Source organism: Diadema antillarum, unplaced genomic scaffold (assembly GCF_040938485.1).
Source record: "Diadema antillarum isolate AM-2024a unplaced genomic scaffold, OU_Dant_1.0 seq00000269_RagTag, whole genome shotgun sequence".
Lineage (NCBI taxonomy): Eukaryota > Metazoa > Echinodermata > Echinoidea > Diadematoida > Diadematidae > Diadema > Diadema antillarum.
This window is the reverse complement of record NW_027271305.1, coordinates 554,765-626,853: the sequence shown is the minus strand read 5'-3', so window position 1 is coordinate 626,853 and position 72,089 is coordinate 554,765. Positions and strand designations below refer to the sequence as shown.

The 72,089-nt window shown below is 38.6% G+C and overlaps 1 protein-coding gene and 1 pseudogene across 1 annotated transcript in view; both read left to right on the top strand.

Moving 5' to 3' along the window:
• LOC139729917 (importin-13-like) overlaps nucleotides 1-11,695 on the top strand; it is a 122,500-nt gene extending 110,805 nt beyond the window's left edge. The window contains exon 26 of the mRNA XM_071640834.1: nucleotides 11,411-11,695. Coding sequence (XP_071496935.1) covers nucleotides 11,411-11,504 — 94 coding nt within the window. The 3' untranslated portion in view covers nucleotides 11,505-11,695. The remainder of the gene's footprint in view (nucleotides 1-11,410) is intronic.
• Nucleotides 11,696-41,422: 29,727 nt separating this feature from the next.
• On the top strand, nucleotides 41,423-68,922 carry LOC139729915 (uncharacterized; annotated as a pseudogene).
• Nucleotides 68,923-72,089: the final 3,167 nt, after the last annotated feature.

The following is a 72,089-nucleotide window of genomic DNA, read 5'->3' as shown; positions in this document are numbered from 1 at the left end:
GATATTTCCTGTAATGAGAGATGAATATGAATCTCATATGAGTGGCCTCATTAGAGGAAACATTGGAGTTCATGCACTTACCATTTCATCGAGTGTTAGCTATTTAAATACTCTTCCATTGTGAAGTTCAATAGTTAGTACATGGTCACACACTTCTGGTTTCCCCTGATTGTGAATGCAATAACATCTTACCTACAATGTATATTTTGCAGAAAACCCCATTCAATTTGGTTAAGTGGTCACAGAGATATGTGGATCTTTGTAGAACATGGCATGGGCCTGTTTCTCCCAAGTTTAGCACTTGGCTGCTCTTGGAACTGCACATTAATGTGTGAACACAATGGACATAAAATGGATGGTTTGTGACATGCTCTACAAAGATCCTCATTTCTCTTTGACCACTGAAGCAAATCGAATGTGGTTTTCTGTAAGATGTGGGCAATGAGTTATAGTTTCATACCCTGAAATTGTATTTGGATTGTTTCTCTATTTTTGAAGTTATCATTGTGGAGGGTACTGTTGTAATTTTTTTTTTTTTTGGGGGGGGGGACATATGGTATTGCTAATTCCATATTCTTTTTTTTAAGACCATTTGATTGTTTTCTTTTTTATGAAACATTCAATTGCCATTCATATTACTTGAGGACAATTATGTTGGCACACAGAACGTGGATTAATTTCAGTCAGATACAACAAAATAAGTGATATAAACAATATCTCCAACACTATTTTGTTGCTCTCATTGATTGAATGCAGAGATTATTAACTTGCTGGGCTTGGTATAAAGGGGAATCATCCACCTGTACAAGTACAACAATAAGTGCAAATTTGCAGAGATGACGGGGAGAATTTGGCAAGGTGCCATGATTGTTCCGCAGATATGTTAGGAGCACTGTATGTCCACTGATGGCCGATGTTTACCAAGCTATGTATGACCCAATCAGTGGTGTTTAGCCCCTGGGTTTGGGTCAAACCTCTGGGTTTGGGTCAAACCTCTCACAATAGCTCACAAGACCAGCTTGTGCCACAAGAGTATCTTGTGTTATTTGCTTTTAACTGTTGTGGATAGGTGTTTTTGTTTGTTTTGTTGTGTACATTATATGATATACCTGCATAATTAAAAGTAGACAAGGTAAATGAAACCATGTGCAGTTAGATGCACTGAAATAGAAACAAGATAATAAAGTCATTACCATCATACAGTTTAGCCTCTGCTTGCATTTAACAAGAACCACTATTTATGACATTTTGACCATCTATTACACGGCAGAAGTGATCAAATTTCGTACAAGCTCTATTGTGGGTGCTGTTATGATAAGAGTTTACGAAGCAGCAATCAATAGAAGCTTAGAATGACAATTGAATAATCACCTCGTGGAGTCATATCTGTTTATTCCATTTTTTTTTTCTTTCTTGTTACTCTCTGTCTCACAGTAACAACTGCAGTAGCATTTCCACAAAGAAAATATAATTGTAGCATTGTATACGATGCATCAGTAGATTGCTCCTGACGCTTGATTGTGTTAATCAACTTTCCCATGTTTGAATGTGTTTCAATACCCACTATTAAAACTTGCAAACGCCTTTCGGATCATGTTTCTTGAGTTGTTGCATTTATCAACTCTGTCATGAGTCGATTGGGAGGCCTTGCCACTGCGCAGCTCCAATGCAGTTTGACCCAAGGAGAGGAGATGTGCAGTTTTCAGTGATTGGCGTGGGCAGGTCCAAGCTCTAAACGGGTTTCAAAACAACTTTGCATTTATCAACTCTACATAAATGCATTTCTGACTAAAGTGCATTGCGATCACACTTTTTTCGGTGTCTCAGAAATGCATTTCTAACACCATGATCAAAACAGCTTTGCGTTTATCAACTGCTCAAAACTCTGTGAAAGTTGTTTGAAAACCTTAATTCTGCACCAGAAGTGAGTTGATAAACGCACCCCTAGATACCATTTTTTTTTTTAGGCATCATCAACTTCAGCAAGATGAAATGAGCTTATTCATGGCTAGCTTTTTCTTCTCCCTCTTAGATCCTACAATGACCTTGTTCAAGGTGGGATTTCACGGAGCACGCGAACGATTTGCGAAGGACGCGAATGGCAAAATCCAGCATTCGTATTTTAGTCTGCAAAAGATCGCCAAACGAACGTGAGGATTCGGAAGCGTCGTCAATTGTTCGCAAACGTCGTTTTTACTTCGGCGAGAATTTCAAAAAAGTTTGAAATTTTTTGCGAACCTTTTCCGCACATTTGGTCGTGATTTGCTCGTGAATTGTTCTTGAAAGTGTCTTTAAAGCTTCGTCATATGCGCAAGACCTTCGCAAGACACACGCGATGTTCGCAAAATGTTCGTGAAACCCTAAACAGACTCCGAAACTTTGGAGAATGTCTCGCGTATGTTACGCGAAATCTGCGAAGTTTTTCCGATCATTTTACGACGTAATCGCAAACTGTTCGCGTACCTTTTGAGACATTCTTGCGAACGTTTAGCGCACGTTTGGGGGTTGTATGACCTATATGTTTTCTACAAATAAAAATCGTAGCATACATCTAAACATCAAACAGTTATTAACAACTATAGTAACAAAAGAAATTAAAGACTAGCAACGAGAAAGAAATTTTTGATATGCAAACAAAATCGCAGAATACACTTAAAATTAATCTAAAGTATGTAAAATTTTATTTGAACTATAGAGATTATGTTTTGGAGGAACTGCAAAAAAAAAAAAATCAAATGCTCTACTAGTGGAGATAGGTCCTAAGAAAAAAATGTAGGCAAGCACACGATAGAGAAATGAGAGGAAAGAAAAAAAAATCAACTCAAGACAGCTTCCACCTCTCCTTGGGTACATTTTCTCCCATGATTATTGAAAATTTTTTGTTGTTCGCATACCCGTCGCGTGTTCTTCGTGTACGTAACATTCTGTACTTTAGCAATGATACACACGACATTCGCACATACGTCATGGAAACTTCAGGCAAATTGCGCAAGAATAGTTTTCGCCTTCATTGTCGCAACACATTCGGAGAAAAACTTTTCCGAATGTTGGATTTTGTCATCTGCGTCCTTCACAAATCGTTTGCGTGCTCCGTGAAATCCCACCCTGAACAATATTATGATTATGTAAGAATGGTCTTGTAAACCACTGCATGCTGTTGACAAGATTTGCGTTCTTTTTCCTCCTTTTTTTTTCTTGAGGAGGGGAGGTTTAACTCCTGTTTTTCAGAAGCTGATTAGGCAACTACACCTCCTTTTTCATTGTTGATCACCAAGCAGATATCTTCCAGACTCGGCTCATTGACACCTTGATACTGAGTTAAAGGAGCAGCTGAACAAGCCACTCAGCCGAACAAGCCAGCCAGCCCTCTTCCTTGGCTACTGCCACTTTTGGTTTCTCTTCCACAGTTTCAAGCTTGTTCAGAGATTAAAGTCATTCCGTATGAGCAGGGGCGGATCCAGGAATTCTGTAAAGGGGAGGCGCCTTTGCAAAATTAAAGGGGGAGCGCACACACCCCCCCCCCCCCCCATTTTGTTCTTTTTTATTTCTTTTGTTCTAACCAAAAATAAAGAGGGTGCGCCCCCTTCTGGATCCGCCACTGATTAGGGTCAGTCTATCGGGTTGGGTCAACAAACTGTGTGATGTCCATGTAATGGAGATATCAACTTTTTTAATTTCACAATGACCATCATTTCAAATATATGATCAAGTTTTTACTGTCTCAATATGAACTTTACCTCCAGCTTTCCTGATGGATGGTTAAATCAGACATCTTTCATGGATTTGCTGCACTGTGAATTAATTGTCTTACCTCCATTACATGGACATCACACTTCTAGAACGTAATTAAAGAAATTCTGTGGTCTGAAATTACAATGCCCATGATGCTTGGGCAGTAAAACTTATTGGGATACCGTTTTCCTTCTGAAGTAATTACTGGCAGATATTTGGTTGGTTTTAATGAGACATGGATTTTTGTTAGATGGTAATGTATCCCCCTGTTCAGACGCAAGCCAGTTTACACCAAACCTCGATAAAGAAACGACGTATCAAGAATCATCGTATAGCCGACAGACCGTTCAGACACTGATCTCGACCGTTCTGGAAAACATCGTATAGATGTGCAGTTTCCTACTGTGCATGCTGTTGTGGTCATGAGTGACAGCTATGGGGTCACCTTTCGTGCGTGCTCCCATTACACCCCGCCCAGTTATACCATTCTATGGTCGCCATACGTTCAGACGCACAAAGGACATGATGGAATACTGATTTGTTATCAAGTTCTAGTTCAAAACGATGCTCTGACCCTTGCTTCATTATACATTGTTTCGTTAGTCAGCGTTCAGACGTATAAATTCATCGTAAAGCTATACCGCTTTGGTAGAGCTATACTGTTCTATATAAATTTTTTGCGTCTGAATACTCTGTATATAACAAAATATGAGGTCACCAGTAGAAAGTTTGTCAGGAGATGTCATCAAAATCTCAAATTTGCATTTGCCAAGTTGTTGTAAGTAGAATAAATCATTAGTTAGCGGAAGCACGTAATCTCAAGAAGCCATACTTTTAGATGCAGTGTCTGATTTTACTGAAATGTTAAAAATGTTTTCCCTTTTTCTTTACTGTTTGTGTTATATTCATGATAAACACAGTATAGAGCAGAGTTCCCTTTAACCCATAAAGAAGACCAAAGACCCAATATAAATGTGGATTGAGTAAAAGCAGCAATACACATGTATTAGTAAAACACATCAGTGAAAGTTTGAGGAAAATCAAACAATTGATTCAAAAGTAACAATTTCTTTCAAGTTTCGGTGCTGTCATCACTGGAAAAGAAGACTACTAGACTTCATGTCGTCATTATGGACAACAATATAAGGAAAATGTAATAAGAATTCCGTCAAATTTCATTTTTTTTCATGATCAAGTTTGGATAGATTACTGAGCACTAAGTGTAAAAAAAAACAAGAAACAAAAACTAAGCAGCTATCAAAGCTTGGTACCTTGGCACATAAAGGGTTTAACTGAATCTATCAGTGGGTGTGTCAACACCTACCGGTACCACATACTGAGAGCATTCAGGATGTTTTGTGGCTGATAGAACACTATGGACATGAGTGCGGTATGATACCCATTCCGAGAATTGAAAGATATACTATCTGTCACTAAAGATAGTACAATGTACTGATAAAGCCCTGGTAATTGAGAGGTTACGTGAACTTATACACATTTTCCCACAAGTTTCTTTCTTTTCTTTCCCAGTCATTGTTTTCACAAAATGTTTGGTGGAATTAATACAAGTATCAAATCATGAGTCTGAGAGATTAGACTTGAAACAATCGAATGGAAGCATAATGACAATAGATAGTAGATAAATATTTATCAGACAAGTACCTGGATCTTAATAATTTTTTAAACACATTTGAATCACCAGTTCCATCAGCACAATGGGTACAGGCAACTCCCCAACACAAAGGCCCAAATTCACGAAGGTGGTACAAATAAAACCATGGTTTAAACCATGGACAAAAACCATGGTGCGCCAAGTGTTGCACGGAATATTTCATTACGAAATTGGTCATTTCATCAACAAATTGACCGTTTCATTAACAAAATTATCATTTCATGGACGAAATGTTCAATTAGTTACAAAATGTTGTCATTGTCATTGACGAATGACCAATTTCGTAACGAAATATTCCATGCGACACTTGGCGCTCCATGGTTTTTGTCCATGGTTTAAACCATGGTTTCATTTGTACCACCTTCGTGAATTTGGGCCATAGTCTTTGGGACTGGCAGTTTTCTTTTGTTACTTTGAAAGTTTGTTCTAGCAGAACAAGTAGAGTATATAAAGATATAAAGTTCACGATTCTGGGACCTGAATTTTGACTTAGATAAAATGGGAGTGCATTGTAGCGTGAAAACTTTCAAAGTGGATCGTCACCAAATCACCAAGGAATCTGGATGTATTGGAAATGCACATTACTGTCAGCAAAGTACTGGTAACAGATGCATATATTTAATACATATACGATTATATGCAGTCAAACCTGCCTTACCAGCCGTGTACAGCCACTCCTCCCCCCCCCCCCCAAGAAAAGTTGTGTTACAGACCTTGTCTATAGAGGCCACCTGCCGGCAACAGTCACTTTTTCTGCCTCCCTTACGCGGCCACTGCAGACAGGCATGACTGTACATAGATAGATAGATGACATACATATATGTACAGTATTGTATCCATTCATATATTGGAGAGGGAGAGAGAGAGATAAAACCAAGTGCATATGCCCTTGTTTTGTAATGTGAATGTAGGCATCACCATGGCAGCAGGTCTCCTTGCCCTGCTGCTGCAAAATCATTTATGAAGTTTTTAAAAGAAAATATGCATATGCACGTGGCTTGTGGGGGCGCTGTGGCATAGTGGATAAGACTCTTGACTCCCAATCGGAGGACCCGAGTTCGAGTCCCGCCCAGTGCTTGTGTCCTTAGACAAGATGTTTTACCCATCACGTCCCTCTCGACCTACAAGATGTATAAATGGGCACCTGGCAACGCTAGGGTAATAATAATGGCAGGGCCCTCTGGTAGAGCAGTGGCAACACTGAAGAGGCTACCTGGGTAAAAAAGACCTTATTATATTATTATAAAAGAATTGGTTTAGTTTCTATTGACCAATTTACCAGTGTACTGGTAGTCCAATTCTAGGTATAGTTAATCTGTAATATTACTTGTAACAACCACCGAGTTGTATGGCCAAACACCTTTGAAGACATACAAGATAGATTCAAGCCATAGAAATTGAAACAAAAAGAGGAATTTGAAAGGGAGACATGTCAAAGAAGTTTGGATAGCAGTTGAATAATTGATATGTTAGTTCATTAGAGTCTTTGTACTGTTTGTATGTATACATAGGGGACCTGAGCCATTGGGTAGGGTTCGAGCAGCATGATTATGTTTATGCACAGGGAATATTGATTTGTCCATACATATCAAAGAATTGGTGAGAAAAATATCTTTAAAAAATGCTGCAAATTACATTAATGTCATGCAGCTTCCTTTTAAAGATCAGCATTTTTGCCCTGTGATAGAGACAAAGTGTCTGGAACTCAGACTATGAGTTAGTTTAGCATTGTTCTGGTGTGCCTTGTGGTAAACTGAATATTTTCTTTGTCCATGGAGAACCCTAGGAAATGTGCACAGATTTAGATTTGCCAGTAGTAATGACAATTGACTAATATTGTTTTAAGGTTGTGTAAAATCCAGCATAATGACATCTCCAGTGGCACCTGTACATACATTAGCCACTGGGTTGGCCTCATGACAGAGGAAATGGCAGAAGCAGTGCACAGTGCATAGTCCTTCAGACTCAATATCTTGCTCATGGATGTAGCAGAAATTATTGTCATGGGATGCAAACACGTGTGATAGTTGACACTTTAATAGAACAAGCAGGTATGTACAGGATTTCCCTGACTTCCAGTTAAAGTATATCACACTGGGTTTGTGTTTTCTTGTTTGTTTGTTTGTGTGAGTGTGCATGTTTACCATTGCAGTTGGCCAAAGCATTTTTTCCTTTATTTTTTATTCATTTATTTTTATTGTTTTCTTGAACAGATGCTAGGGGCAATAACTTTTCCAATTCGGTGTGTTGTACAACTCAGCTGTGTTAGGTTGGGTCTACCATTGACCAGCAGGTCATGTGTTGTGATATTTTCGCCCATGTGTGTGTCTGTCATTTCATTTATACAGGGCATTAAGAGAGCTCCAGGAGTGCTCCTGAAGCATTCTAAACTCTGTATGAACATATGATCAGGCCCTGGAATGCTTTAGAATTATGTCCCTCTCAAGGCGAGGTTCAGGAGCACTCCTGATGGGCTCTAAACTCTTTATAAACTGTCACAAATGTTTAGAGCGCTCTGGAATGGTGTGCAGTGCATGCTGTTAACCCATTGAAGACGAGTCCCAAGTATTCTTGGGCAGGTGTCTATGGAAATACGTGTTGTAGCAAAATAAGTCTGTCCTCAATGGGTTAAGGTGCATACAGTTTGTATGTTAGAAGTTTCTTTACACACAAAGGTCACCTTGATAGTTACAGGGCTGCCAACTCTCACTCATTTTGGTCCTTTCTCACTCTAAAACTTTATTTCATTTGCAAGCATTTCTATTGATCTCACTCATTTTGACTCCTAAATTATAGCATTGGCCAATGGGAGTCTCACTCTCAACTAGTTTCCAATGTTGGCAGCCCTGTAGTTATACTCCTCTCAGCCACTTTGTGTGATTGTGTGAAGTCTTCGTTATTCTGTGCAAGAACAAACCCAAAGGAGTACTTAGTATACTGTAACGTCAAGCGCTTCAGGAACACTCCTGTACCCAACTTTATGCATACCAGTATTAGATTGGGTATCAGTGTCCCAAACGCAAACTCTGTTCACTGCCTGTAACGGCTTACCTTTCATTGGAAACAGAATTCAAATCAACTGATTATAAGCACTGAACAAATGCGTACCATCCATCACGTCATGCCACACTTACAATCCATAAGGGAAGGTTTCAATTAAGTCACATTCCCTCTTTCCCCTGAACATGAAATATGTGTTTCTGATATGATTGTTCTATTGCCATTCTCATGAAACACCTGGGCTAAGATTTTAATTCTGGGCATAATTTGATGAATCAATCTGCGATTAACCAACTGCAGGGTCATGTATAAGTCAGATGCCCATTTGTTGTCTTCAACTGATGTGGACATGTTTCTTGCCTGTGGAGGAATACTGGTAGTCATATCAAATATATATGACCAGATTCAAATCACGAGATTCCAGCCCTAAGCACCTCTTAAAGGGGAGATTCTCCCGCTTAGACTCCCTAGCAAGCTGGAGACTATGACTATGGGAACATGTGCACTATGTTTGCATAGTGCACATCATGTTAGCAAAACACAACATCCCTTGCAGCCGGGGTTCTCGGCCCACAAAGGGACCTTGAAACGCTAGGATTATATCGATGCTCTTTGGTGCTTTCTTTGCCTTATTTTTCAGTATATGACCAAACTGAAGTTGGGCGGGAGAAAGCTTAACCTTAAAGGGATGGTATATTGTAGTTTCAGTTGAGATGAAGCTTTAAACCTCCAATTTTTTTGAGCCACTGAGAAACCAGTGATAATGGAATACTAAACAGCGTTCAATTCTAAGAGGAATTCAAAGGTTTTTGTTTTTGTTTTTGTTGTTGTTGATGAAAATCAGTTTTGATATGATTAGGATATCAAAAAAAAAAAAGTATAACAAAGGGGTCCTATCAAAGGTGGGTCCCACCTTTTATTAGGACCTCTTTTTTTCTGTATATATCTCAGCCATTTTAAAACCAATTTTTCATCAAATAAACTTTGAATTCCTGTAAGAATTGCATGCTCTTTCAGATTTCATGAGAAGTTTCTCATTATCTCTTAGAAAAAAAAAAGAGTTGAAAACCTGCAGCCCCATCTCAACCAAACTATATCATGCCTTTAAGCATTACAAGATACAGCTTTAAGAGACACACACACACACAGTTAGAGCCAAAGATTGCACAGACTTAGCAAAAGTGGCCTCAAAGCAGAAGGCTTGGAGTCTCTGCAATTCTATTACAATGATGATAATAATGCTACAAATGTAAGATGTAGTAAACATGTATTCCACTAAAAATTACATCAAAAATATTTGCAAAATAAGCTAAATTGCATTCAGCTTCACAAAAAAGGATAGAAATCTTCTCTCTATTTTGTTGCCATAGGTAGTTTGGCCACTGATGTATGCAGCTTACGTACCTGAACTACATTGTGCATGGTTCATCGTACTTTTTTGTAGCTGGTACATCATTTAGTTTGTATTGAATAAGTAACTTCAGTTCTAAAAAACAACAGACTTGAAATGTACTTCCTGTATCCCCATGTTAGTTTTCACGGATACTGCAACATCAAGGATTTGCGCTCTAAGTAGAGCGCTGACATTGTTCAAATGACGCCAGGTAGCTCAGGGTCATTGTACTTTTGCCAAAAGGTCAAACCAGTGATTTCTAACCTGTTCCTGGTGTTTTGGTTTGGGTGTCATCGCTTTTGCAAAGTAGGTGATAACATTCATGTACTTTTGTGGACATGGGAGAGGTTGAATTGTCTTTCATTTAAATTATTGCGTGTTTATTCTACAAATATAGCAAGTTTAGTTGATTTCAGTCAGTCATTGTGAATTGTAGTTCAACTTACTTCATTCCTATCAGCATGTCCATGATATTTGCTTATGCTAATCTCAAACAAACCCACCAACACAAAATAACCTTTAAGGGATGAGATCTTTTCCATAACGTGGCACTTGTTGTCAGCTATGAAGAACTCCCAAGTTTAGATTTAGCACACTGAACTTCAGTGTTCCACCTGATCTTTTTATATTGCAACTGATTGACAAATTGCCCTTTATTAGCATAAACGTACTGATATTTCAGCATTTGAGTACCAGCCACAATTATTACTTTTGAATGTATGATATTGTTTTAGATGTAATTGTCCTTCTTTCATGCTACTGTTTTTTTGTATGTGTGAAATGCAGTGATGCATAATTGCTGTAAAAGTGGAAATTTTGGTGCGAGTAATCTTTCATGCTCCGCCAGGTAAAATGAATTTCCTGGGTTTTAAATTCCATGCAATCAAAATATTTTTTTAAATGTTTTATATACAGTTGAACCTCTCTTATCCGGCCTCCCTTTATCCGGATCTCTCTATTATACGGACGCAATCTCGCCGTGATTTTTTTTTAAATAATTACGGGAGGAAAGGGGGTTCCCAACTCCTTGAGAACTCCTACACAAACACACATGAATTACATATTACATTTGACATCCCCAAACATCCCCAAATGTAACAATGAAAAGGTTGCAGTTTACACATTACTACATGTGGTACTACAATGGGCTACATCAGTACATGTGTCTGTATATGTACATGTATAAAGCATTGAGTCTCCCGTATCCGGCCAAATCCCTTATCCGGATGAGCCCCGGTACCGACTTGTCTGGATACGAGAGGTTCAACTGTAACAAGTAAAAGTATTTGTGACCTTTTATTCTGGCATTTGTTTCTGGTCGCACCGAAAATGTATATTTTTACATTATAGGCAACTCCCGGTATAACAAAGTTTGTGAGACTGGCAGTTTTCTTTTGTCATATGGAAATTTCATTATTGCTGAACAGTAAAGTATAAAATATATATAGATGATAGTTTTGTGATCTGAATTTTAAATTCATTGTAACCATTTTATTTCGTTGTAACTGTGTTTGTTGAAATGCGAGGGCTCTGTATTTGAAACAAAAAACAAAACAAAAAACTGACATTGCTTTATATTGTCTGTATTCCCATTCGTTTTCTTCCCAATGCAGACACCGCTCCAACAAGAGGCAAGTTAGGACCCTGGTGAAGGAATTCAGTCTCATCTGTCGGGGACTCCACGGCACCGAGTACGCTGAATACTGACTCCCGTCGCCATGGAGATGACTGATGCTGGAGCAAGGAGCAGCACAGACCGGTTTCCCTATTAGGGAAGACAATCACAGAGATGGTGTGAATGTAGTAACGATGCAATGATTCAGTCTGCCAGCAGATGGCCGATTCTTTGGTGTAGGCCTCCATCTAGCAACATGGAATGTTTCTAACTGTACTTAATATTCTGCCATGAAAGATTACTTCCAGTGGGTTATGTGCCATGAAAGTTTATTCTTTGTTACATAAAATATTCCACTTTTGAATCACATCCTTTCTTTTTTTTATTCCTATGCAAATTTAGTATCCCCCTACAATCTAGCATAAAGGGTTGATTTTGAAGACCTGTCAAACAGGCATCAGATTCAATGCCAAAATTACAATCCAGTGAAACCAAGTGTTGTGACGGCCACTTTCCCCTGGTGGTCTGTGTACTGTCCAGTTATAAAGTCCAGGTCTTGATACCGTTGGCTGTCATTTAATCCGTTGAGGACGGACTGATTTTGCTACAACATGCGTTTTCCCATAGACACTTGCCCGAGTATAGGCTAATTGAGACTCGTCCTCAATGGGTTAAGGTTTCAAATATTGCGGTCATCAAAAAATGCTTGCAGCTGATAGGGTGTCATCTGGCTGTTGCCATTAGTTACTACAATTATCACAAGTTCAAAAGTTTGGCATTGTGTATGATGGCAATCTCCTGTGAGTATCCACTATAGGCTCTGGGGAGCAGCATTCAATGGTGCATAATTATGTAGGGTAATATGAATGAAAATCAGAGAGAGTTTGTAGTGATCTCAAGTTTGTTTTCTACCCTAATAACCATGCAGTTACAACTAATACTCATAAGATCAATTGAAACGTTTTTTCTATTGTGTGTGTGTCTGTGTGTGTGTGGGGGGGGGGGGCAGCTAAGTGAAGAAAGTCTTTATAACATGATAAATATTGACACTCGTGTAAGCATATTTTGACATGATAGCAATTAGTATTCACTATGTGGCAAAGCATTTTTTTTTTATATTGTTAGCCCCGAGATAATCATTTAAAAGTATATGACAGAAACGCTCAAGAGTGTCAATGCAGAGTACTGTAACAAGTTTGCTAGTGTGGTGTGTGACATTCCAACGTCACATCTATTAGAATGGATTTCTGTTGAAATGGAGACAGTTTGTGAAGGGACTGCTCGCCACCTTATGGTGTATATCTTATGACAACTTTGCAAGAGATAGGCATAGCAGGGATGATGTGGACTCTAATGCAGGCGTTATACTGTCCTCAAATGAACAAAGATGGACACAAGATATTAAAGGCATAATTTACCATTTGCAGATGAAATGAAGACCCAGCATTAGTGCTTTAAAATAGTTCTAAAATCTGAGTTATGGATAGAAACAACCACTGTAAAAATCTGAATCCGTAAAATCGATGTTAAGTATTGTTATATATACAAAATGTGAACAATAGTTATGATAAAAATGTTTCCAGACTAAACCGTCTACAGTTACGGTTTAATGAGAAAAATACAAATATCTCCTTATATTTTAGGTTTTATCGTGAAAACTTTATATGATAGGATGTTTTGTGGTACAACAGACCTACACATATGCATTAAATGTCATATCTTGAATTTTTTTTTAATCACTGTTCCCAAAGGTAAACAGGATCTTTAAAGGAAATGTTCAAATTTCGGCTCTGATTGTATAAACACCTGGTCATTCATCACAATTTCATGAGAGCATCTTAAGCCATCATATGACCAGCAATGGAGTTTCTCAGGCTCCAGCAGCAACTTCATGAATGGTGGCAAAATCTTCGTGTAGCCACTGTGTTCCCTTCGTGTGTCCTTTTGGTAAACTTCTAGATAGATTCGCATCTTCGTGTAGTCTGTATGTGTGGTTTGGATGCCATCTTTTGACCTCCTGTATGGGCATCATATTTGCTTCAGCTGTTGATTGGGCTTTGACCATATTTAGAGCCAACTTCACATGAAACTGAAAATTTCATATTCACATTGCCATCTTGTCTTAATTCTGGGACAGTTTGACGCCACCTTAAAGGAAAGCTCTGTAAGCTAGCTGACTGGCTGGAAATGTTAAGTGGAAATGACCAAGTTATTCAAATTCATGTTTACTTCCATCACCAGCTATCATTGTTATGAGCGATGTGAAAGGTGAGTCAAGATTTTACCCTCAGCTTTTTCAACACGGCTGCATTGTAACCAGGCTGATACCAATTGTTGTCGTGTGATCTTGATAATTTTTTAGAAGTATTTTCACATGTCTTTGTACCACACGATCAAAAGGAAAACTTTGGTGTATTAAACTACGCTTGCACAGGGGTACAGCCGTCAATCACATAATGACAAATTCATCGTTTAATTTCAATCACAACTTTTCCTTCCATTCTAAGGAGTTATGCACAGTGGACAGGATATCAGTTGAAGAGGGTGTGGGGGTGGGAGAGTCATTATTACCCATCTGACCAAAGTCCAATCGCAACCTTTTCCTGTAATTACATTCTGAAGATAGGTGTTAGTTACAGAGACATAATGAAATGCAATTTCCATCACAGTTATCAAGCAACCGTTGCTCAATTGGCATATAGAGTTTAACGTATACAGTGCACTCCCACTATTAAGGAACAATGGTTCTAACGTTATAACGAAGTCCTCGTTACAACAAAGTCAAAATTCAGGTCCCAAATATTATCATCTGTAAATCTTGATATGCTCTATACTTGGTCGGTTGTAATGAAATTTTGATATCATGAAACAAAACTGCCCCATCTTGTGGACTTTGTTGTAATGGAGTCACCTGTATTGACATATGCCACTGTAAAGGCCAAGTCAAAATGGAAAAACGAAAGCTGGTGGAAATTCCAGAAGCTATCACAAAGTCTAGTTGTTCTGCTCTCCAGTAATGGCAGAAAAGACTATTCAAGAGTGCCGCTATGTCTTAATTTTCTTTCCGTGATTTCATTTTGTTTGTTGTTTTAAATGAAAGGGAAAATTCCTGATTTTATGAAGGAACTAAACTTATGTGAACTTGAAAAAGTTATTCAAATCCAATCAATCACTTGTTCACCTTTCATCATTGTGTGACTGAGCATGACAGAAAAGAGTGCTGCAAACTTGTGTGTCATATTTCATGGCACTCTGGTAGATACAACAACCACCCAAAAAAAAGAACCCAAAACCTGCACCTCACTTTGTGGACATTTGTATGTTAAATTGTTTAAGAGTTTGCTCTGTACATACCAACTCATTGTGCAATTATTTGGAGGGAAAATAATGGTTTTCTATATTTATTCACCCTTTGTTGGACCACAAATACCAGTACCAATGACTGGCACTTCGATCAAGTTAATATTTGTCTGAGTAAGGTCCAAGGATTGGAAAACACATCTATCTTCTGTGTGCAGATTTCATTCATGTTAGTTGTAAATGTCTCACATGCTTTGGAGAAACATTACTGTATGTTGCCTGTCAAAAGAATCGAAAAGGATTAATTTACAAATGTATGTATTGAAATGCCAAAAGTGGTACTGGAGCTACTTAGAATATAAGTGTGAGATATGAAATGCATTAATTTCAACTTCTGCTTTAAGAGTATGACACATACTTATGATCCTTCTTAAATATTCTAATCTAGTTTTGGAGAATGTTCCAAAGTTTTGTGGAAAAAGATTAGTTTTGATGTTTCTGACTTAATATTTCCACATGCATCAGACACCTCTGCACTTTAGTCTGAAATTGACAGAATTGTTGTGTACACTGTCAATTCATTACAGTGCACTCCCGTTATAACAAACACGGTTATGACGAAATTCTGGTTACAACGTAGTAAAAATTTAGGCCGCATCATTATCGCTTCTATATATTTCTATTGTTTATTTCTATTGTTTATTCGTTTGGTTATAACAAAATTTCGATAGAAAGAAAACTGCCAGTCCAGAGGACTTTGTTATAACGGGAGTCCACTGTATCTTTTCAATCCATCAGTTTTCATGACAAAAAATATTTCTAACGTTGCTGCTCCACAGCCCAGTACATCCCTCTTACGTCGTTCCATTTCCACATACATGTTTGACACATAAACTCTGATGTGTACATACATCTTTCTGACCGTAAGGCCAGCTGCATCACCTGATTCTATAATGGATCCAAATATTTTCACTTGGAGTTGAAAACACATAGGGTGTACTTTTTTTCCATGGATGGCTATGTTTTGAAAGTTACACATTTAATTCTTATGTCTCCCATTTTGTTCCTGTTCTTGTAGAAGGAATTCTTGGGAACTGTGCCACCTCCACCTGTTCAAGACCGAAAACAAATTACTTAGATTCCCCCATGTGACCGTCCATCTTGGAGTGTAGTTCACGTATGTCATGCATAGTGGATAAATATTTTCATGTGGCACTCCTCCACAGTTTAAATGTCAGTATCACAAATGGTTTTCATATCTGCTATCAAATCTAGCTGCAGATTATCAACTTTTGTTTATGTCAAACAAAACTCTTCCCACAGAGTGATAGTCCATATGTTATTACCTTTTAAACTTGTCACAGCTTATAAACAGAATCTGAAAATGTGAGTGCTTCTATATACCCCTCCCCCCCCCCACACACACACACTTCTGCTTTTTTGTGAGATACAGCAAGCTTACAACTTTTTCCCCATTGTTTCACAGCTTAAGAACATCTATGTCAGAACATTCAGCTTAAAACCCACAAAAATTAGGCCGAAATGAATTTCTACCTTTCTACATATTTAAAAGACTTAGCTGTGAGCTTTGAAATCCCTATAACTTGTTCAAATTGGACCATTGTAACCCATTCAAAAAGTGATTGAAATGAAAGATAATTACGAGGTGCAGATTCATAGAAAAAGGAGAAAAGAGAAAAAGAGGAAAAGATTGAGGTCATGCAGGCTTGCTGTGCAAAAGTATCTACGGAAAAAAAAAATGGGTCCAGACAAAAAATACTGATATACTAATTTGGGATTTTTTTTAAACCACCAAATGCTGACAGTAGGTAGAGAAATTTAAAAAGAAATTGTTTGGTCAAGTCAAATGATATTTTGGTCCATTACAAGAGAATCCTGACCTGCAGCTTTTTGTGAGTTTTGAGCTTGGCGGTCACATATACAATGATTGATGCTTTCCCATTATTTTCCATTATTTCCTAGAACCCTGCCAGTTTTGCTTTCATTGCACAGATGCAGACATGTGAATATTATACAGAATGTGTGTGTTTGTAGTGATTTTGTTTAAAGCGTTAAAAGAGAATGTTGTCCATAAAGTTTTCTTTAGTTTACTTTTTTTAATAAATTAGAGAAAATAAGGTTAACTCAGCACACACAGTCAGTTTGCCTGCTCTTGACAAGTGTTCAACAGGAAGTCTTAATTGTCTGAAATTTATTTAAAAAAGCAAATGAAAGAAAAAACTTGTAAACTAAACTTGTATTGAAAACTTCCATCAAAATGATGCTATAGATTGCTATGTCCGTAATCTGTAAACTCTATCACATGTAGGCACATGGTAAGATGCCTCTTAGTATTAAGAAATGTGGCAGTCATCCCAATTTTTATGACAGTTTGTGCATTTGTAAAAATGTATTATGAAAGTGTCTTTGTCTTGGATGTACAGCAAAGTGTGTATAATTTATTCATTGGTGTTCGTGTAGTTGTGTGGGCTTTATGATTTCTGCAGAGGCACCTTAATGTCACTACACTGCCAAGTGGCATACACATATTCTTCAGTATGACAAAATGTTATATTTGCTTATGATATATAGCATGTCTAACATAATAGTGATTACTGTGTGTGCTGTGCCATGTCATCTTTTACTCCACAATTATATGTCTAAAGAAGCTTGTAAATTGAATATGATTATTGTAAAATTTTAAAATAATGTGCAGGTATATGTTTACACTTTATAAACTCTAATCTTTTGTTTTTGTGATCTTCGTGTTCATGACATAGGTCTACTGATCTTTACTCGTTGTTCTTGCATCATGTTTTCTTCATATGACAATTATATGTATGTCACACAATATGTGTACTGCAGTTCTTAAGTTAAAACTGTAAGAACTGCAGAAATTAGTATTTGTCTTTTTTTAATGAAATATCATGGAATGGCAACGTGTAGAAGAGAATCAAGACATTTTGATAATTTTGATATGATAAGGCATACAGAATTTAATTTGTTGTAAATCAGTCAAGCAAGAATTAAAGCAGTGTCAACAAGTATATTTCTCTCGTCATCTGACTTTGCTTCATTTTTCCTCGCCTGAGTAGCATAAGCAAGAATAGACGTCACTTTTCCGTCGTCAGCGTCAGCGTGGTCAACGATTTGATGTATACTCTCAATTACTTTCAGTTCATTCAAGTTTGAACCATGACCACCAAACTCACATCAGAGGTACATAACCTAAAAAAAGTCGGTCAAGTTTGAATATGGGGGAAGTTTAACATGGTGGAAGGTCGAAAGGTCAATGAACTTTCCTTGATAAGCACCATGCTTGCAATGTTGTGGCGTGTTCTCAATAACTTTCTCACTCGGCCAAGCACGGGTGAGAAGATATATCCACTTTTAATATAATATCCACTTTTACAGTATACTTGTACAGTATGTGACATTCATGCTTTTTCCATATGCGTATTTGATAAAAAATTTTATTTGAATGGATGATACATGTATATTGATTCTTGCCAAGTTTGAATATTTATGATATATTTTTCAATGGAAAATCGAATGGAATATCGATAGAATTAAATCAAATGGAATCTGTAATGGAATTTATTTCATATCCATCAACAAAATACATTTTTTTACTGGCATGTTTGCCAAAGTGATATGCCAAATAGAAATTGCAAATAAATGAAACACAGTAATCTCTTTCATGAACGGATATTTTTTTTAAATGACAAAAGAAAAAGAATTGTTATCATACAAGTTAATAACTGTGGTGGAAATAGAGGGATTCCCAAAAAGCTTTGGTTGTAAGTTGTAGGCCCCATGTAGATCATAGTTGAACAAATATATAGCTGAGCTAACAAACATGTAACAAAATATAGGAAATAATGAAAACTATGAATACTACAGGAGACACAAAAGTACATTATAGACTACTTATCCAGACTGTATGTGTGTCTGTGTGAGTTGTGAGTCAAGTGGGGTTCGCATCTTAAGACAATCAAGTATTGTAGTGATTTTTGTTGTTTTTCTTTTTTGTGTAAATGAACAATTTGATGCTCATTCAAAATGTTGCATCGAACAAAGTAAATATCACTGTGCATGTGTGTGTGTGTGTGTGTGTGCTTTAAAATGTTACATGGATGGGTGTGGACAGGAGAATGACATTATTTGTGAAATATATAGAAATAGAAATAGAAATAGAAATATAAATGAATGAATATAAATATATATTTATCTAATCATTTATTCATTTATATTTGTATTTATATTTGTATTTGTATTTATATTTATATTTATATTTGAATTTAAATTTATATTATATTTATATTTATATTTCTCCTTCTTGAACAAGCCAAGAAACAGCATATTGTGTTTTATTGCCTAAATGTTTAGAGTCACAGTTTTTGACAGAATTTTATTCCAATTGAACATCATAACCAGATTTGTTTTTTCACATGGCGATTAATAATTCCTTGAATAGATTTATGAGAATTCAAGCCAATGGCTAATTGACAATGCAACTGCAAATCGAAAGCTTTATGACTTGATTTTGCTGGGGCTGCAGATGATAAGAATGACATTGTTTATGGAATTGGAAGGGGGAATTAAAAGAAATAATAGCTAGAGTTTACTGCACCAGTTCTCCATAAAATTCTTAAAGGGATACTTTTTTTTTTTTTGGTTTAGAGGGCGCTTTAGATGTCATTTTTTGTGACTTAATGAGAAACAATAGAACACTTTCTATAAGAAACAAAAAAGAATATAATACTGTTCGCCAATACAAAATCAAATTGATGGCAATATAGATATGTCAAATCACATAAACGATTAGCCTACATAATGTAACATGTAGGTCCTATTACAGACGGAAAGTAAACGGCAAGGACAAGTCACATAATTATGTCTTTTTAAAATATATATATATATATATATATAAACTGCAGCCTTCTTCAAATGATCGAGTCTGTGGTGATCGAATGTACAGAAATGACCGAAACATGATGGAACAATCATTGTTGAACTGCCACAAACGAAATAGTATAGTAGAAATCCTTCAGCACTGATTGGCAACGATAACTGCTGTCAAACCGAAAGCGGATCTGTAGTCACCTCGTGATGGGCAGGCGTACAGTTTGACAGTTCCGCCATTTTGAGATCATTGTTACCGTACAAACCGTTGAGCTTCATGTCAAACAATGCGCGATGATAAGAGCAGTGCCGAAAACACCGCCGTAATCTCTATCGAGCTACGTGTGGGACTATAGAGGTGTACCAAGTCCACGTATTATTTTCCGAGATAGGAACTCGTAATTACCGATAAGACGGCATGTTTGGAACGTTGATGATGATAATATAATTAATCTCTTTGCCTACTTGACTTCCTAGTCCTGATAGGATCGTTGAGTTATCACGAATCCTCAGCAATGGCAATGGCATTGATTAGGCAGAACAAAGCTCAGAAGGACAAGATAAGTCATTCGTGCTTTGTAACTCGCGCGGATAAGCATATCGTTTTGGGGCCATCGTTTTCTTTCTCATCATCATTAAATCCAACCCCATGTCTTAATTGTTAATTTTATTTTGTTTTGTCTTTTATGTTTGTACTCTGACAAGCTATAAACTTAACTCTTGCATGCAAAAAAAAAAATCAGGAAGTCGTCATTAAAAAACATCGTATGGGGAATTTACCACGGAATTGCATATAAATTCAAGGATTTAGCCTAGCATGGATTTTCAATATCCGACTTGCGAAATGCCCCTAAGTCGCGGGAATGTAGGCCTAACAAGAATGGAATAACAGAGACAAACTGTGGACCCATGCATACCACTGAGATCAGTCTATACAGGTTAAAACAATGTCACAAACAGTTCCATGAATATTGTGTGCAATTAACAGAAAATCGGTGACATGACATTTGCTCCTGCGACAATTGCTCCGGTCTTATTTTCTCCAAGGACTTAGGGTTAGGGTTAGGGTTGTGATAGGGTTTTAGGTTTAGTTTGATGTGAGGATTACGATTAGGGTTAGGGTTATATTTGTGGGTAGAATTTCTGTTTGGCTAAGCGTGCAGATATTTCATGAGAGCAACTGTCGCGGGAGCAAATGTCATGGAACCCAGAAAATCATATTGACAATGATGAAAACAACAACAACAATGAAACAGAATACAGGACTACCAAGAACGTAAGCCTAATACATACATAGTTATGTAGATTTCGATGGTCAGTGGATGCAAGTCACGAGTCGACACCGAGTCATACCAAGAAGGTACTAGGCGAGCTTAGCACTTAGTACCTCCTTGGTCATACAGCTCACGAGTCATAGCTCACGAGCTATAGACATAATGGCCCGAATTCACGAAGGTGGTACAAATGAAACCATGGTTTACATTGAAGCGCCAAGTGTCACACGGAATATTACGAAATTGGTCATTTCGTCGACAAAATGACCGTTTCGTTAACGAAAATTAATTCATTTAGGTACAAAATGGTGTCATTTAGTAACAAAATAATCATTTCATCGACGAAATGACTGATTTTGTAACGAAATATTCCATGCGACACTTGGCGCTCCGTGGTTTTTGTCCATGGCTTAAACCATGGTTTCATTTGTACCACCTTCGTGAATTCGGGCCAAAGTGAGCAAGACCCACAAGCTCAATATCAGGTAAAAGGCCCACGAGCTATAGGTCCTACAGTCCACCAGCTCGACACTCAGCAAATAGGGCCCATGAGTCCGACACAATAAGACAAACAAGGCCTACTTGTCGGTCTCGTGGACCTTGTTTGCCCAGTGTCGGACTCGTGGGCCTTGTTTGTCTAGTGTCGGACTCACGGGCCTTATTTGCCTAGTGTCAATCTCATGGGCCTTATCTGCCAAGTGTCGATCGAGTTGGCCATTTTTGCGTATAGTTGTCGCAACTTTGTTTTAAACTAGTCATCCTTATAATCGATCATAACCATACAGATATATCTAATTGTTTTTGATGACCTCCAAAACTGGGACGGCACTCCATTTAGTTTTTGATGAATGATTATTGTCTTGAAAAAGCTACGAACACGCGAACACTCTGTTCGCATTGCCTGTGTGTGTACTTGCAAGAGCACAGTTACATTGTACGTCTAATAACAAAATATAAAATTGAACTGAACGAAATATCTTAATGATAAATATTGTATTCAAAATGAGAGAACATTGAATTTAAAGCAGGTATGCATAAGAAGTACTTTCCTTCTTTGAATAACTTTACAAAATGGATGATTGTTAGAACAGGTATTATACCACTTTATATCATATTTTTCCGAAGTCCATAAAGTTACCCAATGCGACAGAGGATGAAAGCTATAGCGGGGTGTCTACTGGAGTTTGCTCATGTACTCTCTAAAAGAATCGAGTGAAAATATTCACTCTTGAAGGAGTGAATACATAAAAGAGTGAATTTAGTGTGAAAAAGGCGTGAATTTTGAGTGAAAATGTTCATTTTCACTCATTTTGGAGTGACCTCAGGGATCACTCGAAGATTTTGGAGTGATCCCTGAGGTTACTCCAAAACGAGTGAAAATAAAAAATTTTACTAAAAATTTACTCCAATTTCACTCTAAATTCACTCTTTTTTTGTATTCACTCCTTCAAGAGTGAATATTTTCACCCGATTTTTTTAAGAGAGTAAACTTGCTTGAAGCTTCCCATCCTTATTCAACCACAGCGCAATTTCTTTTTAATCAATTTTGATGACCTTCAAAACTGGGGCAGTTGAGTATACCCTCTCCATCTCTGTCTGCAAAGTTGCAACGATTTTTCATTTCTCACGTTTTCCAACGGTTGTACAGTTTAAAGATACAATGTAAGCTGCGTGAGATAATCCCGTCAAAACTGCTTCCATTTTAACTTACGTTGTCACTTCCCTCTTTTTATGTCAGAATAATAACAATAACAAAAATGATAATGATATTAATAATGATGATGATAATAATAATAATAATAATAGCACTAATAATAATGATAATAAGAATAATGATAAACCGTATTTGTATAGCGCATATCACAAAAAAAAAAAGATTAATGTCTCTATGCACATTGAATAAGGAACTACTGGAAATTGGGAAAATAGACATGAGAGAGACAGAGATATTTCATTCCCCTAATTTCCTACAGGTTGGTGTCATACACAGTTATTAGACGACGATTTCAGCTCATCAATCTACCATCATGACCAGTATTAATTTTATCATATGTTAAACTTGATATACATTAATACCAGTAGAAACTGAATGCCTGCTTTTCATTACCTACTTGTACAAAATGGCAACAATAAAATTATCAGATTTTGATAATTGCAGTATTTTTCTTCTTTCAATGATAGATGACGCCTCTATACTTCTCATTTATTATGATATTTAGTGCAATTTGACTGATGTGATTTTCTCTCTTCCATTCTTCAATTTAATGGTAGCCACATGAACAACGTTAAGTACTGACGATCTCACAAGAAGCTAAGAGTGAATGTGATATATCAAGATTTGACAGACATTGCACCATTTCAGTTTTGGCCGCTCGGAGGGGGGGGGGGGGTAGTGTTTTGCGTCCTCAATGGTGTCCCATGCAGGCTGTCCCCCTGTGGTCCCTTTGGTGGCTTGACTGTAAAGCAATATGTTTTGCTGCATTTTTGTCTTCTTCTTCTTCTTCTACTTCTTCTTCTTTTTCTTCTTCTTTTTCTTCTTTGCAGTTATTGTTTTTGTTATAATTTTCCAATCATTATTTTATAATCGCATGTAAATCTTGTTCATTTGAACTGATATTAATAAAACATAAAAAACCGTTTTCTCATGATTCTGTCACATCAATAATGAAATACTATGTATATATGCGTTTACCTGTGATTCGTGCGTGTTTCGCACATGATGTAGATTAATCTTATAATGGGATGTCTTATGTGAAGAATAAGTTAGGTGTTGTAATGCATAGTCATCTCTAGTAACTTTTTGTTTGCTTGTTTGTTGGTAGAAAAGGACTCTGGGAGCCGAGCAACTCATTTCCACCCTTATTGTGACTTCCAACTGCATATAATTAATGGTCACTATCATAACATAATTATTATATACAAAAGAGTGATGGCAATGCTAGAACGTTATCTGGCCTTTTTTTTTTTCGGTGGTGTTATATAAACATGCCGAAAATGGTTCTATTTCCCGTCGATGATGAATAATCCTTTAAAAAAAGATCCCTGGATACAAACGGTGATCCGGATCACTACCAATATTTGATAATCTGTTATCTATATGTCATTATCAATTTTTATCAATTTATTAAAATTTCATCCATATCTGCAAATGCCTTTTTGAGTTATTCTCAAAATAGACAAACAAACAAATAAACAAACAAGCGTCTGTAAAAACACAACCTCTATGGCAGAAGTAATAAGTATATTATTTAAAGGCACAACAAGCTATCAAAAAGAGAAATGGAAGAGGAAAATGATTAAAAATGAAAAATCTCTTTTTCAATGCAGCTGTGAACTCAGAATAATTTAAATACCATTATAGTTGTAATCATCTTCATAACATTTATTTTACATTTGATGAAATTAAACTGACGCCCAGCTAGAAATAATTACTTACTGCACTGATTTATATAGTGCAAATATTGGAGATAGCATACATAGCTGTGTGTGTGAGAGATATTGACACAGCATGAGTTTTCATTGAAAAAAGTATTAGCATTATACGCACATCTGAAAAATGCAACAGCTGTCAACTATACATTGACGTTGTGCTCTTAATAATAATAATAATAATAATAATAATAATAATAATAATAATGGCTACTTGTATAGCGCACAGGTCCACTTTTCAGTGCTCATGGCCCTTCAAAAATGAAAAGATATATATTTACATGTATATACATACTCAAACATTTCAACAAAGAAGAAAATGGTAAACAAAAACAGATATATACCAAATAAAGAATACAACAAATACCAATTAAAAATACAATATTGATCCAACATTAATGACAAGCAGCAATTACAGTCCTTAGTATGAAATGAACAGATAAGTTTTAAGTTTGGATTTGAATGACTGTGTAGATGACAGTTCCCTTAACTGAAGAGGTAACTGATTCCACAATTTTGGTCCCATAACGGAAAGAGCACGATCACCATACCCATGTTTTACTCTGGGTGTTTGGAGTAAGAATGTATCTGATGATGAACGTAGCCTTCGTGTCGGATTGTATTTTTGAACATAATTACTTATGTATACAGGGAAAAAAGAATGAACTGAATGATGTACTAATAACAGAATCTTGAAAATAATCCTTTTTTTCTACAGGTAACCAATGTAAGGAACGGAGAACTGGTGATATGGAATCAAACTTATTAGTAAAAGTTAACAATCGGGCAGCAGAATTTTGCAACCTTAAAGGGATTGTATAGTTTTGGTTGAGACCTGTTCAGATTTCTAACATTTTTGGGTGAGATAATGAGAAACCTTCTATGAAATATGAAAGAGAATGTATAATTCTAAAAGGTATTCAACTTTTATTTGCTGGAAATTGGTTTTGAAATGGCTGAGATACCAAAAACAGAGCAATCCGAATAAAAGGTGGGACCCATCTTCTATTACGATCGCTTTGTTTTATTTACTTTGTTTTTGGATGTCTCAGCCATTCCAAAACTGATTTCCATCAAATAAACTTTGAATTTCTCTTAGAATGGTATGCATGCTCTGTCCTATTTCGCAAGTGATTGCTTGATATCTCACAAAAAGTCAAAAGCCCATTCCTCATCTCCACCAGTACTGTACCATCCCTTTAACATTCTCCAGGTGAAAGGAAACTGGTTTTGGACAGAGCTTTATAGGCCAACATTTCGTCACATCAAATAACTGTCATATTCAGATGCACAGACTCACACTTTCTGAGATGTAGCCGGAGCAGCTTTATATTCACATTGTGTCATGAGCATGAAAAGCGGGAAAATATCGAGAAAAAAAACCAATGTCTTTTGAACGACAAGGAACAATTTTATTCTTTATCTTTCACATGTTTTTTTTTTTCGCTTTAACGATCCAATAGCGAAATGGTGTAATTTTACAGAAGTAGAGAGCAGACTCTCACTTTGAATTCCTCCTCTTTCTACAGAAAAGACATTTGAACCGTACTGCAGCTTTCTTCCCCGATTCCGGACTATATGGATTTCTGCATGTCATGAGGGATATGAGGCACAATTGCACGTTTATACAGAACTTTATGACGTTGTATATTTAGGTTGGCGTTAAAGGGATGGTACAGTATTGGTGGAGATGAGAATTGGGCATTTAACTTTTTGCGAGATACCAAGAAAACACATATGAAATAGTCAGAGCATACCATTTTACGAGGAATTCAAAGTTTATTTGATGAAAATCGGGGTTGGAATGATTGAAACATCCAAAAACAAAGTAAAACAAAGCGATCGTAATAAAAAGTGGGTCCCACACTTTAGTAGAATCGCTCTGTTTTGGATATCTCAGTCATTTCAGGAACAATTTTCATCAAATAAACGTTGGATTCCTCATGAAATTTATGCTCTTTCATATTTCATAAGAGATTTCTCATTATCTGACCAAAAAATGTTAGAAACCTGAAATTAGGTCTCAACCACAACTATAAGATCCCTTCAATCGGAAATAATCTCAGTTAAAGGGATTGTATAGATTTGGTTGAGAACTCATTTCAGGTTTCTAACATTTTTTGGTGAGATAATGAGAAACCTCTTATGAAATATAAAAGAGCATGAAATTCCATGAGGAATCCAACGTTTATTTCATAAAAATTGGTTTTGAAATGGCTGAGATATCCAAAACAGAGCGTTTCTAATAGGTGTGGGGACCCACACTTTATCACGATTGCTTTGTTTTACATTGTTTTGGGATGTTTCAGTCATTCCAAACCCGATTTTCATCAAATAAACTTTGAATTCTTCTTAGATTGGTATTCTCTGTACTATTTCATAAGTGTTTTCTTGTTATCTCGCAAAAAGTTAAAAGCCCAATTCTCATCTCCACAAATTCTGTATCATCCCTTTAAACGGGGAAAGTCCTACTCTGTCATGGTACCAAGGGACGGAGAGATTACAAACAATATACGACGACGAACTAACAACAGTACGCAACTGAACGTTGCGGCAGAAAGTTCGTTGACAACAGGGTGAAAGTTTGGCGACCCCGCCGACTGAAGCGTGGGGTGTTTCCTCGTAATTCTGTCGCCGATTGCAGGTCAACGTGGTATCACTGTGGCCCATTTAGGAACGTTTTGTTGCTAGGGCCAGATAATAGATACTGAAATACATGTGATTCGCACGAAAACAGGAAATCAGCTGTTCTCAACGCAAGAGGAGGTGAATCAGAATCTGTCAAACTCGTAAAAAAAATGGAGATGGCAATTTTTCAGTTTTAGTTTTGGTGATTTCTCATCAACACGAACTTGTTACATTAAAGGGGATGGCGAGTAACTGATTAGTGGGAATCAGTGGGAATGCTGGGGGATGATTGTTCCAATTTTTGTGGGATTCATTTAAGACTGCATTATATATCTATTGTTCGGTGAAAATTATTTGCTTCAGAACGGTCTCATATTCAAGTAATGTGCAGTTTAATGCCCCGTCACTGTACAGGCATGCTAAACTGGAAACATTAAACTGCACATTACTTGAATATGAGACCATTCTGAAGCAAATAATTTTCACACAACAATAGATATAAAATGTACTTTTAAAGGGATCATACAGTTTTGGTTGAGACCTAATTTCAGGTTTCTAACATTTTTTTTGTATGATAATGAGAAACCTCTTCTGAAATATGAAAGAGCATGTAAGTCTTTGAGGAATTCATCTTTTGATGAAAATGGCTGAGATATCCACAAAAAAGAGCGATTCTAATTAAGTGTGGGACCCGCACTTTATTACGATCGCTTTGTTTTACTTTGTTTTTGGATGTTTCAATCATTCCAAACCCGATTTTCATCAAATAAACTTTGAATTCCTCTTAAAATGGTATGCTCTGTACTATATCATAGTTGTTTTCTTGGCATCTCGCAAAAAGTTAAAAGCCCAATTCTCATCTCCACCAATACTGTACCATCCCTTTAAATGAATCCCACAACGATTGGAACAATCATCCCCCAGTATTTCCACTGATTCCAACTGATCAGTTACTATCCACCCCCTTTAAGATTCATGACAGACTGTACTGTCTGTGAACACATTCAACGAACATGATATCATGGAAAGTAAAACGAAACATGACAGCAAAATGACATACAGAAGAGTGTCTATGTTCGTCCGGTAAAATCGTTGCGTTACAGGGCCTGCCTCTCTGTATACGTGTGACTTCCAAAATCGAGAATAACGTGCTATACTGGAAGCTGATGAAGAACAGAGCAAAGATATAAAATAAGCAAAGAGGAAGAAGTATTCTGAAACATATAAAAAACAAGAAGAGACCATACAAGTGTGAGACATCTGTCTCATCCGCATCATGGTATCAATCGCGTGTCACCAGAGTTCTCGGAGATTGATGTTATACGTACAATGGGGACATTACTAAACACGAATCCCTTCTTACCGTCACATTACACGCACACACACGACACGCGTGCACACATACACGCATAAAGATATGAATAATCCAAATGTAGATGGATAGACAGATAGATAGATGGATAGATAGATAGATAGATCGATAGATAGATAGATAGATACATACATACATACATACATACATACATACATACATACATAGATATAGATGATAGATAGTAGATAAAAAGATTGAGGGTCCCATATCGTACAAGCTTTGCTTTTTAGTGGACCTTTTTCCATTCCCATCCTTATTTAAATTTGAAGTAGGCCTATTCATATTATGTATGACATATCTTTAAAAAAAATTTTTTTTCAATTTTATTACTCATTATCACATGTGTTAATGAGTAATAAAATGTTAAGTGTCATTTCTGTAACTAACATTATCACTAAAATGGAGTAGCAGTATTAGTCCTATCATAATTGGTCCATAATCATTCTCATTCATGGTATAGCGTGATAGACACGCATCGTCTCTATGAAGCGTGGTGTGTATCTCAACTTCGCTTTCTAACTAGTCCTCATTGTTTGAAGTTTTGGGGGGAAAGGATGTCTAATGGTGGGATGCTAAAAAGCACACCCACGTTCTATTAGTGCCATTAAAGCCATTCTCATGTTTTCATGCCATGAATATTCAATAGTGTAACTATGCATTTGTATATATACGCAATTGCAGTGCATTCAATTTGTAGTTTTTGTAATTCTTTTTGTAAATTTAGTCTCATGTGCTAAGTAGAAGATCAATGATATAAGATGTTACTATATGTTTGGGGGGAATGCACCCTACAAGCTTTGCTTCTTCATCATTCCTCCCCATCTCCTGCATTTTCTTAACTTCAGAATGTTTTTGTGCTGTTTCTTTATCACCTTATTTGTATATCCATAAATTCCATTTATCATATTCATAATACTGACATATATATGTATGTAAGTAAAATATAGTAATATAATAATATATAGTATATAGTGATATATATGTAAGTTTGGATCATAGCCTAGAATGCCTTATTATACATTGCACCTTTTTAGAATTTAGGCGTACCTACAATGAAACATTTTGATTTGCATACACAGAAACAGCCTACGGAAAGGCTCATCTCATCAAATATTCTTTGTCTTGTTTGTGCTGGTATGTTCTCAATTCAATTCAATAGTTTTATTCATTTCCATCAAAGAATAAAAAGAAAACATGATTCAAAGCAGTACAAGTTGTTGATTCGTCTTTCATTCATCTGATAAGCACAGTTTCTTCGAATACAGTATAAAGTATATGCACGAATGATATTACCAAAAAAAGAATCAATGCACACTTTGTCATGGTAACAAACAAAAAAATAAATCATAGCGACGGAAAACAGTGTTCCACTAAACAAGTGCTGAAAGTCAAAGTTTATAAGACGTTGAACACACCAATATGTTGTACAATAAAGTATGTTTATATTAAATTCATTATATCATTGTACATTTGCTCATTGATGTATGATGCTGATAATACAAGCATACTATAAACAGTATATCTACTATTATTTTGGATTTATGATTTTTTTTAATGGAGGATTTTTCATAAACGCAATTAACTGGTGTATGTTGAAAGCCAATAATTTTAAAGTTTATATATTAATGTAATATTTGGCTGTACTAATCAAAATATTAGGGTCAGGGGGAGGGGATTGAAAAAAAAGGAATCTTCCGCAAATAACATATATGAGGATTAATCTGAAAACCTTTAAAAAAATCGTTAATTTCAGCTATGAATAAAAGTGGGCCGAACAAACTTCCATGCGGAACACCACATTCATTTTTTCCACTTTAAAGAAATAAAACAGTTAACATGTACATATTAAAATCTGTTAGATAAATAACTCGCGAACCATTGCAAGGCTTTTCCACGTATGCCGTAATGGGATAATTTAGAGAAAAGTATAACTTGGTTAATCGTATCAAAAGCCTTGCGAAAGTCCAGGAAGATGCCTATTGTATTAAAGCAAAAATGTATCGAGTGCGTGTGTATCTTCTCCACAAAGGTAAGTAGAGCGAGTAGTTTTGTGATGTTATCTAAATCCAAATCGAACATTTGTAAATATATTACTCATATTAAAAAATTTCACGATTCGGATACTTTAGAAATAAATGTTAATAACGATATTGGTCTGTAATCATTGACATCATTCTCTCCTTTTTTTATACATAGGTATAACTTTTGCAGTCTTCATCTTATTTAGTACATAAACAATAAATCAATGTGTGTACTAAGAAATCTGTCATTTTGGAAATTATAGTTTTCAACAAGATTATCGATTCCATCACAATCCGGGTTTTTCCTTCTTTCACATTTATATCATTAACTTCTTCACATGAGGGATCTAAAAATATTTTTTTAAAGATTAGGTATATCTAAACAATCATGAAACACTTTACTTGATACATGGATTTTTGTGATAATTTTTCCCAATCAATGCAACAACAACAAAAAATCATTAATCGTATTTCTGAAATACTAGGTACATCATTCATAACATTTTCTATTGTTTTCAAAATATTTTTGATATCATCTTTAGATTTCATTAGCTGGTTAACATAAAATTTTCTCTTTTGTAAACGCAATGAATAAGTGAGCGTGCTTCTATGCTTCACATATTTTTGTCTATTTTGATCAGTAGGGTTGCTTCTTTCCTTATAAAACAAATAATTGTTTTTATTAATTGATCTTAGAAGAGATTGAGTTATCCACGGTAGTCTTTGAGGGGTTTTTTTTAGTACTTTTCCTCGTACAAAACCGTAGACGGAACATATTCATCAATTTTAGAAGTGATAGTTTTCATGAAATAACCATAAGATAAATCAAGATCGGTACTATAGTATATGAAATACCAATCAATATCTTTTAAAATGTTTTGCAAATTAATAAGATTACTTATTGTAATCTTATGACGTTTCTGATAATAATATTATTTGCCTGGGAGTTAACTTAATCGGCACTTAATATAGGATAATGATCATATTATGTAGTTTGTGCTTTGTACATTTCGAAATAATTATCTATGCATGTGGGTTTTTGAATGTTCTTTCCTCTCTTGTTTTTTACTTGAGAATGCATAAACGAATTCAGGTGAAATCATAGCAAATCAAAATATCAATCTCTTTGTTTGTTAATTTGTGGACAACATTTCTCATCTCTTTTATTTTTCATTTTTAATTCATTGAATAAGATTATTTGTTATTCACTTTGTGGGCAACATTTCTCATTTGTTTTATTTTTCATTATTCATTCATTGAATAAGATTATTTGTTATTCACCCATTTCTTATCTATTCCTCTCGTCTATTTATCAAATGATCTTTAAGTTTCCTTATTAATCACTTTCTTATCTACAATCATTTTTTGTTTTAATTCCGTACTTAAATATATATATCTTTATTTTCTTGCTCCCTAGTTCGAATATACATGGAGTTACAAAACAGTGTGTACATTTGTGGGGGGTTTTTCCACGTGGACCCGTGCTATGTCTACAGCAAAAGTACACCTAAGTTGAAATAGAAAATGAAAGCTTGATCAATCAATAAGATGAAAATTATAATGGGCGTTCGTAAAAGGGCTTGCACTAGACCTTTAAAAATCCTTTATTGAAATAAAGAACAGAGTTAATGTGCAGAGATGTTTACCGGAAGGATTTTACTGACATTGTACCAGTCTTTCGCGACTTTAGCAGGCCGTAAAGTGTCCTTAAGACCTATAATTTCGGCCTTAAAAGCATGGTTAAAGACAGCCATCAAATAGTCTTTCTGCAAGTCAAGAGGTTTTTTTTCTCTCTCTCTCTTCTTCTTCTTCTTCTTTCTCCTCCTCCTCCTCTGTTGTGATGCTAAAGTGTTTGTCTTGTTTTTTCCCTTTTGCTAAAAGTAACATAACTGCCGAATAATAATCCTCCGTAAAATCTAAAATGAACATTAATGAAACTTGTAAACATTTTTTCCTAATGCTCTATTCAGTGCTGCAAAAATTAAAGAAATACTGCATGCTTATAGCTGGTAGTGCATAAGTAACTGTGGGAGACCTGCTCCAATGTGTCTCTTGTGTTTTTTTCTAACATTTGTAACTGATATATTTAGTACATATTCTGGTGGGGGGAAAAAGTTATGAAGCGATGAAACGATGGGGGCAAAAAAATGTCAATGATAGCGCATGTAATTTACATTGATATTTTGTGAGTGTGTGTGTCTGTGCATGTCTGTATGCAGATCTGTTAATGTCCGTAAAATGTCTTAATCGCGTATTTACCAGTTACAGGGTAGATGTACTAGAGGTTGTTTAGAAAAACAGATTATGCAGAATTCCCGAAGGGTATGAAAACTTCCGTTCTGATTCAAAAATAGTCAAAGGGTTGTTTAAAGAGGGAATGCTAGATTAAAGGAGACTTCCGGATGATTTCCAGATGTTTACATTTGAACAACTATAAATTAGTTATACTGAGGAGAGAGTTTCAGAATTTGTGATAATTGGGATGAAGAATAAGAATATTTTCAAAGTTTAAAACAAATTGCAATGAACAAGGATGATGACATGGCAGAGTCACCATAAGAATGCAGATGTTTGGACTCTAGGAGCAGAACAAAAGAAGAAGGCATGCATAGATAATACACAGGTGAACTCGCAAGCAATCGGCACTGTAATGGAATTACACTGCTACATTTCTGAAATGAATGTGAACCTCCTATGTCATCATCCTTGTTCAAACTTTTTCAAACTATTGTTTCTCTGCTCAAGAACCACAATACATTCCACAAATCTATACATGGAGTTGTCGATTTATGTACTACATGATGTGAAATTATGAAAATCGTCTGAAATGTCCCTTTAAGTTTTATAGACGGTGACACGACATTTGCTCTTTGGACAATTATTGCTCCGGTCTTATTTTCTCCAAGGACTTATAGGTTAGGGTTGAGTTAGGGTTTTAGGTTTAGTATGATGTGAGGATTAGGAATAGGGTTAGGGTTATAATGTTTGTGGGTAGAAGTTATATTTAGCTTAGCGTGCAGATATTTCATGGGAGTAATTTTCGAGGAACAAAATTAATGTCATGGATCCTAATAGGCACATAAGGACAGTAAATAATGATTAGAACTGAGTGAGAATATAAAGAAAGATTTTCACCATGTTCAAAGTGACTTTGATGTCGTGAAAGGTATCAAACGGAAAAAAGGGCTTGATCAGAAGATCAGACCAAAAAGGTGAGAATAATTCTAAACCTCATTAATTGCATTACAAAGCTTCACCTTCTTTTCCATAAAACGGTGCTGCAGCATATCATGCATTTAAGATCACATTTGTAATTATAGATGAGTTAAAGATGACATCATCATTCAAGCTTCTCAACAGATTGCACATAAATCTTCATCAAAGGACAAGAGATCAATTTAGCACTCTTTTCCTAGGTATGAAAGCAGAAAAATCAGAAAAGCAGATCAGTAAATTATTGAGAAATATCCGACACAAACTAACCACAAACATTGTGTAAATTGTAAAGTTGAAGACAGTGAGGCAAGTTGGCAACTGTGTGTGATACTGCTGATGAACTGCTTTCCATTTGATTGGTATACCAGCTCTCATTAATTTTTATTTTTCTCAAATATTTTGGCACGGTTAGCTATTACCCGATAAGGAGGACAGGTAAGAGAAAGCACTTTTAACATTTGCTATACATTTACCAATAAAGTTATGAAAAATGTAGGGGGAAATTAAATTTTGGCTAATGTCTGTTCACAAATTGAAAGTAGAATTGCTCTACGCCAATATCACACTGATCAGTTGCCAAATTGTCTTACTTTCTAAACTTTTGCAAGTCATAACTTTTTCATGTGTCCCGCCTTCCTAGAATTGTCACTGATCTTCTTCTCAGATTTGTTTCTTTTTATACAAAGGAACATGCTGTCAAAGTGAACTTTTCCTTTAAGTTGCGAATGTTTAGGGAGATTTTAAAAAATGGAAGTATTTGGCCGAGAAAGGCCGAGACTTCACCGGCGTCGGCGGCGGCTCCTCAGCCCGCGCCGCAACCCACCTGCCGACGGGAATGGCATAACCCTGTTTCGGTGCAGGAGTAGGCAGGCGACATCTCTGTTTTCCCTAAAACCCATCCTTTTTTTTTCTGCAACTATCTAATTTGTAAATATCAATTAAAGATATAATAGAGATTTTTTGTAAATAATCAGTAGTAGTGTAGTTTTTTGTTTTGTTTTGTTTTGTTTTAAGTTAAATTCATACATGAATGTACATTTTGGAGCAAATTGCCCACCTGGCAGAGAGCTCCATAAGATTAAAAGAACAACAACACTAACACTCATCCGCGTCCATGCTGGTGTTACGTGCTAGGGTGTTATTCATGTATTGGGTATATTCACCCATAGATAACAACAAGGACGCAATTGTGCAAGTTCATTGTCAGCTTCCCGCCCCCCTTTTTTTATAGTTTATGTGGTTTGCATTTGTCATCACTGATAGACCATTGCGTCAATACAAAGGATTACACAGGCTACTAACCCTATTCATATATACGCATGATAGCACTACTACATCCATGGAAGTATTGCAGCATCACGTAACGTTATGTGGATTTGGGAGGGGTTATGATATAGCAAGGAGATACTAGGCGAGACTTTCCTCGCTTATAGTGAGGTCTTTTTTTTTTCTAAACTCCTGAGAGAGAAGCAAAGAGGTGTCTACACCAAGAGAGATGTGCGAACGTCCTCTGACCAGAGTGAATTTTAAAGTTTTCTCCGCTTGTTTTCAATGTCAGGATCAACTCCCGTAGATCGAAAGGCTTACGAACAAGCCATTGTTTTCGTCCTGTCACTCATCCCACGCAAGACACACACACGCAACGTGTGAGAATGACGGTTCAGTTGAAGTTCACGTATTGTGTAACCGGGCACTCGGCTGCCTGAGATCCTTTTTTGTCCACAGATAGTTACAGAGTCGCGACAATGAACCTGGCCCATTACGTAATCCCACGTTGCATGGCGCGAATAGGGGGGATTTACGTAGCCGTAAATTTTGCTCCCTCCGTCCAGCACGCCGTCGATGAATGGCCAAGCCGAGCCCGCCGAAACTTGAATCCCTGTCTATCGACCATCGTTATTCTTCTAGGGTTGTTTACATGAGCTAAATCCCTCAAACCCGGGGGCAAGTTTACCATATTATGCAAAAGCAATGAACTTTGAAGTCACTGGTCCTGAGATGGTACAGGTACCTTTGTCTCTTCTTATGGCGTTTGACTACCCAGCCTCCTCCTCATGAGCTCTTGTTGTCTTTTCACCTTTTAAAGGCTCATGTAATTCTATAAAACATAATTAAGCACTAATATCATCTCTATCGGTGACCTAGAAAGACATTTATATCGTGGCAAGATATGCGGTCATCTGCGTAGATTTTGGTATAGTGTTTCAAAAAATGAACATTCACATTGTCATTGGGATTTGCTTTGTCTTACACTGACACTACGAAATGACTTCATTTTCAGATGATTATAACCGCTGTTTTCTTGTAATTTTTCCGGTCTAACTAAAGAATTGAGTTTTATTTTGTCAATCAGATACTTTGGATAATAAAACACGATGGTATATTTTACATAAAAATTATGATCTATCGTTCGATGGGCAATGTTCATACAATTAATTCATGTAGTAATGATTATTTCATGACGATGTAATCGTGAATTCTTGTCATAAAGGACCAATTTATAACGTCATGGAAATTTGTCGTATTGTAAATCACCACTCTTCAGAAAAACATGTTCAAAGACTGTGATATCAGCTATAATGCGATGCAAATTGAATATGTCAGTGTTTAGGAATTGACTTTCATGAGTTGTGGAGTTTAATCTCAGACTATTTCACCGCTCGAAAATAGAGTATGTTTCAAAAATTGAAAGAGAAATTTCAATTTTTTATCCAAAGTACACAAGCCAAAGAGCCTCTACAAGGTGAACTAAATTATTGCAACTGGTAACGAAAATCCTATATGATACTGGAAGTACATGTCAAGAGAAATATATGAAATCATTTATACATATATATATATAATAAACATATATAAACATATATAAACATATATGAACATATCATATATGTATATGTGTATATTAGTATATATGTATATAACACTATAACAACACTATCTATTGTTCATTGGAGGACTGGACATCAGCTTTGCATTTTGCATCAGAGCCCCTCTGACCACGTGATGGGCTCAGTCAATGAGTATGACAGTTTTTTTTTTTCCGATACAACATAAATGTCATTAATCATGAAGTGAACTACAACTCGTACGCGAACAGCATTGGCTCAATCCTAAATGCAATTAGGAAAAAATGTAGCACTTATATAACCTCGAAACGATTTTATGTCATATTTTGCAGTTATATGGATCCAACAAGAATGTATAGTAGGCGATCTTAATAGTATATAATAGCCTCTTGTTAGAATACATCTCTTTCTCTATCCGTTTATCTACGGCTTTGTAAATCGACGGCTTATTCCCACAACTATTGGTTTCGATGACGTGATTATCTCTGAAGCTTCTGACAATAAGAGCAGGCTTATTACTATCCACTACAATCCAACTGACCAAGCACCGAAATGTAATGATGACTAGTGTAAATTGGAAGCGAATTCTGATCAAATAGTTTGTTGAAAATTCCTTTGAAATCACGATATCGTAAAAGCGAAGCGGTCATCGATCGCGTGCGAAATAATCTGGCATTAGTCATATTCAAGCTTTCACACACACACACACATACACACACACACACATACACACACACACACATGACGTTTTGTCACGTGGACCTCCACCTGATCATGGTTTCGTTGTTGACGACTGGAAAAAAAAAAGAGGGGGAGGGCAGAGAAAAAGGTTTACTTGTCTTACGTAATACCGAAGACTTTTGAAAGAACATGTAGGCCTATACACACACATTAAAGGGCAGCTTGTGACCAGCTGAAGAGCTCTGAGGGATATAAAGCTTTAGGATGGATACCAAGGAGGGTCTAGGCGAGCCTATGTACCACGGACCCTGTCCATGGATGTACGACAGGTCTCGTTCCTCCTCGGGTATCCTCTAATGCTGAATCGTCGCCACCGAAGAAGTTCGTGAAGACATATAAGTGGAAATTTTCTGTGATATCTTCTTTTTTTTTTTTCATTCCTCAGTAAAAATTTTGTGCTAAATAAAAGCAATGAAACAACACCGACAGATAGATGAAAAACAAGTTTATACAATATGGCGAAATTGATTTGGAAAACTGTTGGTAAAAGAGTGGATACAAGTGGGTCATTAGATGGAGGTAGGAATTATACATAGTGTATATCATCATGGTCCGTAAAATCTTTTTCATTTTAACATTTACTTACTACGTACTTCACAAACTTTGCTGACGAGGAAAGTGACAAAAAAGGTACCAAGCGAATATATACCTATGTCATGATCGCGCAGAATTTTGAGAGAAACATCAAACAAGCTTTAGATGCCAATTCACAATGAGAATAATCGTTGTGTTGTTTCTTGCGTCAGGTGTTACGTACTATCAAACAAACATCTAATGTCAGCGATCCTCACACGGTGGAAACAATTGGAGACACTTCACTCAAACCCACTGCTCAATCTTTCATTCATTCATTCATTCATTCATTCATTCATCTATTCATTCATTCATTCATTCATTCATTCATTTATTCATTCATTCATTCATTATTTTGTCCACTCTATTCATTCATTCATTCCACTTATTCATTCATTCATTCATTCACTCGTTAATTTTCCATCTCCAACAAAGACATTTCGACAACTGGCAGCTCGTAGTTTCGTATAAACTCTGATATAACAATTTTCATAACCTCCCTAACCCTCATAGATAATTTAACAATAGACCTCTTTTTTTGGAGGGGGGGTTGAGCATGATAGAGTGGAGATAAAAGAAGATTTGTGGTCATTGCTAAATATGGCTTCCCGTTCAAACAGGTATCATTGTTTAATTGCTAATCCATTGCACAACTCCAGGAAAATGTGTCTGGGATTAATCTTCTAAATTAGAATGGGTGAATATTTTGCGCAAGACATGGGAGAATTTTGTGTGTGGAATGCTTTCAAAACATATAAATTTTCATGACTGTCACCGGCGAGTTTCATGATCGCATGTAAATCATGTAAATCCTGAAGATTCTATTTCATAACTTATTACTGGTCAGGTGTCCCTCGAAAAACAAAAACAAATCTGGAAACAAGCAAGCAAGGTGACAATTAAAGAGAAGAATATAAAGTATGGTTTCGATCAGTTCAGCTTGATTTCTTTACTCTTTACTCTTTTTAAACAGCACAACATTGAATGTCATGACAGATATGATCCATTTTTACACAATCATTATTTTGCATAAAACTATGTCCTTGCTCTATAGGTGTTTTCACCGTATTTATAGTACATGATAATCATTGCAAGACTGACTTTATTTTTCACATTGTGTTGTCTGCAAGTCAGTCTATTTGCGAGCTTTGTATTTTGTTTAGGTTTCTCTTTAAAATGTAATAAAGATGATATTTAATGACTTGATAAAGCAGGAGAATAAGAGGAAGGGTGATGGGCGGAGAGAAGAAAGATTAGATTATATAGGCCGAAAAATAAAAACATGAGATAACGAGTAGAAAACGAGCACACATCACCATTCACTTTGATTGAAATCAATTTCGAAGCTGTTGGTATGATTCACTGCTGATTTTTGGTGTTTCGTCTTACATGACAATTTATCTTATTTTATTTTTTTGTAACTGTAGCCTGTTAGCGCATACTACCGAATTTGCTGCTTTCATAAGCCAGTCTGTGAATGGTATAGTATTGGCGAAGATGAGGATTGGGCTTTTAGCTGCTTTGCGAAATACTAAGAAACCACTTATAAAATAGGACACAGCAATATCATTCTAAGAGGAATTCAAAGTTTATTGTGTTAGATGTCTCTGTCATTTCAAAACCAATTTTCATCAATGAAACAATGAACTCCTCTTGGAAGTACATGTTATTTCATATTTCATAAGAGGTTTCTCATTATCTCACCCCCCCCCCCAAAAAAAAAAAAAAAAAATGTTAGAAACCTGAAGCTAGGTCTCAATCAAAACTATTATACGATCCCTTGAAATTGAAGTGAAACATGCACACTATGAAATGCACAGGGATTACCGTTACGTGAATAGTGTTTCTCACATCATCATGGTGTCCTACCAGTACCATATAAATACTTTAAAATGTATGTTTTGAATACTATAGTCATTATATCTAGTTCCTTTAAGCAGTCTTAAAGTACTCTTAATCACATTTTGATGAGAGCCCTCTCGAATTGTCACAACACAGTGATTTAATTTGTGCGAGATGATGAAAGCATATATTTTTAGACCTTTTTAATCAACCTCAGAGATATTGTAGATGAACTGTAACAAGTGATGCTATGCTTATATATTTTACCATCACGTTTATGGCGGACTGTTGTCACATCTTTTCTTTTCTGTACTCTTATAAACGATATTTTGCAATGTAGCTATAATAAAAATTATTTGTTAATGACGTGTAATCATTATTTTTTTCGCTTATGTCACAATAATTCATAGATTCAAACTCTTTATTTAGCATACCTGCATTGGAATGAGTGATACTGAAATTCTCTTGCTATGAAGTACAAGAAGGTTGTGTCTTCAAAACCATGTCATATAGTTTGTGTAACAGAATATATCATACGCTTGTGAGAAACTAAACCTTTCTTTTCACACATGCAGGAATACGAAAGAATCATAGTGATTGCCAGTGATTGAATGTTATGATTTCCACGCACTGTTCAGCACTACAGCAACACTATACGAGTGTATAATGTTTTGTAAATTACTTTTTCAACATACTGTAATTGACTCCTTCGAAGTATTGTCCTGTTCTATCGCTAAAAAGGAGAATGGGAAGTCAGTCCGAAACTACCTGCTGGAATTTGGCGTGTAGCGAAGAAAATTAATTCATTTCACGCGTAACGTCCGCTCTAAGTAGACAAGCAAAATGTTAGATCTGTATCTTCGAGAAGTTACCAGAACTTCAGGACGACTACGTACAGTCGGAAGGTTTGAAAGGAATGGAGGGAAATGTTTTCAGCCGTGTAAGTCACATCCCGTATCTGAATGATATGTGAAAGACAAATCTCATAATAACTTCGGATCTTTGATTGAAATGAACCACTGTAAATATCCTTGGCTTGCGTCACATGTCGACATGACCTTCGCATTATCGCGGAGAGAGCAGAGTTGCGCCCTTTGTTCTCATTTTACTGCCATTGTGAGGAGCAAAAACGTTTTTCAGCGGCTAGGTGTTAATGTGTGCAAAGAGCGATTTGATCATAATAGTCTCCTTCACAAGCTTATCTGCTCGGTAGTTCCGAGATTACTAGTATCCCTTTACGAAATTTGTGAGTGCTACAGACCTCCCGTACCACGAGAAACAAACGGAAAGTTTTATATCAGTTTGTCAACTTGAGCAAATGCGTTGAGCATAATCCATCCAGTAGAAAACACGCAAAGTTATTTATGATAGGTACATGCATATCAACATGATGATTTCGGAAATTTTATACTTTCGAGTGTGTTCAATCTTGATACGCACTTTTTAAAGTTAAGTAGCCTTGCTCTAGACTAGTCAAATTCTCTCTTGAAGTAGCCAATCACGATTTCATTGTAGTGAACAGCGGGAGCCCTGGATAGCGACAGGGAGCACATTGGTTTAAAAAGTTGATACAAATTTACATACAACGGCAGTAGTCTACCAATGAGAGAGCGCTGAACCGTACAAGGCTCATTATGTATTCAGTGGGCGTATTTCTTGCTCGAGAGGGCAATGGGGAAACCCTGGATGGGCTGTAGCAACAGGAACGGTGTGTGTGTGTGTGAGAGAGAGAGAGAGAGAGAGGGGGGGGGGGGACCTGAATGTCAAAGAAAAGGATAACAAAACTTATTGCACTGAGCATGCGCACTGTCAACTGCTTTCAGCTCCGACCGTGCATGTGTTGCAAGAGAGGGAGATCAGGTCCAATATAAGCTCGCTGTTTCTCACCTTCCAGTCCATTACCACACGAATCTCTGGTAGGCGAGGATAATACCTTCATCATGAAGGCGGTCTTTGTACTACTGGTCGGCCTGCTTCTGGCCTCGGCAGTTGTCGGAGGTGAGATCAACATAATCATATTATATTATTTTCTCCCCTCAGTTTTTTGTAGATGTCAAGCGTTGCAAGATGAACTTGGACCATTCTACATTGTATACAGCTTCATCCACCGCAAACTTGGATACGATATATCGCCTCCCTGGAGCAGACCATCGGGGAGATGGAAGATCAGGGCGGAGAAATATCCCGCTTGTCAGCTGATTCTGTAAACATGACGCGGTTTCTTCTCCATCTGTCGCGGCCGGACGGACACGGCCTTTTTACCTTCGTCAAGCTCGCTCGCTGCCCTTGAATACTAGTAATGTTTCCCGCGATGTGCTTGTGTACTCGGCCATTTTATGTGTACACTAGTTGCCCAACGTGTACTTCTACGACGGATAAATTTGTTTTCCGATTCATATCATGGATATCTAAGTCAATTGTCAGTAGTCTTGTTGTTGGTTTTTTTTCGCAATTGCCGAACGATGGTCACGCTAGAAAGAATGTACTCCAATATTATTGCACATTTTGTGTGATCTCGAAGGCTAGCTTCTGACTTATCATTCGTCAAATACATTGTAGATAAGGTGTGGTGAAGACATGATAATGTTGCGTGATGTTTAATCGTGTATTTATCTGTGTTCAGGTGCAATGTGTAGATGATAATGTTGTCAACTTATTGCGTCCGGCGTATTTGAAGGGTGATATAGTCTACAAAATGTTTCCTCTGAACTTATATAAGTGGTTAGCTTCCTCTGTCTATCCTGTTATTCAGTATTCTCATAATAGAATAATTATTATCAGAATGGTGTTCGTCCTGTACTAGCTGCAATGTATTTGAGTAATTACCTGATTCGAAGCTAATGGCATCGAGCCTGCATTTATATTCCATTTATCTCAGAAGTTCCTTGCAGTTAACATAGCGAGATTGGGGACTTTGTTAACATCACCCTTCTTTTCGTACTAAGCTGTGAAGCAACGTCAGATGTTTTTCTTAAAATCTCTTTGAAGGGGTGGATCTTATTACGTCCTAAATGGGCTCTCTATCTGAAAAACTAAAAATTAAAAAATTAGTCTTTTCGTAGAATCGTGAAGGCAAGGTCGAATCTCAACCTTTTCATGAAAGGCTCCAAAATTTCGAAGGCTGATGGCCTTATTATGCATTCATGAGTTGCAAGGCCCGGTCGTCGAACCAATCAAAACCTTAGTCACGGTTTCGAGCGCCCGGCTTTGAGTGGGCGAGTTTATTGTATGCAAATCATCTTAGGTGGGCGGAGCTTACTCCCCCTGACGGACTTGTTTGCCGACCATAGAGCTATCGGTCTGCGGTGTTTACATGCTCTCTGTGATGTTTTTTTTTCCTCCCATGAATGGCGAGCTATCAGCTGATTGTGCGATGATAAAGACAGAGAGGCCCTGTAACTTGTAAGTGACTTTCAGAGACTTACGGCTAGATTTCCTCGTTCCCCGAGGTGCGTCCTCTTGTGTCTAACATTCTGTATTTTTCCTCCTCAATGTATCCTCAAGACGGGGGGGGGGGGGGGGGGGGGAGAGGGGGGGGGGGGTGATGATAGGGCCACTAGGCCGGGGGTGGCGGGACGAACGAAGGCGACAATTAATCACAGTTGTGAGTTAATTAATATGTATTTGTCAAATCATATTTGATTGTGTGTGATTTTTAAACCGTTTCTCATTATTCCTTTCTCCAGGTCCTATTTTTGGATCAAGGCAACTCGGCGAAGAGGTCGAAGAATGCTCAGGTAAGCACAAACTCTTTCTACACCGTATTTCCCCTGATTTCACGTTCACGCACGCGGACACAAACCCACACGTAGTCACTTGTACTACCAATGTCCTCGTCGTTATTTGAAATTGAATACTGCTCCTTTTATACATCTTCCTCTCTCCGTCATTATTTGATTTTGGATGCTTTCGTTTCTCTCATGCTTTTTTTCTAAGTGTTTACATATTTAGTGGTATTTTATGAATGCAGTCTTTATGGGGATGACCTATAATTTGCAGTGCAATCCGCCGCATCATATTTTTTTCTGAATCTTTGGTTTACTTCTAATCTCAATCAGCTTTAATTAGCAAGGTGTTTATAGAACAAGAGTGAGGCGATCTATCCCTTCTATAATCTTGGTACATATATTTCTCTTTTAGCACTCGAGTTGATTTCTCTTTCATTCTTATTTGTATGTCCCTTTTACTTCGCTTAACATGACCATGGCTTCGGTTCTTAATTTGATTTCTTTATCTTCCCTTCCCGTAATGATTTATAGTTTCGAAGTATCATTCCTTTGATTCATGCAATTTCGCATCGGACCTCACGAATAGTCATTCTCTTCTCATATCAGTCTATTCTGGTGATACATTACATCATCTCTTTACAAACTGCGTCAATATAATTTTGAGTTGTTGTTTTTTTTTTCAATTCAAGCGTGTTATCATATCTGTGGTTAAGAGTATAGTTGTTGCTCCCGACTCAAGCAATGCAAATAGGGGTGAACGTTTTGAATAAGAAATGAATTATTTCAGGGAGGATTTTATTTGTTTTTATATAATCCTCATGTATTATTTTGTGCCTTCATGTTGGTGAAAACATTATGTGTGTGTGTGTAGTCTTATCCTGCTTATCATGTTCTGTCTTATGGAATCCGTCCTTCCTTCTGCAGTACTTGAAGTGACTGATACCCATTTCCGTTTACATTCAACTAGTGATCTGAGATAATCTTTGTGTCATATAATAATGTACGTCTAATAAAATGCCGACATCATGCTCATTCGCCGTATGGCATTATGATTTTTGCAGAGCTGACACGATTCAAGGAAGGATTCGTGTACAACTTCACCTATGAAGCCCTGACTGAGTCAGGCATTAAAGGCGCCGGACCCGGATCGATGATGAAAATGACCTGTGACGTGCTAGTGCTCGCCCCGGAACGATGCAGGAACGTCCTCAAAACTGTCAACTGCCGTCTGTACGAGGACGTCTTGGGGAGGCAGATTCAACCTGAGTTCGGATCGGAGATGAGCGCCTTCGACCTTGTCTTCCGCACCAAGAATGGGCGCATCGTCGAGGTTCTGGCCCACCCGGACGAACCCGTGCACATTCTGAACGTTAAGCGTGCTATCCTCACCTACCTGCAGCTGGACATGAAAGCCGACGACGTCGACCGAATAACCATCGATGAGGTGACCGTCCACGGAAACTGCAGCAACGAGATGACCGTCACTTTCCGGGACAACAAGGAGCGGCCTCGTCGGGTCGAGGTCGTCACCGACCTCAACTCATGTGAACTCAGGAGGCGTCCCGAGAACATGACGAGGTGGCAGAGCTTCACCGATGTTATCTTTAACACCGTGAGTCTAGCTATCTTTTTACAATATTTCTGTTCACCGAAATGAAATCAACATAATGTCACGGAATCTGTGTGTCTTTGCGCTTATCATGATGAAATCAAAAAGTAACCGCTGCTTGAGAGTAAATATTCTTCTTTTTCGTTATGTTCTGATTTTTTTCTGCCTCTATTTCAGACTGTGGTCGACAAGTTCATCAACTCGTCCAAGATGTGCACCTACGAACTCAAGGGAACCAGCGGCGAGATCAAGTCCATCAAGTGCTCAGAAATCCATTCCTTCTGGCCGCTGAACTTCAACAGCGAAAGTGGTGTGCGTACATCCGTCCAAACTTCTCTTTTTGCCCAGTTGCCGGAGAAGCTGAACTCACTCTGGGTTGACCCCGCAAGTAAGTTTTTTCATTGCATGCTGCCAACCTGTTCTTTGACTTATTCGTATTGTACCATCAGAATCGTTTCCATCGATTCTATGACACTGACCTTCTATCAAAAAACAAACAAACGAACAAAACAAATCAAGCAAAATACAAAATTTTTGCATTTATGAAAAATCGTTTGATGGATTGAATTCTCATAACTTTCGAAGGATGTAAAATAGTTTCGTTTTTTTTAAGACTGCGATATTATCAATTGTTTAAAGGTCTTTTCTTATACTACAGTTTAAGTGTAAAACTGTGCATTGTGAATGGTGAGTCTACATGTTCTCCAGTTGGTGATTAAAAAACAAACATGAAGTTGAATCACGATTTTTTTTTCGAAATTTATTACCTACCTGAAATTTCGCAAGAATCTGTCAATAGCAGTATTGGTCTTAGTCAGTGTACTTTAGGGCTTAGCAAACTTTGTTTGTTTTTAACTCTTGGACAGCATCGTTACACTAGCGCCAGTGTGAATGATGAATGCCAGTGTATATCTCTCGTGTTTCGGAACGGAACCATGATCATGACTTGTTCTGTGAAATTTCTCTGCAGACACGCGGTCAACCTGTCTCAGGTACGAGTACAACGCGAAGGAAGTTGGTGAGAAGCCAGATGACGTCACAGCCGATCAGGCCATTGACATTCTGAAGGCTCTCGTCAAGTCTTCCCGCGAGGAAGTCAGGATGGAGACTCCCCGACTCTTCGGCAGGTGGAGAGCTGCTCTGCAAGGCATGAACAACGATACCATCCATGAGGTCTTTGATCGCGCCTACGACTGCAGCGCCTACTCTCAGACATGCCGAAATAACCCAGACAAGGCCAAGCTCGCAAGGTATGCTTACATAACATAACCTATGATTAATCTTAAAACAGCCTCTCCTACGCGTGTCTTGTAATGCGAATTGCCTTGTGTTGAATGCGTAGGCCATACGTTTATTTGGGACTGAAAATAACAAGTGCCGCTTAAGTTGAATATAACGCGCTTTATTATAATGGCATTACATTATCTTTGTTACAGAGGTCTGAATGTACTGAAGTAAACATCTCTTCTCATTTTCCTTCCATTAAGGGAGTACCTGCTGGACGGACTTCTTCCATGCACCACCTTGCCCTGCTTCAGCGTCAAGAACTACGCCATTGCCAGGGGTATTGTTCCAAAGCCACTTGCAAATGCCTGGATGGTCACCATGGCATTGCAGAACTACCCAACCTTGGAGCTCATGAGCGAGATGTTGCGCATGGCCCAGATGGTTCCATCTCAGATTACCATCTTCCCACTCAGCATCATGGTCCACAACTACTGGGTGAACAACGAAGACATCCACACCAGCAACATGGTATGGATGAATTTCAAATTATTCCAACTTTATAATGTTTTCTCCCCGATATTGCTCTTATGATTTGACGACGAATCAGCCACTGTGAGGATTTCAATCTCTTGATTACATGGATTTTGTTTGTTTTCTCCATTTCCGTTTGCACAGCTCCCGGAGCCCATGATGAGGACCATTTCGTACCTGAAGTCTCTCATCCGCACTGACTGCAGCGTTCCCGTCGAAGATGAACGTCTTGCCATGATTGCACTGAAGGTAACTAGTCCGTTTTTTCCCTGTGCATGTTTTTCCAAGCTGTCGCTGGAACAGTACCAATCGAATGCATTACTATTACATCAATATTGTTGCTTAACATGTAGCGAAGTGTAAAATATCTTCAACAGCATAATAACCTCTTCTTTCATGTGTAATTGCTACAGGCCATTGGAAACATTGGCGAGCCCGTCGAGCGCTTCGACCAGATCACATTCGCCTACGCAGATAAGGTTTCACCTGCACTGATCAGCTGTGCTAAGAACAAGGATATCCCTGTTGACATCTCCAAGGCTGCCATCCCATCAATGCGTCGCTTCGTCCTCGGTGACCAACTTCGTCGCCAGGTCATCGAAGAGCTCTTCAAGGAAACATCTCTTCCTGTGCCCCACAGAATTGCTGCCTACCTCCTTGCCATGAAGGCCAACCCAAGCGTCTCCGAGCTGACTGGAATCTGGAATTTCCTGAAGACTGAGCCCGTTAGGCAGATGCAAGCTTTCTGCTTCTCTCATATCGAGAATGTGCTGGAGTCCAGCGAACCAACTCTTCAAGAGTAAGTGGTGAAAGCAACATATATCTTTTACCAAACTAGGTAATATTCAGCTGATATATAAAAAAAGTAAACACATTGCGGGAAATGTAGATCTTATTCACATTGAAACGCTTACAAAAAGAAATTAAAGACGCAGTCGTTGCTCAATTATTACTCGTTAAAGTTTCTTGACAATCAACATTGTTCTAAATTTCAGCATGTTCTTTTGAAATGTCTCCAGGATGAAGATCAACCTGAGGGAAGCCATGGGTGACGACGAACTCCCAGCTTACCCCAAGGACTTCCGCAAGTTTTCCCGCTACTTTGAGCTTTCGAAGAACCTGACTGAGCCCTGGAGAAACAACACTGTGGGCGTCCAGTTTGAGAGTGACCTCATCTACAAGCCAGAAAGCTATCTCCCTCAGGAGGTTATGTTCCACTACGTCCTGAACGCTTTCGGCAAGAGCTGGGATCTGTTTGAGGTAAGAACATGCCACATATGCGTATAAGTGGTATTTGTTTGTATATATATTAAAGTCAAGTGACAGAGTAACAATAATCATGTTCGTATGGAATTCTTCAGTGACTGAAAGAGGTGGTGCGTTTCTTCTAAGACTGAAATACATTAAGATGAAGAATACAAGCATTAATGTGGAAGACATAATTAAGATGAAGGCAAGATTAACATACGTATATATCACTCGACACCATCAAAGTCTAATCAAGAAATAAAATTATTTCATTTGCTATACCAACAGACCGGATTTGAAATGAAGGGCTTCGAGCCAATCCTTGAATCTGTCTTCGGCCCTGAGGGAATCTTCCCAGAAATCAGCCTCCAGAACCTCTTCGAAAATCTTGATATGAACATCCTCGCTAAGGTTCGCGACTTTGCCGAAGCTGAGCTCGGAAACTGGATCGTGACAGAACCAGAGGTTGAAACTTTTAACAACAAGATGTTCAACAAGAAGAACAAGTACGCCAAAAAGAGCAAGAGGGAGGCCATGGACAATCAGCGGGTAAAGATCTTAGCTCATTTGTTTGTTATGATAACTATCATAAAGTGCAAAAATTCAAGAAATGAGGCAACTGCTACTACACGTTTTCTTCTGTCGTTCACTGTATTTAACATGTTTTGTCTCGCTCATTCAGCAATAGTCAGATACTGTTGTCATGTTATATTTTATTGCATTTTTTTTTTGCAGCTGGTTGATATCATCCACGAAACGACAATGAGGAAACTGAATGAACTTCACGAGACCGTTGGCATGGAAACCTCTGCTACCGATGCTACAGTTTTCCTCCGTCTCCTTGGAAACGAATTTGGCTTTGTGAGCGCAAGTGACGTCCTCTCAGTAATCCCTTACACCATGGGAATCTTTGAGGAATTTGTCAACAAGACCAAACAGGTAACTAACGCAAGATATTTCCTTACTGTTCCTCATAGTAAACCTCTTAAAACTGCTAGCATTTCGTTTCAACTTGCATGAAAAAGTTATAATCTTGGTGTTGAAATAGGAACACGTTATAATCAATGTGTTCAGAACATGTTATTATCAAGATGTGAAATCAGTGACTCCACTTATGAAGGATTGCTTACGTGTTGCAAATGTAATCATTAGCGCGTATCATTTTATCTTCAGATTCCTCAGCTCTTGTCGAATGGACTCAACCTGAACACCACGAGGTCTTTCGTTTTCATGGACAAGAGTTTCATCCTGCCAACTGGCATTGGTATGCCTCTGAATTGCAGCATCAATGGCACAACTGTCGTGAGTCTTCGCGTAAGGAGCCAGTTCAGCTTTAATCTGCCCAAGATCATTGCCGCCGGCTACATTGCTCCGAGGTAAGTTAGAAAAAAAATGTTTCTAGATATGTGCATTTTGATAGAGCACTAACAATCTACTATTTTTGCTGCCAATTTGCTGCTAATATTTTTGTATATATATATATATATATATACGTGATATATAGTGTAATCATATCGCGGAAATCAAACCTGAAGAATATGTATATATATATATATATACGTTTGCAAAAATGTATGCTTTGTATGTATCATTTTTATTATCTGGATGTGACATGTATTTTCTTTTCATGTTGTCATTACAGTGGCGCTGTAGAGGTCTTGGCTACCATGGGAATTGATCTGCCGACCAAGGTGTTCACTGGAGTGATGGCCAACTCGACCATCTACCACTCCTCCAAGGTTGCAGGCAACGTCACCATCGACGGCACACACCTCCAGATCAACCTCAACAACACTGAGCAGCCACTGAACCTCTTCAATTACTCCACAACCTACAACCTTCTTAGGGCAAATGGCAACGTGGACTACATCCCCGGCGTTCTTCAAGATGCCGTGAGTGGATCTTTGCATGTCATGGGCCTACCCCAACGCCAGCTACGTTCCGGAGGCTCCACGATTCCCATTTGCTGGACCAAACAGCTTCAACGTTACCTTGGTCAACACTGATAAGTACGTGAAAAATCTAGTGACCAGAAGAATGAATTATGATAACGATATTCAAAATCAGAATATACTTTGATAACGCATATACTTTTGTATGATTCAGATAATTCGAAACAAACATGAACCTTACAGAGATATTTGACTTATGAAAATGTGGCTAACATATTTTGTATTTTTTGAATGTAGGGCTCTGAAGGCTTTTACCTTCGACGCTCTGTACAAGCAAATCAAAGAGGGTGGTGCTCCGGCTTCGATCCCATTCACCTCCATCGGCAGGAAGGGCCCGCGAAAAACTGCACCTATCACCAAGCTGATTGACACCGTTCGCATTTCATTCTATGCACCAGGTAATGTGTTCATGGAATCACTTCCGTCTTTCTTTCCTTGGTGCATGCAACACCACACTCATACAACAGCTGAACTGACAAGAGAAATTCCATATTTGTATGAAAGCGTCTAATATGCGCTTAATTGAATATGAAATCCCCCTTCCAGTGAAACGACCACAACATCGTGGGTACTGTAAATGTTTTCGCTTGAAACTCTCTTTTTTCAGCAAACATTTAGCATGAAGTTGCAATTAGTCTTTGACATGTTCTAATGTATCCAGGTGAGGAGCTCACTCGCAACGTGACCTCTTTCCTGAGCATCGATAGGCTACGTAAGACAGCTCAGTGGACCTTCACCGTTCCCGAGGTCAAGAACTTCACCATGTTTGCCGGAATCCTGAACGAGACAACCGACGCTGCACCGGCATACCGCGCTGTATTCAACGTGTCTGCAGCAGAGAACGCTGCATCCGTCGACTTCCTTGTGAGGAATGAGACGACGGTGGCCCAAAAGAACCTGACAGCCGTCTTCAATGCATCGATCAACAATCTGTACTGGGCTGCTGTTGGCCAGTTTATCAGGCAGTCAGCCAGTGGCAACTGGAACGCTCACCTCACAGAAACCTTCTACTGGTGAACACACTCTTTGATTCTCCTTTTGAAATGTTACAAATAAATATATTGTGAAATATTTTTGGCCAATGCTTGAAGAGCAATTCAAACTACTTTCAGTCAATCAACAACAGCATTATATTCCTTTATAACCGTCAGACAAACCGTCCTTACATTTTCCTCTGTTAGCTATTCAACATGTTATAAGGGCAGTTGTGAAGTGAAATGTCTTTTTTTTCCTTGAGGTAAGGGTGTTCAAAATGTCACGATTAGGGGAAGTTTAAAGTAAGCTTTCTCTCTCTCTCTCTCTCTCTCTCTGTGTGTGTAGGGACAATGAGACGCCCCTGTACAGGCAGATTCTTTTCCCATGGACTGGTTACCAGATCAACCACGAGAAGTACCAGACATCCTCAATCTCGTTCATGAGGCGAGCCAACGGCCCAGTAGTTGACCGCAACATGCAGATCTCTGCTCTCAATTGGGCATTTGACTTCAACACTCGCCAGACTGTCACTGACGCTCTGAAAGAACTCACCTTCCAAACTAGGATCGCCAATGCAACCTGGGTAAGCTGTTCAAATGAGTGTTGTGTATTACCAGTGTAATCAGACAGGATTCCCACGCGGAGGATTCTAGTTCTCTTCTTCATTGCGTGTTGGATGCTTAATATTCACTTTTGGCACTCCCAGACCAACCAATTAAATTGGTTTGTTTTGTTGTTTTTTCGGAGACATGCTAACAAATATTGAAATAGCAACACCAACTTAATTGCTGCTTTTTTCATGTTTATGCTTTGATTTCAATTAGGAATTCCCTCTTATGGATGCCAGTCTAAGGAATGTCACCACCGACTCGGGATACAACCTCGAAGCTGAGATCGGACGCAACACTCATCATGTCTTTGCCAAATATTATGTCACGAAGGAACAGCGTGTGACTCGCAGAAACTTCAGGACTGGCCTCAGAACTGATGTCTTTGTTGACAACCCAGATATGGCTATGTTCATGAACTCGCCCTACTTACTAAGTAAGTGTAACATAAGCTTTATCGTGTTGTGTGTTTGTTTGTTTGTTGTTGTTTGTTGTTGTTTTGTTTTGTTTTGTTTTGTTTTTTTTTTTTGGGGGGGGGTCATTCAAGAGGAACGTAATGGCTGATGGGTAAAACATCTCGTTCAGGAACGTACGGTATGTGGATTTCAGAATAGATACCGTGTTCTGTGATTTGGATTCTTATCTACTAGAAAATAGTGCTCATCTCGTGAAGTATATTAAATTTGCTTTTTGTTTTCTTTACCTTGTTTTCAGAAGTGGAATCTAGTAAAATGATAGGTGTGTTTTGTATCTTAACAGTTACGCAGGAATTGATACATAGCTGTGAAATGTGCACATGAAATCTAGAAATTACAGTGATCGCCTGAAGTACCATAGCATACGTGCGTCTATAAGTGCAGAAGTGTGTTTATGTGTGAGTGTGCGTGCGAGCATGTACGCACTCAACCACATCTATGCTGACGCATTTTTTTTAAATGTCATTCCATAGAACTCTTCGGAGAGACTGCCCTCATCGACCAGCCAGTAGAAGTTGCAGGTGGTGTGAATTTCACAATCACCGATGAGTCAGCTGATGCCAGAAGGCATCTGATCGAAGCCACAGTCTACATTCCAAACCCGAGGAGGCCAAGCAGCGACCTGACATACAACTTCAATCTTCGTACCGAGAATGCCAGTCTCCTCAGGAGAAAGGATTACTCTCTAGAGTTGTCCACTCCCATTCCATTCCTGAAGGTATGAATACGAGATTTTTTTTCTTTCATGTAAAGATGAAAACGAATGTGGCTTCAAAATATTTTGACTGTGGGTACTTAAATTAAGACTGGAATTTGTGGCAGTGTAAGATAAATTTTACTTCTCGTATAAGTCATAACCTTTCGAAATGAAATCTGTACAGGAAGAAATTTACAATAGTGACATTGTGTCATTGATCTGGATTAGCCTCTTCATGTTGGGACTTCACTATTGGGTGAGAGGGCCAAATTATCACCCCAGCGATGCCAGATTCCAAGTAAACAGTCTATTCAAAGCAGAACACAATCGTTAAACACTTATTCAGGATGTAAGTACTGAACAGGATTCTAACGTGCGATCTTTTTAAAGGTGCGGTCTTTATGTTTTGAACCTTATTGTGATTAAAGGTGACAATAAAAAATGATATATATATATATATATATATATATATATATAAACAATGTATTGTATAATGTTGGTGATGCTGGAGCACACCATGATGTACATATATATATTGCTTTTCTTTATATAGATGACCAACATCAATCTCCTGCATCTGATGCTCGATTGCGAAACCGGTACATCTTTGGTTGAGCACATGTACACCTTGCAAGACACGCGCTACAACAAACCTCAGGTCACTGTCTCAAACACCTTCAATGCTGGATGGAAGAAACCGACTGCAAGCTGGTACATGAGTGTCGACACCCCACGTCTCACTTTCTACCAGAACTACACCGCGCTTTACTCACGTGAAAATGGCATCCAGTATTTCTACGAAACCAGCCAGGATAGCATGAGCGATCTTCTGGATTTTACCGAGATCAGTAAGTTCACGTAATCATATTCCTTAATATAGAAACAGGAATGCAAAATATTTCATGGAAGATTCAAATATATATTGTGAAAATATGTTCACACATTCCTAGAATACTGATGAATTCAGCAATGATCCTTTCAAGTCATTAACTATTATTTCTTTTAACGCACCTTTCGTCGAATTTGGTTTTCCTACCCATCAAATTTGTCACGTACCATTCTGTAACGGTGTAGACTAAAGGAGAGTTTTGTGCTAGGCATGAACCAATGATTCATAATGACCACAATATATCAGCAAACTGTCGGTGCATCTACACCAATAACATCTTGACAAATAACAAGCACTGAACAAACAGTTCTGATTTCAATAATGGTAGCTTTGACCCAGTTACATTGCTTTACGGAATTATCATCGGGGTTTTCTACTGCGATAAAGATAAGAAATTAGAGACAAAGCAGTTTGCTGTCGTGTTGTGATTTTGCTAACATATTTTGATTCTTTATGTTGCTTTCTTATTTGGAAATACAGGTAACTTCTCTATCAAGCCAACTGCTGTTTCAACCTACTGGTCATACATCCACAAGCTCGTCTCATCCAACATCTCTAACAGCTTGGTCCTTGGTGGTCCCATCACAGAGATGCGCCCTCGCCTTGTGCCGATGATTGTCCGTGACATCATGAACAAGACCGTTCGCAGAGAATTCTCAGCAGTCAAGGATATTGTCCTGAACAAATTTGTGTATAATGTCACTGGTTCTTCACTCACTCTTCGCCAGAATGTCAACGTGACAAGCCCATTCATTGCAAATATGTCGGCTTCTCACTATTTCTTCTTGAGCAGAGAGCTTTTTGATCACAAGTTGTCGTTTGCAGCTTCTCAGAGGCGTCTCAACATCTCCAGCGGACTTAACTACTCCATGGTAATGGCCGACTCTGATATGACCATGAAGACAGAAGGAAACCTGTTTGTCTGCAGATACCTACAAATGAAGACCCTGACATCAGTCAATGCTACCCTTCTTAAAATCACTTCGCCATTTGACTTGGAGGCTTTCCACAGCTCTGAAATCTCCAGCCCATTCCTCCAACTCAGCATCATGTCCACTGCTAACGGCAATATCGGTGACAGTGAGAAGCTCAATGTGGTCGCAAACCACAATACCACTGTCTCTTCTCGAGTTGGGTCTATGGCGGTCATCGGAAACTTCAACATCGATGGCATGAAATCTCCTGTTTACTTTGACACTGTGTCCGGAAATCTGAACTACAATCTGCTTTCTCGTTACATGAAGTCTTCATTCAACAGTTCTGTCTCCTTCAATACATTCCGTAAGCTATTCAAGTTCCAAAGGGTACAGGCAGAGGTGTCTCATGGTATCACGAGCAAACTGATCAACTGGAATGCTAATGGCCAAACTCTCCTGCAGCACTTCAGCACCCTGACTCAGTTTGGAGAGATCAGTACCAGCCTTGATGCCAACCTTCTCAGCAAGTTGGTCAATTCAAGTCACAGTTCTGCATTCGCCCTCCGAAACATGGAAGGACTTGTGCAGTTTGACGAGCTGTCTGGGCATCTGAGGAATAATGTTACAAGCAAATTTGTCAATAGCACTTACGAAACAGAAGTCAATTTCAACAACGTGCGGTCTCTGTTTGCTTTTAGGAAGCTTGGAGGTTCTTCGAATTATGTTATGTCATCTCGCCTTTTGAATGTTACAGCAAATAACACGCTAACACTCAATGGGTTCAACAGAGTTTTCGAGTTTGACAGTATCATTGGTAACCAGATCTGGTTCGTCAAGACTCCTGTCATGAATGCAACCATGGACAATGCTGTCACGCTGAATGGTTTTAGGCGTCTGTTTGACTTTGATGGGGTATCAGGTCGTATTTCTGCCAACATGACATCTCCTGTGGCACAGGCAGTCACATTTAACACTCTTTTGATTGAGCGAGTGGAATCAATCTTTACAGTTGCTAAGATTGCCATTGACTCTAACTCCAACTTTACTAGCCGTCCAGTGAATGTATCCCTCACTCAGAGCTTCGCTGTGAACAACCACAGGTCCTGGCTAAACTTTGACTCAATTTCAGCAAATTCCAACTTCACTTCCAAAGTGTTCAATGTGTCAAGTTCAGCTCTGAATGAAATAAGCTTTGGTGGTGTAAGGTCTTTATTCAACTTCGATGCCATCAGGCATTTCGTGACCTTTGCAACCAACAGTTACTACGTGAACACAACCGTGTCAGAAAGGATTTCACTTGAGAATTTCCGACGGATGACCCAGTTTGACTTGGCAGCCGCTGAAATCTTCTCGTCCTTCATGACTCGTCCTCTCAATGTGACGTATCAACAAGTCCACAGAGTTGAAGGAATGAATGGGTTGTTCCAATATCCTCTGGCCGAAACGGAAATTAGTGGCAACATCACATCCCGCTGGCTGAATGCGTCAACTTCCTACATCGGGCGCCTCGTGGGCATGCGCGCTCCGTTTGCCTATGACAGCAGCATTGCCAAGGTGCAATATTCTCTCCAGAGCATCATCAACGTTACTGGTGTCCACGGATTTGAAGTGACCGCAATGAGAAAGATGTTCGACTTTGACAGAATCAGTGGTGAGTCATCCCATGTGGTCGATACACCCTTGTCTCACATGGCTGTGGGGGGTCTTCTCGAGTTCGACAACTTCCGCTCAATCTTCAACTTCGACCTCGTGAATGTGACAACATCGAACATCTTCAGTGTCACTCCCCTCACCACCACCTTTGCTTTATACAACGCCGGTCTCACTCTCCGCGGCTTTGAGAAAATCAATCGCTTTACCTACATCAGAGGATTCGCCAAGAGTGCTATTCTAACAAAGTGGACCAACTGGACCATGGGCATGGACGCCGATTTCTCTGGCTTTACGTCCTTCATGGTGTTTGACCACATCACACTAGCTGGACGGAATGAAATCAGAAGCCCTCTGTTTGTCACCCTCTTCAACACGACAAACAACGTGATTGGATCAACGGGATTCCTGACAGCCTCTGCTGCCAACTCAAGGAACCTTTTCAGCATCTCTTCTCGTATTGCGAAGATCGACACAGGAGCAATCTGGGAAGTAAATGACCTCACAGGCCTTCTCAGTTTCCGCACGAATAATATCGACCTCTTCTTCAACACTTCGTCTCCTCTGCACAACACAGGGTCTGCTTTCTCTGTCGAGATGAATAACTGGAGGAACATTACTCAATTTGGAAAGTTTGAGGTTAATGCTGGAAATGATGTGTTTACCAGGCTTGCACGATGGAACGTACACTCTCACTTCAGGTTGGAAGATATGACTGATGTTTTCACCTACTCCAGAGTAGAGAGCACTACTTCATCAAACTTTACCAGCATTGTCTCATCCCTGAACACGAGTCTTCATGCTCACATCGTTGGCCAGTCAGGAATCCTCACATACGATGAAATGGTCGTTTCTACCGTTGCCAACTTCTCGTCATGGCCCTTCAAGGTTCGTGGTGCCTCCATGCTTAACATCCAGAATATGGCTGGCTTCATGAGGTATGACAGCATCTCAAGCTCTGCATCAACAAATGTGACGAGCAGAATTTTCAACACGACTTCTCAGATGAACTTCCAAGCCAATGAAGGAACTGGTCTCTTCAAGGTCCAACGGGCTAACATTACTGGATCACTGTCGCTTGAGACCCCACTCTCGAGAGAAATCAAGGCAACAACGACATCTCAGGTAATCAACTCCAGAAAACTTTTCAACTTTGATGAAGTTACAATGAGGAACGAGTTCTCCTTCCTGACATGCAAGATCAACGTGACAGCAAACTCCGAATCGTCACTTACCAACTTTGTCAACTTGACCAACTTCGAGTCTTCAGAGTCGTCAGCCGAAATGACTGTTGCCAGCAAATATTTCAATTCTTCATCTAGTGGTGTCGTACAGCTGCGTGGGTTCCAGAGGCTCTTCACATTTGAACGAGTGTCTGCCAATGCCCTTACCTCCGTCCAGTCCATTTTGGTAAATGCAACGTCTACAGCTGGTGTCGACTTCTCCAACTTTGAGAGGATGTTCACCTTTGCACGGGTCAACAGTTCCGCTGATGTACAGCTGACATCTAGGTTTGCAACTGCCAATGGCATGACTGGAATGGAACTTGTTAACTTCAGAGGACCTACCACATTTGAGCGTCTCAATGGCAGCTTCCTGACGAGCTTTAACAGCACTATGTTAAACAGCACAACTGCTGGCGGATATTCCTTGGAAAACTTCAATTCCCTCTTTAACTTTGTAAGGGTAGGAGCGTCGGTGGAAACTGTCCTCACGAACAGGCTCATGAATGCCACAGCCATCGCAGAGTACAGTCTCACTGATTCATCCTGCTTCTGCAGATTTGCCAGGCTTTTCACTCGCTCTGCTGGGTCTTTTACAACCAGGTTTGCAAGTGGTAGTGCCATCAGCGCGTTTGAGCTTAATAATGTCCGTAACCTGACCAGTTTTGACTTGTTCAACATCACAACTGGAGCTCGCCTCATCAGCAAGCCGATTTCTGCAGTTTATGAATACGAATATTCCGTAAAGAATCAACAGTGGCTCTACAAGTTTGACCAACAGACCAGTCGTCTACATGGTGACGTCAAGAGCAAGTGGCTGAACATCACCAGCATGTTGGAAACCCAGATGAACAACTCTAATTCTCTGTTTGGGTTTGATGCTGCCAAAACTCAAGGTAGCTACCTCCTCCGTACTCCGGTCGGAATGGTACATGTACACGGTTACGTGAACCTTGATGGCTTCACAAACATAACACATTTCGTCGAAACATCTGGTCTGATGTCAGCAAACGTGACAAGCCCTCTCTTCGAGACATCTGGTTATTCAAGATTCTACGTATCGAAAGCAGCTGGCATTCTGACTTTCAAGAAGGCCCTCACTGACTCGTTTGGAAACTTCAGGTCCAGATATGTGAATGGCACATACCAAAATTCGCTTGCCCTTTCAGGCTTCCGTGGCATGAAATTCTCAGAGATTAGCAACCGTTTCACTTTCTACTGGGCTGATCCAATCAACCAGATTGCCCTGAAGAACGGGCTTGATATGACAGCACTCCAGGATATGGTCCAATTGTTTAACATCACATGGGTGAATCCAAAGGGAACCGTCTTCGTCTCACAAAGGCTTGATTACGAGAATCTGATCGCATCTGTGAGAGTCCCCTCCATCGGTGTCATTTCAGCCGGAGCTAGCCTCAACACCTACGGGGACATCCTGTCATTCTACATCGATCACCAGCTCATGGTAAGGAATAAAAGAAAAAATACTTATGAAAGCATTCACTCGTTTTCTTTAAAGAAAAGATTAAATGATGTATCCATACGTACGAATTATTACGCTATGTACTTCATGCTTTATTTTGTGTTATCAGCTGTAATACCAATCTCACTTTCCATTCTAGGTTTATTAAGTAAATAACTCATGATGAAATAAAAACCAGCAGAAAGTGGGTGCCACCGCGCTGTCTAATCAAAGGATCTATTCCCTCCGGGAATTTAAAAGTATTTCTATCATTTTCATTTTAACATAAATGTATTTATGTTAAGAGTGTATTGATGCACTTTTTATTACTGCAATAATACAGTTTTCTGTAACTCTATTTGATTTACGTTTCTGCACTACTACTTTATGAGTTTTTTGTGAACTATTCTAAACATAAAAAAGAAACAAATATCTATCAATATGTATTCCTATTTATCTTCTGCAGCGCGACAACTTGAAAACCGTCAATGACATCACGTGGTTCCTCAGACTTAACCAGAGCAATGTCATCTATAGCAACTTCAGCTGGAATCCCGAAACGGTTTCTGAAATTGTCGACATCACGGTTGGTGCTATTAACAGCACTTTCAACCGCACCATCACCATTGCAAATGGCACCATCAACAGAATCATGGAGGTTGCGAACCGTACTCTTACACACACCAGGAAAATGACCAACTGCACAAAGTGTTTCATGCGTTACACCTACATGGTAGCCAACGAGACCCTAAGAGCAGCACTGACACAGTTTAACCAAACCTTCTACAGCCAATACGTAGAACTGAATCAAACCATCCGCGCTCAGTTGATGAAGCTGAACGAGACTTTCTACAACCGACTGGAGATGCTCAACCAGACCATCACCTTTGCTCGCAACAACCCACGAGATTTCATCAACAGGTACGTGAATCTTAGCCGCGTGAACGAGACAGTCGTTAGACTGAACGTCACTCTGAGGGAGCTGTATGCCAAACTCCGCTACAACATCACTCACCCCAGGGAGACGTTTGATAACATCAAGGTCCTTATCAAGTACGATCAACGCCGTGACCAGATCACTTGGCTCATTGAAAACAGAGGTGTGGTCAAGTCCAAGGTCATCTCGTACCTGAATGATGTTAAGGCAAACCTAACCACGAAGGCCATGACACTTATCACCGACATCAAAGAACTCGTGAAGTACGACGCTAAGGTCGCTGCCCTCCAGCAGTACATTGGAACTCGTTTCAATGTCCCCAAGATGCAGGAGAAGATTGAGGAGCTGAAGTTGAAGATTGAGGAGATCAAGCAAAAGATGGTGGATCTCAGGAGCAACCTTGGTGAGAGAATAAACACCTTGAAAAGGCAGATTGCGGCACTTGACAAAGAAATGGTCACTACCGAGCTTAAAGTTCGCATGCAGAAGATCAAGGACTTCATCGTGTACTACCTCAACAGCACCACATTGAATGCCATTGAATCATCCATCTTCATTGACTACAAGGATGATGCTCAGGTCCAGAATCTCATGCGCAAAGTCATCCGTCTGAGACCACGCAATGTCATTGATGTTGTAGACAAAGACCGTGTCCTGGAAGTCAAAGACAACATCGTCGAAGGACTTAGGGCAATCAACCAAACCGCCTTCCGTTATGTCAACAGAACCTACGTAAATGAGACGGCTGAGAATACACTTCAGATGCTCAGAGAATGGAACGCCACTTTCCATGAATTCGTATACGTTGATATCATCAAAGGTGACGTCAAGCTGGTATTGAACATCACGAGAGAAAAGGTAGTGAATATCACAAAAGCTCTTCTCAACTTCACAAAATCCAAAGTGCAGGTCATCAAAGCTTATCTTACAGAAAAGTGGGATGCTCGTCCAAGATCGATTGAAGAACTGAGAATGCGCATGACGGAAATGATGATGGAATTGAAGCAGGTGGTGTCTGACTACCTCCTAGAGCGTTACAACGTAGATGTTGACCTCATCTCTGAGAAGATGCTTGAAGAATATCTGAAGAGAAAGGAACAGATTGATGTCATCATTGCAAAGGTGATTGAAATCTCAAAGAATGAGACCCATCCCATCAACATGCTTCCTGTGTGCTACTTCGATAAGACCATTTACCAACTTGTTCAGCCTCCAGTCAACATGACGATGAACCTTACACTGACGTACAGCAAAATGGCTTTCAATTTGACCAAGGTGTATGGAAAGGAAGCAATCAACATGACCAAAGTATACTCTCGCATTGCCATGGACAAAGGAATCGCCCTGTCTAAGAAATACGTCCCTATGGTGAAGAAGGCTATGAAGGAATACAAAACTGCTCTGATAGAGAAGAGCAAGGTCCTTAAACAGAAGGCAATAGTGTATTACAACATGGCCAAGGGTAATGCAACCATTTTCTATGAGAAGTATGCTCCGATCGTCAACGAGACCATCCGTAATTACACCCGATTTGCCAAACAAGCTGTAATGAACTACACTATTGTTGTGCGTAACATGACCGACAGGTACATCAACATGACCATTGAGCTGCTTGAGCCTCATGTCCAACCATACCGGGTAATCGTCATGGAGAAAGTTGACCTGTTAAAGGCTCGTGTAGCAAGCATGCAGGAGCGCATCAGGAACCTTCCAGCAGAGACAGAGCAGTTCCTCATGGACACAGCTGAATACCACATTGACCGATACCCCGAGTACAAGCAGAAGACTCTACAGAAAATCGAGGAGGCCAGGCTTAAGCTTCAAGAACTGAGGGTAAACTTAACCAACCTGTACCAAGAAGTGAAGGCTAACCTGACTCGTCTGTACTTGGAAGTAAAGGCCAATGTCACAGAGGCATACACACGTTACTCTCAGAAAGCACAGGAAATGTATCTCCTCAGCACTGAAAAACTGTACAATTACACGGTAAAAGCACAGAGGAAGTGGCAGACAGTCAGACCAATCATGATGAGCAAATCTATGGAGCTGTATGACGCCACCAAACTCAGGGTGAACCAGACACTTGATCGTGCCATCCTTATGACCAAAGATGAATTTTCACTGATCAACGAGCTCCCCATGAGGGCACTGGACAAGACTCTCTTTGAACTGGTCGTTGACCTGAGAGCTCTCATCAATCAGCTTATTGAAACTGCAGATTTGACCATCAGGGACAGGGAAAGTCTTCTCAACTATTATCCTGTGAAGTACCTGGACATGACCGTCTTTGAGGTAAGTGTTCACATTTACTTACCAATATGTTATTCAGAGTTTCAAGCTTAGGTAGTGTAGCGAAAACATTTTCTACGCATGAATTAAAAAAAAACAGAATTGAACGCAAGACATAAACAAGAATAAGATGTATTAACGACACATGAACAAATAACTAAAATAAAAAGCTGAAACAACCTATTTTCACCTATTCAAATGTACTTATCTTCTTTTTTAATATGCATATATCTAGATTTCTGTCTTTATGTATATACATGCAGGCTATACATATATATATAGAGAGAGAGAGAGAAAGAGAGAGAGAAAAAAGAGAGGACAAAAGATGTATAGACAGAGATAGATTTACATACTGTACATAGAAATAAAGATATACAAATTTACCGCACGACAGTTTTCTTATATGCGTTTCTTCATCTCTCTTTCATTATCATAGGCTGGAAACTTCACCTACGGCAAAATAGTGGTGGCCAAGAACTTGACGAAATTCTACGCCAACAAGACTATTGTCTGGGCCAACAACACCCTGGTTGCTGCCAACAAGACAGTCTTTGACGTCCTCATCCTTACCAACAAAACCGTGCGAGAGGTCATCATCCCTTACGTCAACCAAACCACACGTGACCTGGTTGTCTTCTTGAACCGCACCCGCTCCCAGCCTTGGAGAGTTACTCTCAATGAAACTCTCAGCTTCCTGAACGAGACATCTGTTGTTCTGATGAACAGGGCAAATGAAACCCTGATCATGGTCCAGACAAGAGCTTTGGAGGCCTGGAGGAATATTACTTCGGAAGAAAGCATCGCCAAGATGAAGATGTACCTCAACAAGACCAGGGACCTCATAGTCACCTACGCTCGCGTTGCCAACGAGACAATCTTCATTCTGCGAAACAAGAGTGTCAATCTCGTCATCTACATCAGGGATGAGACTCCTCTGCTTAACCTGACGAAGGAGTATGCTCTTCTTGCAAGGAACATCACTAGGGATTCTATCTTTAGGGCAAGGAACTTCTCCCACGTCACAATGGACTTCGCTCGCAACATGACAACCTCAGTGATCACCTTCATCAATGGCACCGCAAGGGACTTCAGCATGGAGTATGTGACCTACATCAACAACACCATGCCTGGTAAGTAGAAGGATAGTGTCTGAAAACACTGTGATACTTAATGTTACAGTGAAATCACATATTTTCATATCAAATAACATGATTTTGACAATATGTTCCACAGTTTTACATGTACAATAAGCATACGTGGAGAACAAGCAAGTAACAATAACAATGACAACAAAATGAAACTAATTTTTAATGTATGTGTATATATGTTTAGATATGTATATATAGATAAATAAATAAATATATATATAAAGTTTCTATATAATGTGTTTTCTTAATTAGTTTATCTTTGTTTTGATTGTTATTGCTACAGGCTGGATGATTCGCTACTATGAAGTTGACCAGATCCCCTCCAGGGTCCGTATGCGCCTTGCAGCCCTCGAACCAGTCCAACTGGCACGTAATTTGACCGCCTATGCCATCAACCGCACCCTCTTTATGACCGAGGTGGCTCTGAACCGCAGTCAAGCACTCACACGCTACGCCGTCAACCAGACTCGCGTGATGACACAGTTTGCTCTTAACAGGACCCGTGTTCTCACTAAAGAGGCCATCAATCGCACCCGCACTCTCATCAGGGACACATTGAATACCATCGGTCGTCTTGATGATCACAGCTTTGCCATGAACATCTCTCACCCATTCAACTGGACAAGCTTCAGAACCGTTCCTCGGCTGAGTAACAGGCAAATCCAGTACATAAAGGTAATTGCTATTTGGTTGACAAGAATTTCATTCAATATTCGGCTTGTATTTTTCCTTTCCAGTGTATTTTGATATAATTCTCATAGTGCCTCACCATTTTCCAAGTTTCAGCCTTCATTCACCTAGAGTTTGCGACTGATGTATTTACCCTAACCACACCAATTGAGAAAACCAAGCTCTTTTTATTGAAATAAAAAAATACTTTATTTTTACTTATTATTATTATTAATATGTTCACTGAACACTGACGAAATTGGCGAAATTACCTTGTATCTCCTCCTCCAGGACAAAATGGCCCTCATCAACCAGAACGTTGTCGTGCCTGTTCAACTCAAGATCGAAGAGCTCCGCAACAATCTAACTGTACGCTACGACGAGATCTCTGCCATGGTGCGGGAATACTACGAATTGAAGAAGCCTATAGTTGAGGGAAAGATCAGGGAATACCGTGAGAAGATTGAGGAGAAGATTGAAGAGTACAAAAATATCCTCAATGATTACAAGAGGGAGCTTGAAGAGAATGGATGAATGAGTGAAGCCTATTCTTCTTCAGAAGAAGGATGAGATAATCAGCAAATGGAAGCTGAGATCAAACCTACATTCGACGCATTGGTAGCCAACGTTACCAGGATTGTCAGGGACCCAGAGCTTCTGAGCAACCTGAAGAGGAACTATACCTATTTCAGGAATGAATATCTACCTGAGCTGAGGAGATACATCATGGAAGAGAAATACCCAGAGATGAGGAGGTACATCGTTGAGGAGAAATATCCTGAAATCAAGGAAGAGGTGCTGGCCAGATATGAGGTTGCAAAAGAGCTCTTCGAGGAGTTCAGATACAACGCCACTGTCTTCATTGATGATATGCAACTCCGATTTGAGAAGCTGAGGTGCAAGCTGAAGAGAAGTGGACTGAGCTTCTGGACAGGATTACAGGTCTCAAGCAGAATTGGCCGGAGACAGTCAGAAAGCTTAAGGAAGACATCGAGGATGTCAAGGTTCAACTGAAGGCCAAGTTCACCAAACTGGTCAACAAGATTCTCTCCATCCTCAAAGAGCTTCGCATCCCTGTTGAAGTTCTTCCTCTGGAGCATATCAGCCTTTACAACCCATGGAAATGTGAGTATTGACTTTCGATCTTTTTTCATGAATAACTTCGTAGCTCTTTTTTTTCAAGGCAGCTGATATATAGAAAATCATTTTGTAGGTTTCAGGGCAGCTGAGAAGGATAGAGAAATTTTCAATAAACTTCCTCGTTGACTTTGAAATGATTTGTATTCTTCAGATCAATCTGAACAGCATATAAACATACCGTATGGTAATGTTATTTTTTTTTACTTTCTCGTTACCTTTGTCATTAATAGACACTGCAATGATCTTCGGTGACAACCACGTGATGACCTTCGATGGAAAGGTTTACAGTGTGCCACCATACTACGATGAACAGCAGACTTACATCCTCGCTCACGATTTCGTCGATCGCAACTTCTCTCTGCTCGTCCAGAAGAAACGCGTCACTCTTCTGGTGCGCAACATGAGTGTAGCCATCGATGACCAGATGGTGGTATACAAGAATGGAGAGGAAACCCTTCAGGAGCTGCCTTACCAGACACCAGTCAGCAAGGAGCTAACTATCATGCGCAGTGGTCCATGGGTTAACGTCACCTCGTCATCTGGTATCGCTCTCTTGTGTCACAAGGAGCACTTCCTGTGCATCTTCCATCTGAGCGGCTGGTATCATAGCAAGTCTCGAGGACTTCTCGGCAATGTTGACACTGAATACCACAACGAATTCGTTCTTCCCACTGGCGAGGTCACAACTGACCTGGTTGAATTTGTCCGTGCATACGACGTTTCACCTGCCTCTAACCCAAGAAACGTTGTTCCGTCCCTCTTCGGATCATGCGCAGCGAACTTTGAGATGTGCAGAACTCTCTTCCTTGATGACAACTCCGTCTTGAGCGAGACATTCAACGTCATTAACAGGACCGAGTTCTACAACTTCTGCCTAGAGGACACCAGAAAGTGCCATCAGACTTGTGATACCGCCAACGCAGCCATCACTCTTGGCAAGGAGTGCAGCACCAACGTGAGCTACACACCAGAATGCTGTGAGTATTACATGCTGATCCTAGGTGTGAGAAACTAACTTCATTTGATAAATTTCGAGACAAATGCAGAACGTTCTGATTTCTGGTATAGTAATGGTGCAGTCAAACGAATAAGTATGCTAACATGTAAACATATCCAAACATATCTAGTCACTGTCTCATTCGAAAATTAAATCTCCATCCTGCTTCTTCCTCTATAGTGAGCTGCAACGTCGGGGAAATCACTCAAGAGAATGGTAGATCTGTTAAATCGGCCGATATCATATTCGTTGTCTCTGAGACTTATGCTATGGCTGAGGACAACTCCATTCAGGATAACCTTAAGGTCCTCGTCAACCGCATCAAGGGCAAGCTTGGAGCTTTCAACGTCTCCGATGTGAAGTACGGCATCACAGCCTTTGGTGGAGCTGACATCCACGGTAAACCTCACACACACACTGTCTGTGGACATCTGCAGGATAACCTCGTTGAATGCCTCAACAGCGGAATCGACAGTCTCGTCTTCCAGGGTGCTAGACCAATCGATGCCATGCAGGCCGTTGAATACGCGGCTCACTATCCATTCCGCAAGGACGCTGCTAAGATCATCATCCTCATCACGGACGAGGAGCTAATGGTACGTTGTCCAAAATATTATTGCCAAAGCATTCACGATCCAATACAGCAACGGACAGTACAGTATATTAATTGATAAAAAGACTTGAAAATGTCAGGGGAGAAAGTTGTTTGAAAGATTTTATGCTCAACTCATTCCTCATGATATATTCTTTGTATATTACTCGCAAGGCAAAGGAGGAAATAACTTTGAGACTCCGTTGTCGTCATATGTAACAACATTTGATATACTTTCTTGCATGTATGTAAATCACAATAGTTCAGTCTAACCAAACTAACCACGGTGCCTCCATGACAATAAACTGACAAAGATTTTTCGTCGTATCATATCATTTTATCATGTAGGAAGAGAGTGGCAAGCCATGGGACTTCCTCTTCAACATCAACACATCTCTGCCAGCAATCCAGCAACTTCTTGACCGCCAGGGCATCACCTTCAATGTCTTCTCATCCTACCCAACCCTGAACAAGAAGACCATCGATTCACCAATCCTTGGTGTCAACTACCTCGGAAAGCAGGTCATCAAGAAGAAGAGCAGCGGCGAAGAAGGCGTCGACCGACTTGCTATTCCCAAGGGACAGTACGCAAAACTCGCTACAGCCACTCGTGGTAAGCATAATATTTATGTTCATTCACGCAGCTACAGTCAGTTGATGGTAGCTTACTTCCACATCATGCCGTCTTGGACGTATGCTGGTATACTAAATGAATTGTGTTAGTGCGTCTGTAATCCTGGAAGACTATCCGCTTCCCAAACTTTACTGTACATTTATGATGACCTGTTTGATTGCTACAGTAACTGTGTATAAAGAGGGAGGGGGAAGGACAGAATGAGATCTTTAATTGTGTGAGCCCCAGCCCATGCTTCCCTAACGTTATTGCATTTATTATTTGTTAATTGTACCATTTCAATGTGAGTGTATGATATGTAATTGTAATTATGATCTTCTGTTTGGCTGAATAAATGCCAATGATGATTTTAATGAGAATGATGATATGAATAATAATAATTATAATAAGAATAGAAATAATGATAATAACAATAACAATAATAATGAGACAATTGAGGAGAACCACGTACAAATTACCTTTTTCATTGTCTTCCTCCAGGCTCGATCATGGGTCTCCACTGGCTCCAGAGCGGCCACCGTGACCTGACCTACATGTTCCCCAGGCTCATCTGGAAGCAGGTGGAGCCCCAGTTCAGCGGTCGTGTGGACTACATCTGTCGCTGCACCCTTGGAGTCTACGGAGAGGCTCGCGAGGAGTGTCGCATTACCCGCTTCGTCGACGGAGTTTTTTAAACGTACTAAACATCTTGTAAGATCGTCGCATATACAAAGTCACTTGTAAAGGGCTGACCTGTGATTTTGTGTATTTAGTTGTATCTGGAAAAAAAAAAGTTATCGACCTCCACAAGATACTTTCGGTTTTTGTTGTTGAAGATAATTACAACGTTTAAGCATAGTTTAAAGTAACGTTGCAAAAATCTTCTTACACTTTATGAAAGGCAGCCCTATAAGAAAATTACCGAAATGTCTTGTATGACTTGACCGGATTTGCCCATGACTACGACTTCATGTCTGAAAGCAGTTAATCCTATAATGCAATTTGCTTGAAATTCTTCAAAAATCGAACGTATCAAGGCCAAAATTTATTGTCAGTATTCCTTCATTTTTTATGCTAAGTCGAAGATACCGAGTCTGAAATCTGTACTTACGTAATACTTGCTATGAACACATGTCTTGTATCTTTTGGAAGGGACATACAGGTTACAGGCATTAAGCCATGAACAAAATGTCTCTCGAACTACTGAAAAAAACCCACACATCCAAGAAGAACTGGATAATATCCTTTCAACAAATAAATATTTACGCAAAGTGCCATTCATCCATTACGGAATGATTTAAAACAACGACAAAGATAGAATACCTATGTTTTGTAGTTGAATTGTGACGAATAAGAGGATTTGTTTGTTTTTTTTTTTTTTTTTCTTGTTGGAGACAGTGACGATCAATGTGGTTTTGTCGTCGTGCCAACACGTGTATTTATGTATTTGATATAAGGTGAATAAAAGATAAAAGGAAACAAAGGAAGGAAGTGTTTTTATTTCAATTTGGTATGTTCATCAGTATGTTCACGTGCAAACGTATGCTGCAGTAAGTTTGGACATTTTATTTAACTTACCGTAATTCCTCTTGATATTGTACTGAATTGTCGTATCTGTGTTTCTATGACAGTGGGACTCCGTGAATATTCAGTATTTATCAAAAGTCAGAATGCAACATACAGCAATGTACCTAAGATTGAACGACCATAATTTGTACCACTCGCACTTTTGATAGCAGAGAGAAATATATGGAAGCTGCAGTTTGAACTATGCAAAACATAATGTTTCCGTTGAAGTCATTTGGGTTTACGTATCAGATCGAACCATCCAACCGAAGGTTTTTGAGAGGAAAACAAGAGAAAGATAGGATAAAGAGTTATAAGGACAAAACAAGAGAAGCAGTATTTGTGAAAATGATAGTGATTGCCTTACATGAAGAGAAAAAGGAATATGAGAAAAGTGGGAGACGTAAATGAAGATGATGATTAGAAGTGAATGTTTCAGATTCTAGATTGACTCAACTGTGAAAGATTGAACATATTTAGAACATATTCTTGTCTTAGAGCGGCATTACACAAAATTTCCATCAACAATGCTGACAGTCAATTCTACACTTACTCGATATATTTGATTATTAAACGAGGTATACATATTAAATATATATATATATATATATATATACGTATATATATATATATATATATATATATATATATATATATAGGGCTCTATATTTGTGTGTGTGTGTGTGTGAGTGTGAGCCTAAATAGACGTGTGTTACGTATGAGTGTCTATGTGAGCGAACTGCATTTTATTTCACGATACTTACATGATAGGTTTTATTTTCTATCAGTTCGTAAAGAAGAGTTAAGTTAATTACGCGTGTCTCTGTTTGTATTCAATTTCATTTTATTCAAAAGAAACCAACACTCACTCTAACGAAATTGTATTACAACTTTCACAAAATACCAGCGTAAGATAGTGAATAAATGTGTGTAGCTTTGGACAGGAACAAATAAGAATATGAAACTATCTTGAATTACACGGATTATTCGATTGATTTTTTTATGAGCATAGCAAAGAAATACATTTCACTTTCGTGTCAACATACGTAGCATGGCTCCTCACTGATACTAAAAAAAAACATGCTGCGTGCCTTCAATCAATAGTATTGAGTATTGAAGTTGTTTTTTTACAGAAAGAAAGATAATAAAATAAGAAAGATACTCTTGACGAAAATAATCTGGATCAGACTGATCCTTAAAGGGAACATAAACCCAAAGAGCAATGTGGATCGAGTAAAAGCAGTAACATTAGTAGAACACATCAGTGAAAGTTTGAGGAAAATTGGACAATCGATGCAAAAGTTATGAATTTCTAAAGTTTTGGTGCTGGAACCGCTGGATGAGGAGACTACTAGAGGTTATGACGTATGAGTGGACAATAATATAAAGAAAATATAAAAGGAATTCCACAACAATTCACTTTTCTAGCAAAATGAAAGAGTACTTGACTAGCCGCTCTTAGAAAGCAGGGGGAATAAGTGCTACCCCTAACATATGTCAGTATCAAGTTGATGGAATATGTAATTTTCATGAAAAATGAATTTTTATTGAATTCCCTTTATATTTTCTTTATATTGTAGTCCACTCATACGTCATAACCTCTAGTAGTTTCCTTACCCAGCAGTTCCAACACCAAAACTTTAAAAATTCATAACTTTTGCATCGATTGCCCAATTTTCCTCAAACTTTCACTGATGTGTTCTACTAATATTACTGCTTTCACTCAATCCACATTGCTCTTTGGGTTTACGTTCCCTTTAAATTCGATCTTACTATCTTCACAATGGTCATCTATATAGTCTATAGTCCTACAAGGGACTTAATCCCACTCCTACTTACAAACATTCCTTACCATTCCTCCTCCCCATTTCCCCAATCACTTTATACTCAATGGCCCGAATTCACGAAGGTGGTACAACTGAAACCATGGTTTAAACCATGGACAATTTGTATTGAGCGCCAAGTGCCGCATGGCCTATTTCGTTACGAAATCAGTCATTTCGTAACGTAATGACAACATTTCAACGACGATATGACTGATTTCGTAATGAAATAGGCCATGCGACACTTGGCGCCCCATTTAAAACTACGGTCTTTGTCCATGATTTAAACCATGGTTTCAATAACTACCGCCTTCGTGCATTCGGGCCAATATCCACTCCCGACACTGATACACACACGCACATATTTTTCTCAACACAGTAATACATTCGTCATACATGCGCAACACATAACAAGAAACATGAACACCGTTATTTTCCCCTCACCCCACTTGTATACTTCACGATCTTCTCTGAAACTGAATATATATATATATATATATATATATATATATATATATATATACACGTATATATATACATATATATATATGTATATATACGTGTATATATATATATATATACATATATATATATGTATATATACGTGTATATATATATACATATATATATCTATATATACGCGAATATATATATATATATATATATATATATATTACGTATATATTGCTTTTCAGCTTAATATGTCTGACAACCATGAACATTTCACATATTTCACCGGATAAAAGGTTTTTAATATCCGACAAGACTGACTTTATTTGCAAACCCTCTGCATATATAAGGCACTATACCCCTCCCCTCAAAGTACGTACACACACACACACACTCACACACACACATACCACAGATATGTATTGATATACCAAGATCCAAGACATTATAGTGCTGCTTATTTCTTTGAACCCCCCCCCCCAAAAAAAAAAAGGGGGGGGGAGAAATGAAACGCGCTTCAATGCCATTATCTCAGCCTACATAATGTACTATATATAGGGACATGTCATTTTCAAACATACCCAAAACATATTCAAAACTTTAACGTCCCTGTACATCATCTCCCTATCATCCAGATGCTATAACATACTTGTTAGACTTTATCAAACCTTGATCTTGCCGCACCTTACCTACTGCAATATCATTTGGGGGAACAGTGCAACATGCCATTTGAATCGAATTTTAGTTCTTCAGAAGCGTGCAATAAGAATCATAACGAACTCGAAACCATATTCGCATTCCAGTCAATTGTTTGAAAAATTAAATTTTCTGAAAATATTTGATATTAATAAGTCCCAAACTGTCTGTTTTATGTATCTGTTTAGAAATAATATGTTGCCATGTTTTTATGATTTTGATTTTGTAAAGAATAATGAAGTAAGTAGATATCGTACAAGACGGGGGGGAAGATTATAGATTGCCCTATTTCAAGTATGAGTTCTCACGATCCACAATAATATATATTGGCCCTAAGATGTGGAACAGTCTCCCAAATAATATTAAGCAGTGTGTCTCAATATCTGCATTCAAGAGAAAATATAAAGAATATGTT